The sequence below is a fragment of the Mytilus californianus genome, unplaced genomic scaffold (genome assembly GCF_021869535.1).
Source record: "Mytilus californianus isolate M0D057914Y unplaced genomic scaffold, xbMytCali1.0.p SCAF_1, whole genome shotgun sequence".
Classification (NCBI taxonomy): domain Eukaryota; kingdom Metazoa; phylum Mollusca; class Bivalvia; order Mytilida; family Mytilidae; genus Mytilus; species Mytilus californianus.
In genome coordinates this window covers 124,261,977-124,331,077 of record NW_026262581.1, presented here as the reverse complement: position 1 = coordinate 124,331,077, position 69,101 = coordinate 124,261,977, and the positions used below count along the sequence as shown (strand labels likewise).

The 69,101-nt window shown below is 31.7% G+C and overlaps 1 protein-coding gene across 2 annotated transcripts; it reads right to left on the bottom strand.

Moving 5' to 3' along the window:
- Positions 1 to 36,846: 36,846 nt before the first annotated feature.
- On the bottom strand, positions 36,847 to 68,567 carry LOC127711671 (trimethylguanosine synthase-like). 2 transcript variants are annotated; one of them, XM_052217794.1, is made up of 11 exons: positions 68,522 to 68,567; positions 57,394 to 57,488; positions 54,244 to 54,463; positions 52,054 to 53,479; positions 51,524 to 51,635; positions 45,768 to 45,848; positions 43,581 to 44,362; positions 41,309 to 41,440; positions 39,828 to 40,046; positions 39,046 to 39,122; positions 36,847 to 37,411 (listed from the first exon to the last, which is right to left on the bottom strand). In XM_052217794.1, exons 2-11 carry the CDS (start codon positions 57,486 to 57,488, stop codon positions 37,037 to 37,039), a joined length of 3,519 nt encoding a protein of 1,172 aa, XP_052073754.1. In that variant the 5' UTR covers positions 68,522 to 68,567; the 3' UTR covers positions 36,847 to 37,036. The 2 variants fall into 2 exon arrangements, with proteins under 2 accessions (XP_052073754.1, XP_052073748.1); XM_052217788.1 differs by having other exon boundaries at positions 39,046 to 39,124; positions 39,830 to 40,046; positions 68,420 to 68,551.
- Positions 68,568 to 69,101: the final 534 nt, after the last annotated feature.

The window sequence follows — 69,101 nt, the reverse complement described above, 5'->3', positions numbered from 1 at the left end:
ATCATCACACATTATCATTTTTACATATCCAGTATATGTGATGTAATGTTTTGTTTACATGCATGCTTTGTAAATATTCTTTTGTTATAAGTTTTTTATGGGAGAAGACTTTATACGTTTGATTTACTTGTGTTAGTTATCCCATTTGAATATTTATGCAAATAGTATATGTCACAAGTTATTCTATGTCTTCGGTGCTGTACGTTTCTGAAAATATAATATATGAACTGTTGTAAATCATTCAAGTATTGTTTTACCGAAAGAAAACTAGACATAAGTGCACATTGCTAGTAAACATACACATGCACTTGCCTCAGAAAAAACATCAATAAATTACTAAGAAAGTAAGTAAAACTTTATTTGGATTCGGCATATTGACAAACAATTTAAATATAATCTCTAATATGCTTTCCACCGAATATAAAAACATATACAATAACAAGTAAAGCAAGGCATGCATCATTTAAGTAAATAGTAATACATGTATCTTGCTAACACTAAAATCATATATATTAAGCACTAAGACATGCTATAAAAAAGTAATAATTTAAAAAATTTGCAGCTAAAAAAAAATAAGTAAATAATTTAAAGTAAAACTTTGATTCTTATAATTAATAAAAAGTAAAATAAAATCAATTGCATGCAAGCTGTTAATGCAGCATATAAATGGATAAAATGTATCAAAAATTACATACAGGCAGAGCAAAAACAGTCCGATCCACTCCAGGACTGAATAAGACATCTAAAATATGTGAACCTGTTTACAGTCCTGAAGTGGTCCGGTAAACTATTCCATAAAGAAGCAGCAGCAAAGCTAAACGATTTCTTTACATATGAGGTAGTTCTTACCTGTGGTATTTCCAAAATGTTACTGTATCTTAAAGAACATTTAGTGTGTTTAATGTGAAGCAAATTTTGTAAACATAAAGGAGCCCAATTATTCATAATTTTGTAAGTCTCAATTGCCGGCATTGCCCTGATGCGTCTCACTTGTAGGGTTGGAACCTTTGCGTTCTCAAGAAGAGTTTCAGAGGATGAGAAAAAGTCGCCATAGACCAATCTTAATGCTCTTTCTTGTATTTATTTTCTAGTTATTTAGAATTTTTCTCTGTACAAAAATGCCAAGCCAAAGGGAAAAAATTAAAATTACTCAAAATGAAAGTATGGAAAATTGTAAGTAAATAGGATCCAATTCTCTTGAGAACATTCAACTGTTGGGGTGCCTTTTTACACAAGTTACTTATACGTGCAGGAAATTTTAGTTGGTAATCAATATCATTCAGGCTGATATCCAGTTAAAATTAAACAAAAGAAATGGAACTCCTTATTAGAGAAGGTAAAAAAGACCAATTTAGTATATTTTAATTGTTTATATCTGTTTCTATGGGCGTTAAAAGTTTAATGTAGGTGCGTAATTTTGGATTTTTTACATCTCATATACGTGTTTTTACTTAAATTATAGTATAGCTCTTTGAGATACTTGTTAGCTTTTAAATTGAAGACAAATTTTCTCAAAACAGTCGATTGTGGTAGGTACAAACACATGTGGATCTTCTTCGTGCATAAGCATGAATTCCGCAGAAAAAAATCCAAAGAAAGATAAAAGAATGATTTTTATAAAGCATTAATTTGCATCCCTGCCCCTGTGAAAAAAATCCTAAAAACGGGCAATAAACTCACCGAAAAGAGAAAGTGGAGTACACCTTTGTATGTGTTTGAGATGACTGTTTTGTCTTGAAAACGTCTAAAGCAAACATATTTGATACATCATCTCGCTTCAGATTCTATTATTTTTATATATTTAGGCTACATCTTTATATAATAACATAAATAATTCACAGTATTAAAAAATGAAGTATATGGGTCAATTGAAATATCTTTCTAATGAGCCATAACAACAGAGTATAGGTGTGTTTGAATGACAATTTTTTAAGAAAAGTACTTGACGACAGACTTTACAAGTGGATCTTAAAAATGCATAACCTCAAAAAAATTATTTTGTTGTATGCGTTATATCGGATAATAAGTCTTCAACCTCTGAAAATATTTAGTCTGCCCTTCCACAAAATATTTAATTAGAATTTTTTTAGTATTTTTTTAACTTTCAAAACTTCCCCTGACAACCGATCAGAAAATTCTTTTAAGTTGACAAAAGGCCTAAAAGTATATTAAAAGGTGCTTAATAGAATAGCTAGTAGATACATTTGTCTTTTAAAACACAGCTGTCATGAAAGAATCGTCATGAAGCTATATGGATAAATTTATCGGTTTTCAAGAGCTAATTTAACAGCGCGTCATCCCTACAATGGCTTCCATTTTCACGATTAAAAAAATTGGTTGGGGTAATGGGGAGATAATTTTGACGAAATAGAATCCTGACTGCACTGATTCCAAGTAACTTGACGGTTAAAAAATTCTTCACATGATAAACTATTTGGTGTATACTGAGACTACTATAACATGGGTTATAACAGAGATATATATAATATTATATATATGTCTCTGGTTATAGTAGTCTCAGGTGTATATGAAAACTAAATCAGAGACAAGATGCAAATATTGGTGTCAACGTTGACGTTTATTGTTAAAGACAAGTTAAAACAGGAATTACGAAAATCAGATTGAACTTTCAATGATTAACAAAATCATGTTAATGATAGCACTATATCACAATCGTAACTACATCATGTCCGTTCCGAACGTACTCCGCAATACTCCAATTAGTATTTTCTTCTCAAGCAACTTCCGGTTAGAGGAAAACAAAAATTTTGAAAAGCGAAAATTGTGTTTTAGCATTTCAAATCCATATTTTATTACAATACTAATCTTAAGGTAAATGTCCAACACTACGTTCTGCTGTTTTAATGTGTCCATTCCCACACATAGCAAAATTATTGAAAGGTTATGCTACACTAGCACAGCCACAGGCACTTCTGTCAATATATATTTAGTAAACAGTGGTAAAGGTATAAAGTTATGTATATTTCTTTACAGAGACAAATGCCTGTGTAAACCAGTTTGGAGTTAAATACAAACTGATCATGTAATGCATTACCAATTTTATTGTAACAGTGTTTAGTATTTGTGTAAAAATACGACTTTCGAATTCATGCACTTTTCAGTAAATTTCCTATGTCACAAACTCACAATGCTTATGTTACAACTTTGAGACCCAATTTTGCCATGAAATTTTCACTTACAGCTAGAAATTGTTGCATATAAACAAAATATGGATGGAATATAAAAAAGAAGATGTGGTATGATTGCCAATGAGACAACTCTCCACAAGAGACCAAATGACACAGAAATTAACAACTATATGTCACCGTACGGCCTTCAACAATGAGCAAAGCTCATACCACACAGTCAGCTATAAAAGGCCACGAAATGACAATGTAAAACAATTCAAACAAGAAAACTAACGGCCTAATTTATGTACAAAAAATGAACGAAAAACAAATATGTAACACATAAACAAACGACAACCACTGAATTACAGGCTCCTGACTTGGGACAGGCACATACATACAGAATGTGGCGGGGTTAAACATGTAAGCGGGATCCCAACCCTCCCCCTAACCTGGGACAGTGGTGTAACAGTACAACAAAAGAAGGAACTATAGAATTCAGTTGAAAGAGGCTTAACTCATCAGATGGATAAAATTACAAATACTACAAATACAAGTGGACGTGGCCGGGTACTTGTACATCCAAACAACAAAAAGAATGTTTGCCAATACTACTGCAATGTTCAAGGAAGGAACAATCGCAGGAACAGTTTCAAACAGTATATTCAATGAATTTGAAATCGGGAGGGATTATTGAAAAAATCAAGTACTTTTTTACCATTTAAAAAAAATAATTCCATCATATACTTGTATTATAAGTCAACTTTGGTGTAACTGTGATTTGCTCTGATTGTTTACATAGTTGCATTAGTATTGATACATGTATAAAATTAAGAATGGAAATGGGGAATGTGTCAAAGAGACAACAACCCGACCATAGAGCAGACAACAGCCAAAGGCCACCAATGGGTCTTCAATGCAGCGAGAAACTCCCGCACCCGGAGGCATCCTTCAGCTGGCCCCTAAACAAATATGTATACTAGTTCAGTGATAATGGACGTCATACTAAACTCCAAATTATACACAAGAAACTAAAATTGAAAATGATACAAGACTAACAAAGGCCAGAGGCTCCTGACTTGGGACAGGCGCAAAAATGCTGCGGGGTTAAACATGTTTTTTGAGATCTCAGCCCTCCCCCTATACCTCTAGCCAATGTAGAAAAAACAAACGTACAACAGTATGCACAGTAAAACTCAGTTCAAGAGAAGTCTGAGTCCGATGTCAGAATAGGAAACAAAAGAAAATAAACAAAATAACAATAATACATAAATAACAACAGACTACTAGCAGTTACTGACATGCCAGCTCCAGACCTCAATTAAACTGATTGAAAGATTATGTCTTCATCATATGAATATCAGGCACAATCCCTCCTGTTAGGGGTTTAGTATTATACCATCATAAAATATATGAGAAGAACATAACCAGTGTCATACCAACAACTGGTTTTAGAATAAATATGTTTAATTCCGATGCAAAGACCCTATACATGTAAGTGAATCAATATTAAAGCCAAAATATGCAATCTTTAATGACCTGACAACAGTATCGTAACTATATCCCTTCTTAAGTCTGTTCAAAGGTTTTGTTAGCTTTTGAGGTGAATACTGACATTTTTGTGCTTTGTAAAGAATATTACCATAAAAGATTGGATGTGAAATACCCAAACGTATAAGATGTCTGCATGTTGAGTTATATTTACGAATGATGTCCTTATACCGATGATAAAATTTAGTAAATGTTTTGACTAGTTTATGATATCGAAAACCCTGGTGTAATAATTTTTCAGTAATACAATAGCACTGTTTCCCTAGCACCACACTTAATATATTAGTTATAAAATCTATTCAGATAGCTCTCCACCATGGTAAACAATATAATACCATAATTGTACTATGGTGCTACATGTATAAGCTCTGAAGAGAACACTGAAACAAATCTGGAGATGAACTTTGAAATGCTGGCTTTTAAACTGGGAGGAGTGATTTCTTAAATATATCACTTTTGTGGCCATTGAGGCATTTGTGGAAAGGCTGCTTTGACTAACCAACATATTGGAGTCCACAAACTAAACGTTCTAGAACATTAATAACATTCATGCTTTTGCAGGTCACATAGCAAAATATCCTATACATGAAGTGTTACTGCTTACAAGGAAGCTATTGAATCAAGGCTTCCTATTGGTAAAATTGAATCATTCCTTTGTAAATTTTACAGGGACCATCATGAGTAGGTTGACAGTTTATTTCAATATATAAATGATCTCAGTCACAGATGATCACAGATATGTTCCAATTGTCGTACATTTTGTAGTTATACGCTGTCCTCTTTCCCTTGATTGTGACATTACCAAATGAGACTTAATAAAGAATTTGAACTTACCATGAGCACCACAGTGGTTAGTATATGTGGAGCAGGATATTATCATTATTATGCTTACCCCTATTCGATAACCCTTTGGTGGGGTTTGTGTTGCTCAGCGTTTAGTTTTTTGTAACTGCTTTGTGGACTGATATGTGTCTTTCATAATTTTTTGTCGAGCCTGCGACTTTTGTCGCAGAAAGCTCAACATAGGGATAGTGATCTGGCGGTGGCATTCTAACTTCTTAAAAGCTTAATATTTTCCAAGGTGGAAGACCTGGATGCTTCATACTTTGTATATAGATGCCTTATGTTATGAAGTTTCCGTCTGTTATATGTCCATTGTCCTTGACCTCATTTTCATGGTTCAGTGACTACTTGAAAAAAAGTTAAGTTTTTTTGTAATGTTAATTTCTCTCTTGTTATAAGTAATAGGATAACTATATTTAATATGTTTATACCTTGCAAGGTCCTCATGCCCGTCAGACGGTTTTCATCTGACCTCGACCTCATATCATGGATCAGTGAACAAGGTTAAGTTTTCGTGGTCAAGTCCATATATCAGATACTATAAGCAATAGGTCTTCTAAATTTGGTGTATGGAATGAATGTAAGGTGTACATGTCCAACTGGCAGGTGTCATCTGACCTTGGCCTCATTTTCATGGTTCAGTGGGTAAAGTTAAGTTTTTGTGTTTTTGTCTTTTTTTCTAATACTATATGCAATAGGTCAACTATATTTGGTGTATGAAAGTATTTTACAATGTACATGTCAGTCTCTCAGGTTTTATTTGACCTTGACCTCATTTTCACGGTTCATTGCTCAGTGTTTAGTTTTTGTGTTTTGGTCTGTTTTTCTTAAACTATAACCAATAGGTCAACTATATTTGTTGTATGGAATGATTGTAAAGTGTATATGTCTGTCTGGCAGATATCATCTGACCTTGACCTCATTTTCATGATTCATTGGTCAATGTTAAGTTTTCATGGTTAAGTTTTTTCTTAGATACTATAAGCAATAGGTCAACTATATTTAATGCATAGATTGATTGTAAGGTGTACATGTCTGTCTGGTATGGTTCATCTGACCTTGACCTTGGCTTTATATTTTGATGGTTCATTGGTCAATGTTTAGTTTTCCTGTTTAAGTCTGTTTCTTAGAAACTATAAGCAATAGGTCAACTATATTTGGTGTATAGAATGATTGTAAGGTGTACATGTATTTCTGGTTAGGTTTATCTGACCTTGACCTCATTTTCTTGGATGATGTTAAGTTTATGTGATACTTTTAGTAAAGCTTTATATTTAGGACTATCAACATAAAATCAATGGTCAGTAAAGAAGGCGAGACATTTCAGCGTGTGCACTCTTGTTTATTTTTGCCATGATTTTGTCTGTCTGTTTTTCTTCCCCCTTTAAATTTGGTATCTTCTGTCTTTCTTTAAGCGTTATGAAACTTCTTGTCGTGAAGCTTTCATTTTTTATGATTTGATGGATTCCCTCTATCAGTATATTTACGCTTTGCATTAACCAGTTAATATAAAATCACATGTATCCATTTAAAAAAATCCTTTCTTAATTAGATTTGGAGATTGGTGTATGATATATGAAACCAGTTAATATAAAATCACATGTATCCATTTAAAAAAAATCCTTTCTTAATTAGATTTGGAGATTGGTGTATGATATATGAACATTTAGAGATTGGTGTAAGATACATGAAAATTTGGATATTGGTGTAACATATATGAAAAGACGAATAATGGTTAAACTATGGAAACCGAGATAGAAAGAACTACTAAACCCGAACCGAAGATGCATGTATGTATTTCAAATTAATATAGACATTATCTCAACACAACACAAACACATACAAATGTACAATGAACATCACTTTTACAAGCACCATGATCCATCATGCATTTGATAAAAATTTCACCGGATTTGGTAAAGCTGGCTATCAGTAATTATATTTATTTAGTAAATAATTATACATGTATTCTTGACTGCCTTGGTATGAATTTGAGATGGTGAGTGCTGGAAAGTAAACTTTATACAAATGCCTGTTTTTTTTTCTTATTCATAATTTTAAGTACAGGAAAAATTGTTTTATATGATCTCAAAAATATCAACTTCCAGGTAATTATGTGCGAGACATAGGTATGCTGTTTCCGGCGGCAGCATCAACAATGTATTAGTTTGTGATTAGGTCTAGTTCATGGAGAACCACTAGTGGTAGGTCAATGATATTTGGTATGCAGTTGTATTAGCATTGGCACATCTCATTTCCATGGAGATAATTTGGCCCCGCCCCCTCAGTCAAGGTTTATTGACTTTGAAACTTTGCTTAGTTTACATGTATTAGTTTGTGATTAGGTCTAGTTCATGGTGAACCACTAGTGGTAGGTCAATGATATTTGGTATGCAGTTGTATAAGCATTGGCATATCTCATTTCCATGGAGATTATTTGGCCTCGCCCCCTCATTCATGGTCTATTGACTTTGAAACTTTTGCTTAGTTTACATGTATAAGTTTGTGATTAGGTCAGTTTAAGATGAACCACTTATGTTAAGTCAATGATATTTGGTATGCAAATGTATTGGCATTTGCAAGTTTCATTTCCATGGAGATTATATAACCCCACCCCCTAATTATGGTTCATTGACTTTGAAACTTTTACATAGTTTACAAGTTAATGTTTGTGTTTAGGTTTGTTTAAAGGGAACGACTTATGAAAAGTCAATAGTATTTGGTTTGCAGTTGTATTAGCATTGGCACATCTCATTTCCATGGAGATTGTTTAGCCCTGTACCTTCAGTCATGGTTCATTGACTTTGAATATTTGCATAACTTACATGTTAAAGTATTGCTATTTTAATTTCAACATTTGCATTATCAAAATTACAAATAGGCGAGACATATCTATGTGTTAACAGTTTATTTGAATGGCAACATTAACTTTAGATTTATGGTTTTATTTGTCTGTTTCTTTTAATTTCATTTAGTCCAAAATAAAGGAAACCTCTGGAACTTCAGGAAAAAAAACTAATAAAACCAAAACAAAGCCATTGTATTTTTGGAATAGTTTTGATGTTAACAAATGGCTGAAAAAATATGGAGGAAAATATTTTGAGCTGTATGGAGATCTTCTTCTTAGTCAAGAAATAACAGGTACTGATATTTAAGTTTACATGGTGGTATGAGGAGTCTTCAGATGTTCGATTTCAGAGTCTTTTGCTAGTCTTCCAAATGAAGGCTTTGAATTTAAAGATAAATTGTAATGTCTGACAACAGTATATTGACACTTAAGAAACTTGTTACTGTTTCACATAGTAGTGTACCTAATGTAGAAATCACAGATACACATATTTATGCCCCCGCTGTAGGGGAAGGGGCATTAAGTTTTACCCTTATCCGTCCATTTGTCCGTCCATACGTCCCAAAATTGGTTTCCGTTCTTTAGTTTGCCTCAACCAATTGTTATGAAACTTATACACAATGCTTATTACCACAAAACACAGATCAAGTTTGAATTTTGGTGGCGTCACTTTTACCATTCTAGAGTTATGCCCCTTTACAAATGGAAAAATTGCTGAATTTTTCATTTCTGTTCTCTAACTTTAGTTTGCCTCAACTAATTGTTATGAAACTTATACACAATGCTTATTACCACAAAAACACAGATCAAGTTTGAATTTTGGTAGCATCACTTTTACCGTTCTTGAGTTATGTCCCTTTATAATGTTGTATGCAAGCGGGGGCATCATCTGTGTCCCATGGACACATTCCACATTTATTCTAAAATATATTTTACCATTTTTTCTAAACGAGTGTTATGATATTAAAATGTATTTTGCATTATCAAGCTGCATTTTAACATAAAATTTGGAATTTTTATCATTTTATTTCAGTTTGACCAAATTAACCTTATGTTCCTTTGAATTTTAGGGGACATGAACAATTGTGTAAGGGTTGGGGGTAAGAAGAGTATAACTATAAGCTGGAGAGTAATGGAAGTCACATTACCTATATTTTCATATTTACTTGCTTTATGATAAATTGTTATGTCCTATGGGAGTTCATAGATATTTAGTGAATTTACTGTGAGGTACAAACCAAATTGTATATGGTTACAGTCTACTAACCAATCAACATAGCTTGCAACAGGATGCCTATTCTTCATACTCTTTTATAGCAATGGACTTGATTTTACAGAAATATATGAGAAAGAGTTCTACTGTAGAATTGCAATATGAATATGGAAGCCAAAAGGATGTAAAATTGTAAATGTTCAGTATAACATGGGTTTTGTTATTTTGTGCCAGTCAACCAACTTAAAAGACTCCTAGTGAGGTTCATCCATATATAAAAATTAAATTAATATGTAATCATTCACATTTATTGAAATTGGTACCAGGTGAGGGATACAGGCTAGTATACCAACTGCATACCAAATATCATTGACCTAGCCATTTAATATGTCCTTATATCGCTTCATTATTATCTTGTAGGTAGAACATTGATACGAATGAATGATATTAAATTAGAGAGGCTAGGCATAACATCAGCAGATCACAGGTAAAAAATTGATGATAGAGTTAAGTTACAGTGGTAAGGTATTTATTACACATTAGCCGGTAACCGGATATCGATTTAAATTAATGAATATATAGACTGGCATCAATACAATATATCACAGGGAAAATGTGTATATAACGATTGATTGATTATTGGTTGCCTCACAGCGTTTATATGAATCACACGAAACCTTTTTATATAAAAGATAAATGATATTAAACTAAATGTGCTAATATAACCCAGTCCACCTGTACCAAATAAGATGGATACACAGACCTTAACTCTCTCTAAAAGAAGGTCAATTAGAATGAAATCAAAACAATCTGTAATTTCTCTTTATAAAACTACATACCGACAAAAAAGTGCAGATGGGTAAAATATCAAGGAAATTATCATAGTTGACATAATTTCATTAAAAGTAAATGAGTTGGATCACATATTCAATCTGTAACTGATCCTTGCAGAACTACATACATGTACATATAAACAAATCAAAAACTACATAAACAGAAATCAAAACCGTATTTACAGGCATGACAAAAAAGTATGGGCAAGCTAATTTCATGAAAGTTTAAGGGAAGTAATTACATCTAATGCGTGTCAAGTGTTACAAAGTGTGATAAAATGTTGACAAATTCGTATAAACGGATATTTTTACAGTATTTAAAAAAAAATTACGAAGAAATATTTATTGTCTACCTCAAGTCACACATATTAGATTTACTGGATATAAAGTACTGTTATGGATTTATTTTCTTAAATTCATCTTTGTTCATCATGTTTTTTTTGTTTCATTATTTACTGATAAGATTATTTAGTAAATTTAATGTTACATAAAAAGACTACTGAACATAAACCAAAAATAGCCTATGCTTTTAAGAAGTGATAATAAACCTGTATATAGAATGAATATATGATTAGTTCCAACAAATATATGTTAAAATGAGTTTGAAACCAGTTTTTTGTCGTCTCTGCAGGGTTGGCAAAGTATTACCAGGGCGGGAAACCCAGGTCTGGGTTTTCCTGGGCTGTGCAATACTCCCTGAAATGGGTAATACTGGGCAATATGATTTTTTTTAGCTATTTTTACACAAAATAGTAAAGAAGCACTGTAGTTTCATAGCATTATTGCTAAATATACACATTTTATACAGATAACCATATCATTGAAAGTCATTTTCAGAGTATAAACATATTAAAATTGTCCTTTTCTTCAATAATTCTATATACATGATGTATAGGCAGAATACAGATAAGTTTTGCAAGTATTTTGATACCTTGTTTATTTCTCAGCTTTGTTTGAAAATGCATTTTAGTGTTGTGTATTAGTACAATAAATTGGAATATTTAATCTATTTGCAATCATATTGCTAAATATACACCCTAAGGGGACATTTCACTCACACTTAGAGAGATGAAAAGACTTATTATTGCAGTACTAGTATAAACAAATCTGTGTTATAATCTGAATAATTACTTATTAATTAGTGATGTCTATTTAAGTATGCTAAAATTGTTTCAACAATAAAAATAGAAATGAACAAACTTGGTTGAATAGTCATTTTCCATTTTAGTTATAATTGTAGAAAATAATCAGAAAGAATACTTTGGCTACCATGTTAAGCGTTTGACCAATTAAGACAATAACAACTTAATTTGTACATGTTTTAGCAGGATTATCTGTAAATCTTATTGAGAAAACTTTCCACATCTATGTCTAGATTTGCAGGACAAATATTACTTTTTCAAATTTATACACTTTAAAATAAGTGAGCTTATAAATTCAGATATGTCTTATAACTATATCTTTTATGTATTGCATTTGTAATTGATCACAGAGTCCTCTTTTAAAGATTCAAACCAGTATTTCATATTACCCAGTATTGCCCAGTAAAACCCAGTTTTCCCAGTATTTCCCACTGGGCTGGGCAATACTCATAAAACCCAGGTTTTTGTCAACCCTGTGTCTGTGACAAAAGTCGTGGAAAGCGAGACATAGGCATTACTTTTCCAACGACAACGGGTCAACAATTGTTAAGTTTTCTGCTTAAGTTAGTTTTATAGGAACTATTTGTGATAGATCATTGATATTTAATATAAAGTTGCATTACTATCAGTATATTTCAGTTTGACGACTATTTTGAGGCCCTGCCCCCTAGGCCATGGTTCAGCAACTTTGAATTAATTATCAATTTTCAATGTTTAGTTTTCTGCTTAAGTTAGTTTGATGGGAACTACTGGTGATAGATCATAGATATTTTATATAAAGTTGCATTACTATCAGTACATATCAGTTTGACGACTATTTGAGGCCCTTCCCCCTAGGTCATGGTTCATTGACTTTTAATTAATAAGCAATTTTCAAGATAAGTTTTCTACTTAAGCTAGTTTGATAGGAAATACTTGTAATAGATCAATGATATTTTGTATGAAGTTGCATTGCTATCAGTACATATCAGTTTGATGACTATTTCAAGGCCCTCCCCCCCTAGGTTATGGTACAGTGATTTTCAATTAAATAACAATTTTCAATGTTAAGTTTTCTGTTTAAGTTAGTTTGATAGGAATTACTTACAATAGACAACAATATTTTCTATAAAGTTACATTGCTGTCTGTACATATCAGTTTGTCAACCATTTTGAGGCCCTGCCTACTAGTTGGTCAAGCGACTTTCAATTAATTAGCAATGTTGCTGTCCATCAGATTGTCTTTTTATGAATTTTATACAGACAGGCTAGACATATCTCTGTGTCAATAGTTTATTCTGCCAAATATGGATATTAATGTTGCATTAAGTATGGGGAAATAGAAAAACAAAAACAAAAAATATCATGTTTATAAAGAGTAGTTGTAAATAAATAGGAGCGCTTACATGAATCTCAAACATGTAACCCCTCCTGTATTGTTACATTTAAAACAATTACATTGTAAGATGTAACAGATATAAAATACAGTAAACACAATTGACAAACAATTACTGATTTCCTACCAGATACTGTTACAGGAAATAAAATATCAATAACAAGTGTATGAATCATCTGTAAACTAATCAAAGCAACACCTATTAATTTTCTTTAAAATTTGATAAAAAGTTAAGACATTCGTTTATAGCCTTTTATAGGTATAACTTTTATTGTTATAAAGTTGAATTTTTTTTTTATTTTGAAATATTTTAATATGAAACAGCTAAACTCCCATGTAATACATTTAACTGCCAATAGCTAAAAGTACGAGTAGTTATTTCACTTAGTATTCAGTGCAAAATCATGTTATTACCACTTTTCTAATTATCCTTATTTGAAACAATTTGATGTTAGAACTTTGATGAGTTGATTGTTCAAACAACAAATTGAATTGCTAAAACACTTGAGATTTGAGGTAATTTATATTTAATTTAAGAATTATTCAAAAACTGTATAGTTTTGATGATAATAATCCAATTTTCATGAATGTTATATGAAATGTCTTCAAGCAAAAAATGTATGTAGATTGTATAGGGAGCTGAGAGTTATATGTTAACTTCAGGGCCCTCAGTCCTAAAACTTTCCAGAGTAATCAGAGCAAAAAAAATTTTGGAAACACCATAAAGTATTTTGAAGGGTTGATTTCTGAGTTTGTGTGCTTGTAAACTGATTTATCCACACCAAATGTTGTTTCTGTACCAAAGCAAGCTAACTGTGTTGTTTGTTATTGTTTGTCCTTGTTTGTACTTCTGTTTTTTGGATCAGGTGTTGATGGTTAATGTAGTCTGTTGTAATATTCATTATTTTTAGTCATTTCTGTTATCCTTTTTATCAGGTATGTCTATTTCTCAGATGTTTATAGGTCCTCCATGGTATCTGCTCATACTTTATTATGAAAGATATGTCAGTCCATTAGTATTGTAAATACAATGCTGTTCAGCAACATTTGCATACATTTTATGTTAGAGTGGTCTTGGTTAAGCTTAGAGGTTATGGTTTGTACTCAGATATCTGTTGTAATTTTACAGTAATATTTCATCAATAAATTCCTTTTGTATAATATTATGTTTTTGCAACATGGGTTGCTATTAACCTAAATTTGTAGGCATGTGGGAATACCATAAAATTTGCATTTCACTGAAATTGTATGACTGCGTAAGTGTTAGAATGTAAATAAACATTTTTTATTTAGCCATCCTTTAATTCTGACATAATTTTATGATATCCTTAACTTTTATTTTTTAACATTATAATTTATTCTAAGAAAATGATTACAAGTAACTATAATTATATTGTTTTTGTAACAGGAGAGAGATAATACAACATATTCTGAGACTTCGACTGAAACATGAAGCAATAGACCTGAAAAACTTAGAACAAAAGGGTAAGAATGCCATGATCATATATTTTTAGATCGCTTTGTTTGCGAAATTTCGGACTTTGAATATTTAAAAAAATTATATAATTATATCTCTAATATGATATTTATACCCCACGCAACGAGTTGCGCAGGGTATAATGTTTTTGACCCGTCCGCCCGTCAGTCCTATTTCTTGTCATCGCAACTCCTCTCAAACCACACAACAGAATTTCACGAAACCTTTTTAGATAATAAGGACATACTATGTAGTTGTGCATATCGACAGGAAATTACGATTCAATTTTTTTTCTAGGAGTTACGCCCTTTTGAACTTATTTACTTTAATGTACTACTGCAACAGTTTGTCATCGCAACTCCTCTCAAACCACACAACAGAATTTCATGAAACCTTTCCAGATAATAAGTACATACTATGTAGATGTGCATATCGACAGGAAATTACGATTCAATTTTTTTTCCAAGAGTTACGCCCCTTTGAACTTATTTGCCCAATATACTACTGCAACCTTTTGTCATCGCAACTCCTCTTAAACCACACAACAGAATTTCATGAAACCTTTTCAGATAATAAGGACATACTACGTAGATGTGCATATCAACAGGAAATTAGGATTCAATTTTTTTCCAGGAGTTACGCCCCTTTGAACTTATTTGCCCAATATACTACTGCAACCTTTTGTCATCGCAACTCCTCTCAAACCACACAACAGAATTTCATGAAACCTTTTCAGATAATAAGGACATACTACGTAGATGTGCATATCGACAGGAAATTATGATTCAATTTTTTTCCCAGGAGTTACGCCCCTTTGAACTTATTTGCCCAATATACTACTGCAACCTTTTGTCATTGCAACTCCTCTCAAACCACACAACAGAATTTCATGAAACTGTGTAGATAATAAGGACATACTATGTAGATGTGCATATTGACAGGAAATTATGATTCAATTTTTTTTTCTGATACAATTTTTTTTTCTTACACTTATTTTATTTCTCCAATGACAATGTGGGGACGCAGGGTATGTGAGCGCGCTCACTAAGGTTCTTTCATTTTAAAAAGCTTTAAGAACACACCTGCGGTCTTAAATATGAATATATTGTATGTCATCTGATCTGCAATGTCATGATTTGTTTGGGCTGTTACAATCATACTCCCACGTCATATAATTTTTGTGAATGAGTTAGCCAAGGTCAATCAGTGTAAATGAAGTCATTAAAGTTGACATAAGAATATGGTTAAATGCACGATTGATAAACAGAAAGTGGTCAAAATATGGAAACATAAACAAATGATTGTAAGAATTTGTTGAAAGCCCATTTTCTGAAATAAATTTAAGATAATCTGATTATCCTTTAACTTTGTCCAAACTTGTCTAAGTATATTATTTTAAATCATTCAAGCATGTCACTAATTCTGTTTCTAAGTCTTTTACATCAATATCTGTAGTGTCTGTAATTATTATTCCCCACGCAACGAGTTGCGCAGGGTATAATGTTTTTGACCCGTCCGTCCGTCCGTCCATCTGTCTGTCTGTCCGTCAGTCCTATTTCTTGTCATCGCAACTCCTCTCAAACCACACAACAGAATTTCACGAAACCTTTTTAGATAATAAGGACATACTATGTAGTTGTGCATATTGACAGGAAATTACGATTCAATTTTTTTTCTAGGAGTTACGCCCCTTTGAACTTATTTACTTTAAAGTACTACTGCAACCTTTTGTCATCGCAACTCCTCTCAAACCACACAACAGAATTTCATGAAACCTTTTCAGATAATAAGGACATACAACCTAGATGTGCATATCGACAGGAAATTATGATTCAATTCTTTTTCCAGGAGTTACGCCCCTTTGAACTTATTTGCCAAATATACTACTGCAACCTTTTGGCATCGCAACTCCTCTCAAACCACACAACAGAATTTCATGAAACCTTTTCAGATAATAAGGACATACAACGTAGATGTGCATATCTACAGGAAATTACGATTCAATTTTTTTTCCAGGAGTTACGCCCCTTTGAACTTATTTGCCCAATATACTACTGCAACCTTTTGTCATCGCAACTCCTCTCAAACCACACAACAGAATTTCATGAAACTATGTAGATAATAAGGACATACTACATAGATGTGCATATCGACAGGAAATTACGATTCAATTTTTTTTCCAGGAGTTACGCCCCTTTGAACTTATTTGCCCAATATACTACTGCAACCTTTTGTCATCGCAACTCCTCTCAAACCACACAACAGAATTTCATGAAACTATGTAGATTATAAGGACATACTATGTAGATGTGCATATTGACAGGAAATTATGATTCAATTTTTTTTTCTGATACAATTTTTTTTTCTTACACTTATTTTATTTCTCCAATGACAATGTGGAGACGTGGGGTATGTGAGCGCGCTCACTAAGGTTCTTTAATTGGAACAGCAAATATTTGCCTTCATCCATCACTTCAATTTGTGAACACAACTCCTTTGATGTCCATTGTCCTTTATCTATGATCAACCATCATATTTGGTTAATCATATATATCCATTTTTATTCAAAGATTTTCATGTGACTTGATGTAGGATCCAAAAATCAAAATTTAGATTTATAAAGGTTTATTGTAATTTTAATGCTTTTATTACAAACTCGTTTTGTATGTCTTTGAAATACACCAGTAATAACATCGTTTTTCAAAATTTTGTTGTAAATTATGTACTTACATCCATGTATTTTAGTGATCATGTGGTCATTTATGTTACAAATTCTTTAATATATTACTATAAACATGTAAAGAGACATTTTTAACAAGTAAATGTGATGATTTTTCAGGGACAGGATTTGAGCTTCGCCTGCCAAATACTAATAGACTGCAGCCACCAAAGGTAGATATGCCTAAATGAAGACCAGAAACAACAGTTATATAGATTATACACAATTTCAGATTAATTGTTATTGCTGTTTTCCATTTAAATGTTGTAGATATTTTATTTTAAATTCATGTTTACAACATGAACTTTTTTGGTTTTATGGGTTTTTTCAAGAAGAAATTTAAGAAAATATGTAGTACATGTATTTGAAAAGTCATTATATAACTGTAATCTATGTGCAATATAGTATGGTTAACCAAAGCATTATAGTCATAATATTGTTTATTTCATATATTCAGTTGTAGAGTATAACCTGTATTCATTTTATATTAAAAATGAACTATATTTTAGTTTTTTGTCGTATAAGTGACAATTATCTGGTTTTTTTTTAAGGTTAAAAGTTAATTAGAGTGTATACAAATTTTGAAAAACCAATGTTATTCCACGAGTAAGATTTCTTTAAATTAAAGTCTGTATGAAAATAGATTACTTAGAAATAAAGATCTAGTCAAAGCATGTATGATACATGTTATAAATGATATTCTTTCTGATCATTCCATGTCTTTTTATTTTAATCATCATTATACTACTAATACTGATTTACTGTAACTATCTGTCATACCTCTTTTTGTTTATCTGTCGGTCTTATTTACGGGAGAAAAGCTTTTGTTTTATGTTACTCTATCAGACAACTCCCTTATGAAGGAATGATTGTATATTTGGTCAACAGCTTTATAATGTTGAGTTGTACTTTGTAATTTTCTGATCTGCTAGATAGCCAGGTCTTTACTAAACCACCTGTACATGAAATGTTTAATTAGTTTTCTCGACTTTAAAACTGATAGGTACAATTTGTTATTAAGCAAAAAGCTTTTCAAAATCATTGAGATAAAAGCATAATTATCATTTAAATAAGTTTTAGATCTGCTTGGCAACCTTTTTATATTTGTGAATTCTTTGGAATTTTACCAGAATCATTGAAAATGGAATAAGGTACATGACTTATATTTATTTACCACTGGTTTAATTATGGTTTATGATTGTATCAAATTATACATCCATTAGACTAGTTATTTTTTAAATATACTTATTGTATTTAATAAATTCTCATATTTAGTAGTACATGTATATAACTCTTTAATCATATATTGGTAATATTGATGTGTCTATCAAATAGTAAGTTGATGATTGTTCAACAAGAAAACTCTTTTTTTTCACTTCCAATATTATGTCTTCAGTGATAGATCAGAAAGTTATAGGGATTTACTTTACCATTTAAAAAAGATATAACCACATTTAATGTCACAAATGGAATAAGTATATTTATTTATGAATTGAAACATCTGTGCTTTAAATTTAAAATTTATCTCTATGAACGATTTCAAATTAACATTAAAATTTGAATATTAACAAGACAAGTAATTGTCTCTTTTTTATTTAAATATTATCTGTATGATTTAAGTATATGCAAACTTCTCTCATGTTCCAACATAAAATTTTAAAATGAAAGTAAAAGTGGAAAAGAAAAGTTTTCATAGGCAAAATAAAAACAAGACATATTTTGCATGACCTTTAAATAAAATATGAAGAAAGAGAGATTACTCAGGTAGTCAACTGGAATGTGTATGTAAATGGTACATGTTTAGAATATCTCGATGTATATACCTGGTTTAATGTTTCTCTTATACATGGAAGAAATATTTCTCTTCTATATGAAAAAATTATTATGTTGACCAATTGAAATACACCAGGCCTTTTGGAAGGTTTGGTATGCAGTGAGTGTGATTTGTATCATGAAATATATTTTATATTATTCTTTTTCAATTCAGTTCTTTTTAATTTTTTTTATATAAATCCATGTTTCATTGTATTTTCCTTTGAGCAATTTTGGAAATATTTAATTTACTTCCTTGAAATCACACTGGACAATGTTGAGCAAATTGGTATACACCTGTTAAAATATTTATGAAAGCTATGTGGTATGGAATGTGCTTTTTATACATTAATTTACTTGCTAGATTTTCTAATGGTATGAAATATCATTTTCCATCTTACCTTTGACCAAAGGTATATGTGAGTTATTGTCATCACTTAGCACCAGTTGACCTCTCTTGTCATAAACGTTTTCAGAAATCTTCCCTGAATTCAATTGGCCAATCTCAACCATTTAAAAATTACAAGATAGAAAAAACCTTTGCCCAAAGACAAGCAGCATGTCATGATCCACCATTTTTTCTATTGGTTCCAAATAGTTAATTGAGGCTTTATAGGAGTTGCAATTATTTTACACCCATTCTTGTACTTTTTGGATGTTATCTTAAAAACTATAATAGATCAAGATATTTTAGAAACAGCATAAGTGATAAGCAAGAGAAGAACTACAAATAAGTCAATCATAACTAAAATTATCAATCTTGACTCCTTATTGAAGCTATTACCTTTAAATGATGATTTTTATCCTTTTTGTGTTTTTGGCATTTATCATGAAATCTATCTTAGACTGTTATAAACTGTAAACATCAAAAATGGTCAGTAAGACAAGTATTACAAATAAGTCAGAATGACTGAAATTGTCAATTGTAATTCCAATTTTTGTTATTTTTGGCTGTTATCTTGAAAATCAATCAATAGAGAGAAACTGCTAACACTGAAAATAAGGTAAAAACAGCAAAACAAGATCTCCAGGAAAAATTTAATGACTCTTTAAATAGGTTATTGCCATATAATGTTTTTGCTTTTTTTTATTTTCTCATAGTGGATTAAATATAGCTACAATCTTTCTTAGAAAGATAGCTGCCTCTGGTAACTGTTTATATGTTGCACAGTGTTGCAAAGCTAGCGATTCAGGCTCCTGGGAGTTTTTGGTATTTAGATCATACTTCTTCAGTTTCATAATCATAGTTTGTGTGCAATACTTTTATAGGGCCAATCATGTACATTGGATAAATGTATGATTATTTGATATATTACTTCATCAATTTTACCTGATCAGGTCTAGTTAAAATGTTAATTACTTAAATTTAGGTACATTCTAATCTCGGTGTGGCCACTTCTTATATACAAGGTGATAGGACTTGCCGCTGGAATAGGTCACCTTTTCAAGCTTGAAAATATGTGAATAGGTCGGGAAAACTATCAGAAATATATGATAAGGTCAATAAAGTTCCCATAACTTCTTCGTCTGTCATCTTTCTTGGTATTCCCAGCTGTGTTTTTATCAACCAATTTTCTCTTTTTTGACACTTTGGTATTCCACTCTTACATTACACACCACATGACACCCAAACAATATGGGAAAGGGTTACATTTTTACCTACGCAATATATGAAAAGGTATACATTTTTAAAATCTAAATTATATGAAAAGGGTGGGGTAACAGAACCCCAGTGATACCCCTATCAATTAAGTAGTGAAGTGGACCCCCAGAGATTCTAATCAAGTTCAGGTAAAAAGTGATAAATTTATAACTGTATGAAATTATTGAACATCACTGGGTAAAGATGGGCATATAACCTTTGCTGTAATAGAGTGTGCCTTGGTTATGTAGATGTTTAAGCCAGTTATTATCACATGAAATGATAAAGTAATATGGTTGTGAAAATGTTTTTGCTCATTGTTCATGAAACTTTAAATTATCTTTTTACAACATGTTAGAATGATGTAATTACATTTAATAGAAAAAATGTTTTGCAAGATATTTTTCTTGAATTTTACAAATCTTTATAATTCTGTCATTCAGTCTCTTGTAATACATATGTTAAGTCTAGGTAATAGCTTAGACTTCTATGTTAGATGCTAGTTTCATATACATAGGTAAAAATAGGTTGTGTGAGTTAACAATTTGCATTTAATTTTGGTTCTGTTTTGTTATTTAAAGTTTATTTCTTGTTTAAAGTGTATTCTTTATTTTTGTTGTTGATTTGTGCTTAGTTTTGTTATTAATCTTACTAACAATCTAGACTTTATTATTTTTTTTATTTAAGATTTCTTAAACATGTCATTATAAAAGAGGACAAAAATGGGTTCACCTCCTTTTATCCAATAACATTTCTGAGCATAGATCATGTGTTTTATTTGCTAGTTCCCCAAAAATATTTAAGAAAATTAAAAGTTAGGTGGTAACACTTGAATGTTTCCATTTATGGTTTCAGTCAGAAACATTTTCCAAAACTGATTTTGCCAAATATTTGTGAAATGAGAATATTCAAAGCAAAAAATAATATAGAATTTCTTCTGTGTAACAAAGTCAAATTAATAGAAAAATGTAACCTTTTCAATTCCCCATGATTCTGAAGGAAATAAAATCATTACAAAATGTTACATTTTGGTAGGATTTTTTTCTTCTCTTTCTGGTACTTTAGACAGTTATGATCAATTATGGCATTGATGTAATTTTTTTATGTTTTATTTAAAAGACAATGGATTCTATTGCTCAAATAATTAAAGGGAAAATCTCTATATCAACATACTAATTAAAAACTTTTTTTTTTAATTTTAGAAGTCCCATTTGATGATAATGTACTATGTACAATGGTGAACTCAATCTAGGCATTAATAAAATACTGCCAGGTTATTATATTAAGGTAGCAGAGTGGAGTAAAATTATTCAGACCAGTATTTACACTGACTTTTAATTTTTATGTAGACAAATATTTCCCTTTTAGGTTCATTGGATATGATAATTATAGTTTATGTATGTTGAGAGTTGTGAAGTATGAATTTTATTTATACATGTTACTTAGTACTAAACTCTATTTGTAATAAAGATATTTGTTATCAATAGTAGTCAATATTTTTTGTTTACAGAACTGTTCTAACTACAGTGGCATATCTATTATTGATTGAACCATGCACTTGCTTGCAAAAACAAGATCTGAAACTAGATATTGATGATGCCCCCTCTGCTCTGCCGTATGCATGAGTATAGTTCCACCTACTTTAGATTTGACAAACAGTGATGTTAAAGTACAACTTGAAATGGTTGCACTGTCTGTAAGACACAAATGATGTCCCCTGCCTGAGCATACGAAATTATAAATATAACAGTATTTTTGTGAATATCTAATATCCCCCCTTTCTGACTTTTAGTACCAGATACCTGGCATTTTATTGCAACAGAAATGATACTTTTCCACAGATTCACTTGAAGGTTACCTGTCGATTTAAACTTTTGCAAGTTCTTTTGTCCCATCAAATAAATACAACAGCTATTGTTCTCTGTGGAGTTTATTCAATGGGACCTTTAAATTTCTTCCAAGAGAAATCTATCACTCACTGATTAATTTACCTGAACAAAAAATCTAACTTTCAATGATGAAAATACATGTACCAATACTAAATAAGAACTCACAAAACTGCATGTGATGTATTTATTCAATATCAATAATAAATTTTCAATTTGTTCAATATAAACAGTAATTCAAAAATTAAAATTTGATTCTGATTAAAAATTCAATATTTTACGTATAAAAATTTGCTTTCTTTGTGTTTGACAAATAAAAACTTAAAAATGATGTTTAAATTAAGGCCTTCATAAACGTATTCTATAACTAAACAACCCTAAAAAAATGTAAATTCATTGGAACAATGCTAAATATTTTGTTAGAAAATAAACTTTTTATAATTAAATCAGTGTTTATATTGAACAGATTGAAAATATATTATTGATAATGAATAAATACAACATCACATGCAGTTTGTTGTGTTGAGTGTAAAACATATATTTCAATGAGCTAAGAAGATAATTTTTTGGTCAGATAAATTAATCAATGACAATGATAGATATCTCTTAGAAGAAATTTTAAGGTCCCAGTGAATAAACCACACAGAGAACAGTAGCTATTGTATTTATTCAATAGGACAGGTGAACTTACAAAAGTTTAAATACCTTGACCAAGAGGAGATGAATCTGTGGAAAACTTTCATTGGGTTCGCAATAAGAATATTTAAAAAAAATCAAAATCCAGTTGACATGCACACTTCCATTATGTGTACCAACAACCTACAAAATATTAAAGCTGTAGCTCAAAAACTATAGGAGGAGATAGCCGTACAAACCATGATCTCTTTATGCAGCTAGTACCAAAAAATGACTACATTCAAATACCTGGTATTTTCAGAATATTTGAAACTTGAGGCTCTCAAGAGCCTGTGTCGCTCACCTGTATCTACTGTGGTTTTGGAAATCATGTAAAATAAGGTTAAAATCATAATAAATAGTATTAGATACCCTAATAATGATTGAGGCCAAGTTTGGTTTAATTAGGCCCAGTAGTTAAATTTAAAGCAGGTCATCCCATTGTAGTCTTACAATAGTTACTGATGTTCTATTTTTAGCCATGGCGGCCATGTTGGTTGGATGACAGGGTTATCAGATACATTTTTGCTCACCTGGCCCAAAGGGCCTATGAGCTTTTCTCATCACTTGGCGTCCGCCGTCGTCGTCGTCCGTCGTCGTTAACTTTTACAAAAATCTTCTCCTCTGAAACTACGTGGCCAAATTAAACCGAACTTGGCCACAATCATCATTGGGGTATCTAGTTTAAAAATGTGTCCGGTGACCCGGCCAACCAACCAAGATGGCCACCATGGTTAAAAATAGAACATAGGGGTAAAATGTAGATTTTGGCTTATATCTCTGAAGCCAAAGCATTTAGAGCAAATCTGACAGAGTAAAATTGTTTATTAGGTCAAGATCTATCTGCCCTGGAATTTTCAGATGAATCGGACATTCTGTTGTTGGGTTGCTGCCCCTGAATTGATAATTTTAAGGAAATTTTGCCGTTTTTGGCTATAATCTTGAATATTATTATAGATAGAGATAAACTGTAAACAGCAATAATGTTCAGCAAAGTAAGATCTACAAATAAGTCAACTTGACCAAAATGGTCAGTTGACCCCTTAAGGAGTTATTGCCCTTTATAGTCAAATTTTAACCATTTTTTGTAAATTTTTGTAATCTTTTACAAAAATCTTCTCCTCTGAAACTACTAAGACAAATTTAACCAAACTTGTCCACAATCATCCTTAGGGTATCTAGTTTTAAAAATGTGTCCGATGACCCCGCCCGCGAACCAAGATGGCCAACATGGCTAAAAAATAGTACATAGGGTAAAAGGCAGTTTTTGGCTCATATCTCTGAAACCAAAGCATTTAGAGCAAATCTGACGGGATAAAATTGTTCATTAGGTCAAGATCTATCTGCCCTGATATTTTCAGACCAATCAGGCAACAGGTTGTTGGGTTGCTGCCCCTGAATTGGTAATTTTAAGAAAATTTTGCAGCTTTTGGTTATTATCTTGAATATTATTATAGATAGAGATAAACTGTAAACAGCAATAATGTACAGCAAAGTAAGATCTACAAATAAGTCAACATGACCAAAATTGTCAATTGACCCCTTAAGGAGTTATTGTCCTTTATAGTCAATTTTTTACAATTTTCATAAATTTTGTAAATTTTTGTAAATTTTTACAAAATATTTTCCACTGTAACTACTGGGCCAAGTTCATTATAGATAGAGATAATTGTAAGCAGCAAGAATGTTCAGTAAAGTAAGATTTACAAACACATCACCATCACCAAAACACAATTTTGTCATGAATCCATCTGTGTCCTTTGTTTAATATACACATAGACCAAGGTGAGCGACACAGGCTCTTTAGAGCCTCTAGTTCAATCAAGATACCCTATTGAAAATTGTGGCTTAGTTTAATTCTATTTGGCCCAGTAGATTAAGTGGAGAAGATTTTTGTAAAAGATAACAAAAATTTACGAAAAAATGTGAAAATTGACTTTAAAGGGCAATAACTCCTGAAGGGGTCAATTGACAATTTTGATCATTTGACATATTTGTAGAGTTTACTTTGCTGAACATTTTTGCTGTTTACAGTTTATCTCTATCATAATATTCAAGATAATAACCAAAAACTGCAAAACTTCCTTAAAATAACCAATTCAGGGGCAGCAACCCAACAACTGGTTATCTGATGCGTCTGAAAATTTCAGGGCAGATAGATCTTGACCTAATGAACATTTTAACCCCATGTAAGATTTGCTATCAATGCTTTAATTTCAGAGATATAAGCCAAACTGCATTTTACCCCCCATGTTCTATTTTTAGCCATGGCGGCCATCTTGGTTGGTGGGCGGGATAAACAGACACATTTTTTAAACTAGATACCCTAAGGATGATTTAGGCCAAGTTTGGTTTAATTTTGCCCAGTAGTTTCAAAGGAGAAGATTTTTGTAAAAGATTACCAAAATTTACGAAAAAATTGTGAAAAATTGACTTTAAAGGCCAATAACTCCTTATGGGGTCAATAGACAATTTCGGTCATATGACTTATTTGTAGAGCTTACTTTGCTGAACAATTTTGCTGTTTACAGTTTATCTCTATCTATTATAATATTCAAGATAATAACCAAAATCTGCAAAATTTCCTTAAAATTACCAATTCAGGGGCAGCAACCCAACAACAGGTTGTCTGATGCGTCTGAAAATTTCAGGGCAGATAGATCTTGTTCTGATGAACATTTTTACTCCATTCAGATTTCCTCTAAATGCATTAGTTTCAGAGATAGAAGCCAAAAACTGCATTTTACCCCCATGTTCTATTTTTAGCCATGGTGGCCATCTTGGTTGATGGGCGGGGTCATCGAACACATTTTTTAAACTAGATACCCCAAGGATGATTTAGGCCAAGTTTGGTTTGGTTTAATTTGGCCCAGTAGTTTCAGAGGAAAAGATTTTTGTAAAAGTTAACGGACGACGGCGGATGACAGACGCCAAGTGATGAGAAAAGCTCACTCTGCCCTTTTGGGCCAGGTGAGCTAAAAAATCAAAATCCTGTAGACATGCACACCTCTATTATATGTAGAAATATCCTACAAAATATTAAAGCTGTAGCTCAAAAACTGTAGGAAGAGATAGCTGGACAAACTATGTATCTATATCCGGACGGACGGGGATAAATTAATGTGCCCCTCAACATTTTGTCGCTGGGGGAAATAAAAAAATATTGAAGGAAAAAAATTAATAAAGATAGTGAAAAGGAGAGAGAGTATCTATATGTAAAAACAGCATTCTTTTTACCCTGACTTTTCTATATTTTACTGTCCATCAAATGTTTAGATTTGAGGGTTTCTGGTGAGGGTAAATCCAGAAATGTTCTTTGGATGCAAGAAATTAATAAAGTGTAATTTATATTTACTAGTACGGGTTGGTACTGCTGCTTTTGGACTGTTAGTCCCTGAGAATATCATCAGCTCAGTATCTAGTGACACTAGTGCTTAGGTACAGACATGATTTATAACCAACATTCTTTTTATTTTTATTGAAAATCTTTTAAGATAATTGTTAAATACCAGTATCATACAAGAGTGCACACACTGAAGTGTCTACTCGCCTGCTTTACTTATCATAATTGAATTTGTTGAAAGTCTGTAATATGAAGGTTTTACTTCAAGAATCACATTAACTAAACATTATCAATGATCCATGTAAATGAGGTCAAAGTCAGATGATCCCTGGCAGACAGACACCTTAAAATCATACCATCATAGTTAGCCTATTATTGCTTATAGTATCTAAGAAACAAACCTTATTACGAAAATTGAACATTGACCAACGAACCATAAAAATGAGGTCAAGGTCAGATAAACTTTGCCAGACAACATGTACACCATGCAATCATACACCAAATATAATTGACCTATTACTTATAGTATCTGATAAACAGACAAAACTATTAAAACTGCACATTGTCGAAAACTAAAACATAGAAAATAAATTGGGTAGAGTGTCGTCAGGTTATTAAAGATGCTCTTTCCTCCTATTGTAAAAAATGGTGTAAACAGGAGAAATCTGACAAAAAGTCATTTGATTCCTATTTAAATAAATGTCTGAATATTGTTGATATTGGCATGTCACATTTTGAAAACAATTTAGAAACAAATAAAAGAATAAGTAATACGCCCATTTCTAGGATTAAAAACAAATCTCAAGTACTCACAAAGTGTTATGTGTTCGTAACGGCCAACAAAGCAGCCAACAGTGTGGTTTTGGTATAACATAAATACTATACGGAAGTCCTTAGGAATGAAATTATACATTCAACTACATTCAAGGCTGTACGCTCCACAGAGAGTCATATAGTAAATAAACATGTCATCATTTCCACAGCTCAGCTTAAGGCCTCCTCCGAACATTTGAAGGTCCCCACTATGTATTGGTTACCTATACTACACAAAAAACCAGTAATATATCTTTTCATCTCGGCCTCTAGTAAGTGTTCTACTACTAATTTTTTGGTGCATTTAACCAGTTCCTCAACTACTATTAAAGAACTTATCATTATTTTTTGTAATAAAACATATTAAAATAGTGGAATTAACCATTATTGTAATGTAAAAAATTCTTTGGATGTTTTAGATAAATTACATGCTTTTGATGGCCCTTTTATTCGGTTGACAGTTTTGACTTTTCCACTCTTTATACTACACTTCCACACAATCTAATCAAACAAAAGTTTTCTTATTTAATTAAATGGTCGTTTGATAAATCTGATTGCAAATTTATTTGCTGTAACTCATATAAAGCCTTTTTCTAAAATGAGAAAGGTAAATAAGCTGGATACATGAATATTTACTGGAGGTGTGATGAAGATGATTAAAGCCATAAATTTTCTCCTTGACAACATTTATGTACTTTTCAGCAATAAAGTTTATTGACAGATTGTAGGTATTCCTATGGGCACCAATTGTGCCCCTTTAATATCAGACTTGTTCCTGTACTGTTCTGAATCACAGTTTATGGCCAAAATGTCTAAATTCCATTTAATTGATAAATTTCATAAATACTTACCTTTATCTTGATGATATTTTTTCTTTAAATAATCAAAAATTCTCTAAATATACTGCTGAAATTTACCCAAAGGAACTAACCTTAAATAAGTCAAATATTAACAGCAATAAGTTTCCTTTCTTAGATTTAGACATTTCAGTTTTACACCAGAAACTCTACACAAAAATTTACCACAAAAGGGATGATTTTTATGCCCCACCTAGCAGAATTATGTTTTTTGTTCTGTGTATCTGTTCGTTCATTCGTCCGTCCGTTCGTCTGTCCATTTGTCCGTCCGTCTGTCTGTCCCGCTTCAGGTTAAAGTTTTTGGTCAAGGTAGTTTTTGATGAAGTAGAAGTCCAATCAACTTGAAACTTAGTACACATGTTCACTATGATATGATCTTTCTTATCTTAATGCCAAATTAGAGTTTTGACCCCAATTTCACAGTCCACTGAACATAGAAAATGATAGTGCAAGTGGGGCAGCCATGTACTATGGACATATTCTTGTTCTTTCCCTATTGTTAATTTTCCTTTTTTGGATGGTGATGTTCCTTTGGCACTGTCTTACAGTGTTTATATATCCCAACTCGTTTGCTATGCACTTGTCTGTAGCGACGTTTTGGATTTCAATGAGAGTAATCTATGTATATCTGGTAAATAATTATATCAGGGATTTCGTTACCACAAATTACTTAAAGCCTTTACCGGTATTAATTCTTCCATAGATACAAAATTTTGGTTTGCAAGTTTGGCTGTACCTTATTTATTTATTTCAGATGGAATAGCACATCCTAAATTTTACGGTGATGTTGTTTCCCGAGCCTGGAAATTTATATACGACCCGGGTAAACTTATCGATCCTTTAGATAAACTTATTCTAAAAGGTTACCAATTCAACACTGTAATTAGATCTTTGAATATTGTTTTTATTGGTATACATAGTGATTTTGTTATCAGTAAATTAAAACCATACTAAATAGTATTTTTATACACATATGCACTTTCACTTGCATTGCAGATGTTCATGTTTTTCTGTCACTGTTATTGACATCTTTACACTAAATCCATTGGATGTTGGATGTGTACTGATTGATATATTAGTCTCAGATACATCATTTTTTTTATTAGTTGTTATTGGCTTTGAACTAGCTGTCAGTAACTGCGAGTACTCTCAGATCTGTACTTTGTGTCTTTTGTTGTTAGGGATGTATAAATACCCTGCCATGTCCGGTCTGTTTTCTTGTTAGATGTTTTTCTACTTTGTATCTGATGAGTTAAGCTATTTGCAACTGATTTTTATAGTTTGTTCTTATGTTGTGCTGTAATACCACTGTCCCAGGTTAGGGGAGGGTTGAGCGCTCACAAACATGTTTAACCCTGCCACATTCTTCGAGAATTGTTTTGTTATAAATTAGGCCGTTCGTTTTTCTCAATTGAATTGTTTCATATTTTTCATGTTGGGGCCTTTTATAGCTGACTATAAGGTATTGGTTTTTCTCATTGTTGAAGCCGTACTGTTGCCTTTAATTGCTTACATCCACTTCATTTGAACTTGGGTGGATAGTTGTCTCACTGGCAATCATACCACATCTTCTTATTTTCATATTGACCAAAGGATAGTTGTCTCACTGGCAATCATACCACATCTTCTTATTTTCATATTGACCAAAGGACCATGACAATGAGTTCAAGATCATATATATGATAGACACGTAGACCTTGTAAGGATCATATATACTAAATATAACTATCATATCACTCATAAGTGAGTATTTCACATGACAAAATTGTTTAATATAAGTATCATACAAAAGTGAACCATGAAAATGAGGTCAAGGACAATGGACATATGACTGACGGAAACTTCGTAACATAAGGCATCATGTTTACAAGGTCTGAAGCATCCATGTCTTCTACCTTCTGAAATATAAAGCTCTATACAAAAAGTTTACGCCATCGCAAAATAATCCCTATGTCTTGCATACTGTGACTTTCATTGCAGGCAAGACAATAAACCTAACATTATCAATGATCTTTGTAAAGGAGGTCAGGATCAAATGAACCCTGCCAGACAGATATGTTCATCAGAGAGTGCGGTACTCGATCTACATGAGGCATCAGATTTAACAACCCCACTCTGACCGGAAATGGCTGTGAACTTATAAATCCAGCACAAACAAACTGACAGTTCACTTTGGCAAGGGTTTTACTGCCTATTGTAGGATGATCATACTTCTATTTGCAAGTCACCCTTGGGGATTACCCTTAATAAAGTTGACCTTTTCCTTATAGTATCCGAGAAACAGAACTTACCACAAAAACTAAACATTGACCAATGAACCATGAAAATGTGGTCATGGTCAGATGAACCCTGCCAGTCATACATGAACACCTTGCAATCATTCCACATACTAAATATTGTTGACCTATATTATACTATCTGAAAAACAGACAGTCATGAAACCTTATGACCAATGACACATGAAAATGAAGTCCAGGTCAGATGAACCCTGTCAGACAGATATATGCACCTTGCAATTATTTCATACAAATATACCAGTAGTTGACCTATTACTTAGAGTATTTGAGAAACAGACCAAACCAGGAAAACTTTAAATTGACCAATGAACCATATAAATAAGGTCGGGTCAGATGAAACTTGCCAAACAGACTTAACCATGAAACCTTAACATTGACCAATGAATAATGAAAATGAGGTCAAAGTCAGATGAACCCTGCCAGACCGATAAATGCACCTTTCAATTATTTTTTACAACAAATACTACAAATATACTTGTAGTTGACTTATTACATATAGTATCTGAGAAACATACCAAACCAGAAAAACTTTAAATTGACCAATAAACCATAAAAATGAGGTTGGATCAGATGAAACTTGCCAGACAGACATGTACACCTAACAATCATTCCATACACCAAATTTAATTGACCTATTGCTTCTAGAATCTGAGAACAAGACCAAACAAGAAACCTTAAAATTGACCACTGAACAAAAAAAAAAAGAGGTGAAGGTCAGATGAAACATGCCAGACAGACAGGTTCTTTGTAAATACATAAAAAGGATAACAAGAATCATTAAAGAAACTGAGCAGCAAAACAGGCCACATCAACCACCTGCTTTTGAAAATATTACCCAAATTGCATTAGTTTTCTTTAACGGTGAATTGACATTTGTCATTCTTTCTTAGTTTGCTTGTTTTGAGGACTTAACAGTTCATTATTAACACAGTTTTCTAAACTTCCTCCTATCAAGTGATAAATAGATTAGACCAAATATAATATATATATTTATATGAATGAATGTTAGATGCAAATGAAAATATAATAAATATAAAAGTACAAAATCCAAACATTTTTTGTAGTTGTAGCCAATTTTGTTTTTCTATATGGGTAACATCAAAGAAGCAGTCAAATATGATATTCAAATAGAATCTTGAACTTTTAGTGTTTTAGGTGTCCTGTTGACAGCAGGATGTTGCATTAACATTGGGCACATCAGATAAAACCCCAAAGAAAATTGTTGTAAAGATTGGATGATCTTGGATCTATCTAGATTAGTGATTCTCAAGAGAATAATCTTCAAAAGAAAATGGTCTACTGTGTATTCCAATGCAAATGTTAGCAATACATCTAACTGATCTTCTAGATGAACCTGGTGAACTTTAAAAGAATGAAGGACACAAAATTCACTTAAATCCTTAACATTTTTTTGCATTTATTTCTTTAAACAAACAACCATAAAAATTTTACTAGATACACTTTCTGTAAAAATTTATGTAAATAATTTTGGTCTACAAAATAGTTATACAACATAAACATAAACAACATTTTTCAGTTTGATGTGACTGAAGATGTTCAATGCTAAAAGATGATATGTCTCACTCATTCTCAATTTAGGGTCGCAATTCTATGTACCGCAGTGTAAAAGACATATTCAACCACAGACTTGTACATTTCTATATATAGTCGGATAGGGGATACCGGTGCGGAGATAGAAATAATTGTTTTCCACATGTAACTCTCACAATTTAAACAAAATCCAGCTTTATGAACGTCAAAAACAGTATTTACGTTACTGTCCACGGCAAGGTATCAAATTATTAAAATCTCAGTCTCGTGTTATTTGAGTTATTTGTGCACAAAAAATTCTGCAGTTATTTGAAGAATTATTACACTTTTCAACTGATACTTGTAAAATGCATACACATAACACATTTTGAAAATCAGATTGAAACGAACTCTAAATTTCCAGTGTCGCCAAGTCCAAACTATTTGAATTAATGTGTTTCTTAAACGACGTTAGCACTGCATTAAATGTAGTTATAGTAAACAAAACCTATTTGTTTTATTCCTTAGACACATTGTTTTAGCTGACAAATATCAAATATAGCAAAATTGTTCTGTTCACATTGATTTTGCATTTTTTTCCATACCAAGGATCATGGTTATAAAAACAGGGGATATTTACGTGTTGCACGACACAACAATAACACATAACTCAAATGTCAACAGCTCTTAGTTATTGGAGAGGTGGAAGTATATGTACAATTTTGACATCTGTACTGTCTTCTACATAAACAGTTAGTATTAACAACGAATTACTATCTAGCCAAAAATATTTACGTTACGGATATTTACGATACAAAATATACCTTTGGAACGGACCCAGGTACTGATCATCATTTTAGCACTTTTCAAAAACAGCGTCTATGACGTCATTGTTTAACACGTTGTTTACAAGATTTCATGGCGTTGCATATCCATACATTACAGTAGAGAGATAAAAGCAAATAGAAGAGCAAGGTAACTATGACGATGTTTGATATATATTTTTTCTTACGTTTTGAAATAAACTGATGAAGTAGAAGTTTAATTGTATTCCATGCTTAGTTCTTGTCATTTTCAAATACACTTTTTGTACTGATCATTAACACAAGTTAATTGAATGGGGAAAGTATTTACGTTACGATTTGGTAACGTAAATATTTTACTAACTATAACTGAATTATAGAGTGAATACAATAAATAAAAAGTTGTCTTTGTGATTTTAAAGTTGGTTTATAGATATATGATGCTAGTTTCAGTGGTTATAATTCATAGAAATGAATGTTTTTCTACTGTAGCTGCATTAAAAAGATGCGTAGTAATGCTAGAATTGTCATGGAATTTCACCATTAATTAAGCAATCAAATCAATAAAACGTGCTAAAAATGCATCTCAACATTTATATTATGCTATATCAAGATAACAAAATGAACAAAAAACAATACATACAAGTTTACCAATTACTACAACTAATCTGCCTTTGGGTCTAATTGTAACGTAAATATCAAAATTTTATTATTGCTTAAAGGTAAATTTTTTATTACATTATTATAACATACATTATGTTTACCTAACTAGACTTCTTATTATTCCTATCTTCGTTCAAAACAAAGTGTTTGCTAATATAGTTCATATTTTGATATCACTAAATTAACATAAAACTGGAACATTATAGTTCAGTTTGATGCAACATGTACTCCTTTTTCAGGTATACATGGCTAAGTCACGAAGTCAAATCCAAAAAGAGTACAGAGAGAGAAAGAAATTGAAAGAGGGAAAGAATTATTTAAAGAAAGAATCAGCCAGGGTGATTAAATACTATGTTCCAGCAGCTGAATTGCCAACTAAGGAAAGAAAAAAAAGAAACGAAAGAGCAAAAGTCCACAACCAAACACATAGACGCAAAAAAAATGCAGCAGCAATGGTTTTGAATGAATCTGTTACAGAAAGCAGTGGTTATGAAAGTATAGGTAGCCCATTGGTGGTAAAGTTGCCACTTGTTGGAAGGAGGAAAGGAGGAAAAAAGAAAAATACAAGAGCTTTAGCTAGAGCCCATGGTGCAATGAAGCGTTTGAAAGTAGAAAAGGAAAAGCTTCTGAAAAAATTAAAAGCAAAGTCCAGACAACTGAAAAGGCTCAGCACTAAGATTAATTCCGGAACTAGAAGGCCATCTGAACCTTGTACACCTAACAGCAAAACTGAATTAGAACTGAGAGAATTAAATTTGACACCCAGAAGAAGAGAGAGGATAAAGCGAAAGTTAATGTTGAAGAATGTGGTGTTGCACGAAATTTCAGAAGCAAGAGCTTCAACTTCGTCCATGTATGAGAGACAGTCCATAGCTAGACTAGTGTCTGGAAAGTTGTCAAAGAAATACAGACTCAATCTTGCTATAAGTAAAGGAACTGGTATATGTAGAAAGACTTTGACAAAAGTGTCCACAAAGCGGGTAAGACCAGACAGACGTATTTGTGTAGTCAAACAGCTTGCTTTAGATGTTGAAGATTTCATGAGCAGAGAAGATAATAGTCGCATGCAACCTGGAAAAGGGGATGCAATTAAGATTTCCAAGGGAGAAAAGAAGCAAACAATTATTCTAACAAATTATCTTGCTGATCTACATAAGAAATTTTCTGCAGAAAACCCTCAAGTGAAAATTTCGTTGGCAACCTTTTGACGTTTACGTCCACGCCATATCTTAACAGCAAAGTTCATATCCCGGACATCCTGCCTATGTAAAAAACATCAGAATATGGCCCTCAAGTGTCAGACACTTAAGAAATACAACATTTTCGTAAGAGAAAATCCTGAACACTTAATAGGTCAAAGTCTTGAAATAGAGCGTTCTATGGACCAGCTGCTAGAAAATCGAGTGGCTTATCGAGTATGGAAACAAGTCGCTGTTGAAGATAAAAAGAAAATGAAGATCATAGAAAATACAGTAGAGAAGAATGAATTTATAGAGATGATGAAAGTTGAAATGAATCAGTTTGCAAGTCACGTTGACAGAGTACGGTGTCAATATAGAGAAATCAAAACACTTAAAGATAGCCTTAAAGAGAAAGAAATTTTAGTCCAAATGGACTTTGCAGAGAACTATTCGTGTAAGTCTCTTGCAGAGGTACAGAGTGCCTATTGGAACCAGACCCCAGTCACCATACACCCATTAGTTGTATATTTCCGTGGCCAATCAAAATTAGAACACAAAAGCATCGCAATAATTTCTGATGAACTTTCTCATTGTACCAGTACAGTGTGCACATTTCTTGATTCTTTAGTTCCAGTCTGGAAGGAAATCTGTCCAAATGTCGAGTTTGTCCACTACTGGACGGATAGTCCATCAAGCCAATACCGCAATAAAACCATTTTTGACCTCGTTGCAAATCATTCATCAGTTTATGGAATTCAGGCCCGTTGGAATTATTTTGAGGCTGGGCATGGCAAGGGACCTTGCGACGGTCTTGGTGGAACAATCAAAAGAATGGCTGACGAAGCAGTGAAGAGAGGAGCAGTTGTTATTCAAGATCCAAAAGAATTTTTTGATTGGTCTATAACTTCAAACATGAAAGAAGTGAAGTTTTTGTTTGTAAAAAAAGAAGATTGCAAGAAAAAGCTCGACCAACTAAATAAACTAAAGCTGAAGCCAATTAAAGGAACAATGAAGTTTCATGCTGTAGCCTATGACTTACAGACGGCCGAACTTTGCACCAGAGAAACATCATGCTACTGTGACACATGCTTGAAAGGGAAATTCTGTGAATCCTGGAATAGACAGACATATGAAGGTAACACAAATCATAACAGTCACACAGAAGAAACAGTCACACAAAACGAATTGCAAGAAAGTAATGAGATCCAAAATGAAGATTATCATGAAATAATAATAGTAGAAGTGTCAGTGGATGACTTTATTGCATGTGTTTATGAAGGTCAGTGGTACATCGGGAAAATTTTAGATATGGACGACGAAGATGTACAGGTTACCTTTCTCGAAAGAGCGAAAGCTATGTTTAGGTGGCCAACTTCACCTGACACGATATGGTGCAAAAAATCAGACGTCTTCTATAAACTTGATCATCTAGAGCCTTCCGGCAAGAGCAAACGCTTTTGGAAAATAAGCCCAGAGGACAGAACTAGAATTGAGAACAACTTTGAAGCTCATGAAATGAACACAAATAAATAAAACATATTTGTTGAATTGTTTAACATGTTTGATGCATAATCTTTGCATTTTGATATTTACGTTACCAATTAAAAATTTGAAATTTTTGTCTCTTATTTGATGGTAGACAAATGTCTGAGTTGATAAATTCGTTGTACATTCATTAAAAAAACTTTCAATGTTTAAAGTCAGAATTTCGGATTAAAATTTTATAAGTTAGATTATTGATATTTACGTTGCCTTTACACAGGTCTATGAAAAGTTTAAAATATCTACCATGCCAACATTTCTTTGGGAAAACCTTTTTCATATTTCATTGCAATTATTCAAAAAAAGGTATCAGCCATAAATTGTTTGCTTACAATGCATTGAACAGAGAGAAAAAATAAATCAAAGAAAGTGATTTTATAGAGTAAAAGGAACAGCTACAGTTTAAAAACGGACCCAGTTTTGATTTGGCTGATTCGGTCATATGAATTTCGGACCATGGTAATCAGAAGTGAATTTGAAAGTCAAAACTGTTGTTCTATTTAGACAACTCAATATTTTGAAGTATATTGATGAACATTGGCTTTATTTAATATGTTTAAAACAGTCAGTTGCAGATCACGTAAATATTTTGTCAAAAATTGGACATTAAAGGCGCCAAAACTAAGAGCTGGTAAATTTTTTATCCATGTTTGTGAGTAGAAAAGAATAGCAGTTTTGATTAACAGGTTTATTTAGGTATAATGTATGAAAGGTTTTAATGTAATTTTGTAACCTTTATTATAATTGATTTAAGCATATGCCTTAGCCACCGTAACTTGAGAATGAGTGGTCTGAATGGCAAGTAATTTACATTGATTGTCTGTTTTCATTTTTCTTTTTTTACAAGAAATATTATTTTCATATTAATCTTTCTGTTCAATATCAATGTTTTGTTCACTTTGCTCAGAAATAAATTTCTCAGTGTTTTCGTGTTCTATCTTATCAAGATCCTCCTGATCACTGTGTCTCGGGTCATTAAGAACCTTATTTGTTCTATTCGTTTCTCCAAGATTTTGCTCATCTCTATGATTCACTTCAATGCATTCCTCTTCAGCTGTGGGAGTCTCTCTTAAATTCTGCTGATCAGTTTGTTTCATGTCATCACCTGGTTCTTGGGCATCATATCCTTCTCCATCCAGTATTAGTTCACCATAGTAGGCACAGATTGTTTTTAACTTTTTATTCAGGATGTTTTGTTCTATTTCTACTCTGCCTCCAGGTCCAGCTATCACTGTTAACTGAAAATACAGAATAAAGCCAAACTAAAAAATTTTCTATGACTCGCTTCTTCAGTCAGTCGTATATTGACAACCTATCCCCCTTTTTAACAACTTTTTTGCTATTTAAAAGAAAATGTTTATTGTCAACTTCGAAAATTATTTTTATGTCAGAAACAGTACAAAATAAAATCAAAATATTTGCCTCCCTTCTCAAAATCAAAAAAAGAAATGAATGATATGTAAGGAATACATCTATTATGATGTAATGAAATTAATGATATCAACATAATATAAAACAATTAAATCTGTATGCCACATTGCTACAATTCTCATTTTCCAAAAGATTTCTTTTTCCTTATTTGATTATTATTACATGTTTTTTTTTATTATTATATTGAGTTTTTTGCTTTTTTTTCACTTTGTTGTATGATTGTTTGAGCATTTGAAAACTCTTTATTTATCTAAATTATACCTTTCAAAGACTGAAGCAAAGCCTCCCTGTTACAGAACATCTTGTTACAACAATATTTGCTACTAAGATTCCTTTGGAAGTAATGATTGATTTTCAATTCATTTCTTAAAATATCAGTTTAAAAAAAATTAGGTCTATTTTGTCGATTATTTTTTTAATTTGTTATAAGCTAATCTTTAAATCTGTCAAATTTGAACTGGATCTGTGTTAAATAGTTCCTAACAAAATATTCCATTCCCAAATGATTCTCTTGAGGATAACTATTCAGGTTGTTGTCTGGAAACCAAATATTTTGCTATTATCCTGCTTATCAAGGGGCATAATTCTGGATATAAAAAAAAAAAATTTGGTCAAATTCGAACTGATCTGAGTAAAGTGGTCCATAACAAAATATTCAATATTCAACTATTTGATTGAGGCTTATTCAAGTTATTTTGGCTATTTTCTGCTTTATCAACAGGCATAATTCTTGAAAGACATAAGTGAAATAGTCAAAATTCAAATCTCTTCCCCTTCATAAATATAAAAAGTGTTTTTTGCTGTTTTTTGGTTTTTTTTTTAATGTTTCACAAAATACTGCAAAGGTTTTCTCCCCTTGCCAAAGAATAGAATTCATTGTTTCATCAATAAGATGATAATTCTGACAAATTTCTAAAATATATATCAAGAACTAAAATAAGATGTTATATAAAGGTACTTTATTTCAAAGAAATTAATAATAAATCCTCTGAATCGTCTTACTTGTTCACAAATTTCAAAACCATTTGACTTATAATACTGAAATTAGCAACATATCCAAGACAGCAGCCTCCTTAGATGCTAAGTTGAATGCTTAGAATCAATCTTATATAAAAATAAAGGAAGATTTTGATAGCAAGTGATGTAGATGTAAGCAACTATAGGTCACCATATTATATATTACCTTATTATCATATTTATAGGCTGGCTTCACAATGCATAAAGGCAACTAGATATGTTTCTACAGATATGTAGTAAGTATCATCCTTAGTATTGTCTCATTTACATACATTTTTGTGTTCAGTTCATTTTGTTTTATGTCTAACTTGCCTTGACTGATAATTTCTGACGTACCTGGTATTTTCTAACACACATAATTGTGAATTGTGACTTAATGCATTATAATTACTGGATATAAATCTTATTTTCTGATATTACATACCTGTTCAATGTCTGTGTTTCTTGGAACGAAGTACACAATATTTTTTGAGATCTTCTGTGCAACATCAAATATCTTTAGTGTTTATAAGTTAAGGATAAAATTTCAGTAAACAACCAATAAACATAGCATAAACAGTTAGAACAAAAGTCAAGCAGCCTGAATTCAAATATCCCAAGAACCGAGCTTGAAGGTTTCAAGGTCATATGTTGATTTCTAAAGAATATTTTGCTTCTGAAAATGAAATTCTTATTAATTACATGAAGTTCACATGTGCTTTTTACAACAAAATTTAATGCACATTTTGATCAAAATAAGGGTATTTATGGTTTTTTTTCGAAAAAAAAAAACCATTGGATGTGAATGTTGATCATTGTAATTAATGTAAACAGTTGAAAGGTGTGGCTTTAGATTAAAGTTTGTATCAGAACTATTCACTTAAAATAGGTGTAACACTGAGGATTGGATGGCTAACAACCTAAAGGCATTATCTTGACATCAAGGAAATTTATCGGCAGAGTCACAACTATTCAAAATTTCAGCACTGTAAATCTTGATAATTTTTGTGTCAGCATGATCTGCAGAAAACCATAAAGCCAACAGAATACTACTAATATCTGAAATTCAGTCTGACAGCTGATTTTGTTTAAATAGGGAAAAAATGAAAATTTCCTGCATAAAACTCATGCTTGTCATGAATATTACACAATTATAGAAAATGGCAAAATAAATTTATAAACAATATCATAGGAATTTTTTCTGATTCTTGTACAACAAAAAAGGATATCCGTCAATTTCTATCATGGTCTCCAGGTCAAATACTTCAGCAGTCAGGTAGTCTGGACCACCCCATGGTGGACTGAGGAACACTACATCAGCTGATAATGTAGGTCCAACCTTTAGGAAGTCTCCCTGTATAAATTCTATGTGGTTCTCCACTCCATACACAGAGGCGTTATGTCTGGCTATTTCTATCTTCACTGGGTCTATATCTATTGCTATTACTGAAAATATACAATTGATAATTAAATTGCAAAGATTCATACAGTAGATGCATCTAATGGCCCATGTTGGTATGTTGAAAAGTAAAAGTTCTAAAAAAAAAACTTTTTATTAAATATTTAGTTGCATTTTATCACAAAACGATCAAACAATGTTTTTTTGGTTATAATCAATATTTGCTGTATCAATCTGTCCAAAATAAAAATTAATATAAAATCAAATACAGCCTCTTTAATTCTTTTATTTAAAAAAAAATCCAATCTATATCTTTCAATTTGTTTCAAACACTTTTTAAATAAACAATGTGTTATTTAATGTTTACAAGCTTTTCATTTGTTGAAAAATATAATCACAAATTTCTTTGCCATTCTCTGGTTTGACAATTGAAATAACTTGAATCAGTTTCATAGGAGTAAAAAAAATGAAAATTTACCAGAATGTACTCATGCCTCTGGCAGTAATGTACTTTTTTAAAACAATTGCAATGACAACAGTGAAACTTTGATTTCTTATGGGGTTCAATCAAAATCTACATGGCATCATAACTGCAATAAATTCCACCAGATCAACATAATTATACATTTGTAAAAGGTCTGCTGATCATCATTCTTATGAACTATTTGGTCCTGTAGATGATTGAAATTTGAATTATCAGAATCAAGAATCTGCCCGCCATGTTTTTATCTAAATGAACTGGTTTTTCAAAAAACCCTTCCATTTACCAAGCCAAGTTTGGATTAGATTGGCAAAACAGTTTCTGAGAAAATGAAAATGTGGACAATATGAATTTTTTTCATCATTCTACACGATTCTGGTTATAATTGGTGCAGTAGATTCAGAGACAGTGATGCAAAAGTTAAAAAGTTCACTGATCAACATGCAAAAGACACAAATTATTTACAATAGCTAAAAACACACAGCAAGCATTACATTTTCTATATTGTAAAACTAACTATCTCAAGTAGAGAAATATCATATCTCACTTTCTTCTGTGGTATTTATTTTTTTATCTATTTCAAAAGTTGTTAATTTGTCTAAGAATACATATGAATAAGCCATAACATCTATTTTATGCATTTGACAATTTGACAGTTAATCCTGTTTTTGGTCGGTGTACTTATTTGTGTTTTCCATCTACAGTGCTGCCTAAAGAAACGATCGTTTATCAATAAAACATCCTGTTTTTTTTTTTCTTTCTTACCCTATTTTTTGTGATTATCTTGTATAACATCCTGCAATACTAATAATTTGTTGATTTTCTTACCATGATTACAGGTAAAAGCAAACTGTATAGCATTTCCACCAACACCACAAAAGGCATCTACTATAATATCACAGCGACATCTGTCAGCAATATGTTCTGCAATTTTCTCAGGAGTTACAGAAAACCAGCCCTCTGTAAATTCAAACAAATAACATAATATATCTTAATCGACTCAAATGGTAATAACAGATACCTGTCTAAAATGTATTCCCTAATGTAGCAAAAAAGTCTTTTTAAAAAGATCATGATCACAGACAAGTTTAAGAGGTATGTAATGTTGAAAACACCTCATGTACTTTGCTATTACTGTAATTATTTTTGCTCTGACAATACCTTACCTTGTTTAACTTGAAGATTGACAATATTTTATATTTTTTTTACTTTCCAGATTTTTCTTCTCTTTTTAAATTCATTTTTATTTGAAAGATATGTGCACACTCAGGAACTTTACATCTTGAGATAAGGTAAATAGCTTTATGGAAGTTTTTACAATTATTTATTTTGGCTGTTTGGCCGTGCAAAATCTTTCAACATAGGAAATATGAATGACAAGAGTGCACACGCTGAAATGTCTCGCCTTCTTTACTAACCATTGATTTTATGTTGATAGTCCTAAATATAAAGCTTTACTACAAGTAACACATAAACTTAACATGATCAAAGAAAATGAGGTCAAGGTCAGATAAACCAAACAAGAAATACATGTACACCTTACAATCATTCAATAAACCAAACATAGTTGACCCTTCAACTTGACCTATTGCTTATAGTTTCTAAGAAACAGTCTTAACCAAGAAAACTTAACATTGACCAATGAACCATGAAAATAGGTCAAGGTCAGATGAACCATGCCAGACAGACATGTACACCTTACAATCAATGTATGCATTAAATATAGTTGACCTATTGCTTATAGTATCTAAGAAATAAACTTAATCATGAAAACTTAACATTGACCAATGAACCATGAAAATGAGATCAAGGTCAGATGATACCTGCCAGACAGACATATACACCTTACAATCCTTCAATACAACAAATATAGTTGATCTATAGCTTATAGTTGAAGAAAAACAGCCCAAAACACAAAAACTTAACACTGAGAAATGAACCGTGAAAATGAGGTCAAGGTCAAATAAAACCTGCAAGACTGACATGTACATCATAAAAAATTTCCATATACCAAATATAGTTGACCTATTGCATATAGTATTAGAAAAAAAGACCAAAACTCAAAAACTTAACTTTGACCACGTGCACTGAACCATGAAAATGAGGTCAAGGTCAGATGACACCTACGAGTTGGACATGTACACCTTACAATCATTCCAAGTACCAAATATAGTAGACCTACTGCTTATAGTATCTGATATATGGACTTGACCACGAAAACTTAACCTTGTTCACTGATCCATAAAATGAGGTCGTTGCAAGGTACGCACATATTAAATATAGTTATCCTATTACTCATAAAAAAGAAATTAACATTATAAAAAATGTTGACTTTTTTTTCAAGTAGTCACTGAACCATGAAAATGAGGTCAAGGACAATGGACATATGACAGATGGAAACTTCGTAACATAAGGCATCTATATACAAGGTATGAAGCATCCAGGTCTTCTAGCTTCTAAAATATAAAGCTTTTAAGAAGTTAGCTAACCCCGCTGCCGCCGCCGTATCACTATCCCTATGTCGAGCTTTCTGCGACAAAAGTCGCAGGCTCGACAAAAACTACATAAAATCAGCATTTTTCTTTATGATCTTTTTTTACTCACCAGGATATAGCCTTTTTGTGCTGAAGCAGAGTAAACACCAATCAATCAATCAATCGTTATCTTTTGGCAAAAAATATAATGAAGTATGTCAGTCTTCAACTTATAATTTTTATTGCCCATTAGATATATAATTTATTTAGTCTAATGAATAGATATTATGTTACATATGTTATATTCCTGGAGTTTTCTGGTGTTTAGAAAACTCCAATTAATGATGAAATGTAGGTAGATAAAGTACCATGTTGCATTTCAGTGAATACCACTGGTGTAGCTCCCAGAAATAAAACAATCGTTTTTCCTATTCAATAGCAGATCATTATGTTTTCCTGAAATTAAGATTGATCTTGACATTTTACTGTTGGTGAATGTTCTCAATGTTTTTCTTTGTTTGCTTTTGTTTTTTTTTGCTGATGCATAGGTAAGGGGGCCAATACTTTTATATCAAGTCAAGTCTTAACATTTATACCAATAAAAATCAGTCCTCTACATTGCTTACCTCTGTCCATCTTTATCCCATCATCAAACTTAGAAAACAACCTGTATCTCTGAGCCCAGTATTTCTTCAATTCTTTATCATTTTCTATTTCTTCTGGAACTGGCATTTGTTTCCTTCTCCTTCTTTTCTTCTTCCCCTTTTTCTGTTGAATGTTATCTATGTCAGCTGACTCCTCCAATGTATCACTAAGGACATCATCCATATTATCATCTAAAAACCCATACAAATTAAGCTCCTCATTCACTTCATCGGTATTGTACAAGGATAATGAATTTGTAGTCTCTGTAAAACTGTTATGGTCTTGGTTTTCAGACTTACCAATGGATTCATCTGTAATTATCTTATGTAGCTGGCCACTACTTGATTGATCTCCATGTGACTGAATCTGTGTTTTTTCTGAGATATCACATGTTACATTATCACCTTTTGAATCAACAACAGTTTTTTCTTTTGATTTAACTTCATTATCAGAAACGGATGAATCATTAGAGTCACTATCCTCCAAATTATTAAGTATTTTAAAGTTTTCTGGGAATTGTAATTGAAGATTAGGGTCATGCTGATCTTTCAACTCTGTCATGTCTGTCTCTGTATTGGTTAATTCCATAAAATTTTTAGCTTTACCCAGAACTTTACTTGTCTTTGGCTGAAGAATACTACCCTCACTATCAAACCTGACATGGGAATTTTTCTTTCCTAAATTAACATATGCTGTAGATTTCTTGGCATTAGGATGTTTGTATTCAACTTTTCCATCCTTGATTTTCATCTTTTTAGATAGCCTACAAAATGATAGCATGACTTATCATTACATAGACAGCTCAACTTATTATATAAATATAAAGCTTGAAGCCATTTTTAGGACTGGAAATTTAAGAATTAAAGTCTGTATAACTTTTAATTTACAAAATTTTCAGTCCAAAGCCCGTAATTTCGGCAAAAATCAGCAGAGTGGAACCAAACGTACACTTGATCTGTAACTCATCATAGTGCACTCACATACTAATAATCAGCTCAACTTGTGAAGGCATTTAAAAAAAAGTCTGTATAACTGCTATTTTCATGAAATTTTCAAAGTCCAAAGCCTGCATTTTCAGCAAAAATCAGGGGAGCGGAACTTAACTTAAACTTGATCTGTAACTCGTCATAGTAGACTCACATACTATATATCAGCTCATTATGAGAAAGTATTTTAGAAAAAAAGTTTGTATAACTGTTTGTTGCGGAATGATGGAATGACGAAATGACAGAATAACGGAATAACGGAATGACAGAATAAAGGAATGACAGAATGATGGATAAGGGTAAATCTATATGGCCCAGACAACTTTGTTGCTGGGCCATAAAAATAAATAAATCAATGAATAGTTTTCAACCACATTTTAAGTTATGGCTATAACTTTTTTTCTCAAATAACAAATAATTTATCCTATAAAATACAATGCTGAAATCACATTTTTAAACAATAATAAAAACATATTCTTACAAACCAAACAAGATTTACAGAACCAAAATTTGCATTTGCTTTACATTCTTTGTTAAAAGCATTGCTAGGCTTTCAGACAAATAAATTACAATTTTGAATAGATTGCATTAAATTGGTGCTAAGCATTATTTATCTAAATTAAAATTAATACAACATGTTTAACCCCGCCGCATTTTTGCGCCTGTCCCAAGTCAGGAGCGTCTAGCCTTTGTTAGTCTTGTATTATTTTTAATTTTAGTTTCTTGTGTACAATTTGGAGTTTAGTATGGCGTTCATTATCACTGAACTAGTATATATATTTGTTTAAGGGCCAGCTGAAGGACGCCTCCGGGTGCGGGAATTTCTCGCTGCATTGAAGACCTGTTGGTGACCTTCTGCTGTTGTCTGTTCTATGGTCGGGTTGTTGTGTCAACGTATATTTGTTCCGCCTAACAGAAGTTCCACTGGAAACTTTGTTATAAACAATGTCATAATATCTGTTCCTGTTGGAACAAATATTCTATACCATTTATTCCGTTAGGAACATTTACTGTAATATTTTTTCCATTGGAAATAATATTCCAGAATACTGTTTCCTTTTGGAACTTATTTTATGAAGGAACTTCTATTCTGTGACAGTTGTCTCTTTGACACATTCCCCATTTCCATTCTCAATTTTAGTAATATAGCATTTTCCTAACTTAATACGCTTTTCTACATACTTAGCATCATCTTCAGTCAGTGAAAACCCTAGGTGTTTTAGTCTGTCCTTGTATCCCTCAGTTTCTTCATCTACCTCATGACTGAAACAATATGCTTAGTTGTAAAAGAATGTTACATCCAAAAGTTTGGTTATCTATCTATATATATAAATACGGTTCTATTTGAAAAAAAACCATTATTACAAAGACAGGCATATAATATACATATTGTCTTACAACTGATCAAAAGTTTAGTCCCCCTGTTTAAACTGAACAATTTGGATTTCAATATTGGGTAACAATTTTTTGAATAGCCCTGTAATTATATCTGCAATATATACACATGGGACCAGAGAATTTGTCAAAAGTATCTGTAAAGATAGTATTGTGCTTGACACATTAAAGTTTTGGACAAAAGCCATTTAATTCTGAATGTGATTTTCTGCTAGCCTTTGACCTCTACCGTTAGCTTGTGAAGATCAAGTTTTCTGTTTCTGTTTCTGTTATTTTCTTTCAAATAGCTTTGAAAATGTGGTGAGAATTATGCTTAATCTTTTGCTGTAAACTCATATCAAGAGGAACCTCAGAAAAATAAAAGAAGAATGTTTCCATTGGAAACAGATGCCCCTGCTAGTAATTATGCAAGAGTCAAATAAGAGACATAACTCAAAACAGTGACAGTGAAATCACCCAAATTCGAACTTGACCTGTGTTTGGTCATGGTGGTAATAGGTAGCACTCCACTGTCTACAGTTAGGAAACTCAATTAAAATTGACCTACAAAATGTTTAATCATCTTCTTTTCCTGGCTTTTTAATAAATTAAGCTAACTGATTGTGTCATATATGTGCATATGTATGTTATTAGTATCTTCTACATATTGAATTTTCAACAGTTAAAATGGTGAAATTTAAATTCTTTTTGTGTATCCATGGCAAAATTCTGCATTTTATATTTACCATAAACTAAAGGCTCTAAAGAGCCTGTGTCGCTCAACTGCATTTCTTATCCTGCATTCTTATCCTGCTGATCATTTTTCCTTTTTAGAGTTTCTATATATTTATCTTTTTTTTTATCAAAAAGTGTAAAAATTATCATTAAAGGGCAATAACTCCAATAACAAGTTGACTGAAGATTTTGACCATAATGGCTTATTTGTAGATATTCTCTAGCTGATCATTTGAGCTATTTAAAGTTTCTGTCTATCTGTTACAGTTTTCAAGATAATAGGCAAAAATGGGAAAAAATGGGAAAAATCGTCATTTAAGGGCAATAACTTCAATAAGAAATCAACTTACATTTTTGGTCAGGTTGATTTATTTGTAGATTTTATCTTGCTGATTATTTTTGATTTTTAAAGCTTCTATTTATCTATTATAGTGTTTAAGATATTTGACAAAAACGCAAAAATTCTGTAGTCATTTAAGGGCAATAACCCTAATAAGGAGTCGTCTGACGATTTTGGTTATGTTAATTTATTTGTAGATCTTGTCTTGCTGATCATTTTAATTTTTTGCTATATAAAGTTTCTGTGTATCTATTATAATTTTCAAGATAAAAGGGAAAAAAATTTAACAAGAGGCTGTCAGGGTGACAGCAAACTGGATTTTCCTGCATGAAAATGATATTTGCAAATCTGGACCCCTAAACATGATCAAGTAAAAAAAAATTTGTAAGGGTTCCGCGGAACTCAGTGTCTCGCCTACTTTTGCTGTTAATTGCAGGCTCAACAAAAATGAGGAAAAAAATTAATAAAAATATTCCTCTCTATAATATCTTTTGATTGTAAATAGCTTCTGTCCAAGCTTGGTAAAAATCCAGGATAGTTTATGAATCTAATAAATGTTTTAAAAACTTAAACTGCAGACTGTATGTAATGTTAACTGGAAGAAAAACTAAGTTTATTTATAAGTAAAATACGGAAAAAATGGAATAAAATTTTAACAAAATTTCCTTCTAGATACTAGCTTTTAATCATAAACAAGCTTCTGTCCAAGTTTGGTACAAATCCAGGATAGTTAAAGAAAGTTGTTAAAATTTTAAAAACTTTAACCACAGAGTGAATGTAATGTTAACTGGCAGAAAAACTAAGTCCATTTATAAGTAAAATACGGAAAAAATGGAATTTTTTTTTACAAAATTTACTTTTGAATATTATCTTATGATCATAAACAAGCTTCTGTACAAGTTTGGTAGAAATCCAGGATAGTTTAAGAAAGTTATTAAAATTTCAAAAACTTTAACCACAGAGTGAATATTTGTGGATGCCGCCGCCGCCGACGCCGACGGAATGTAGGATCGCTATGTCTCGCTTTTTTGACAAAAGTTGAAATCTCGACAAAAGTTTAGATTCAGCATTTCAAAGAACCCCATTATATAATATTCAATTTTTGTTGAAATCAAACAGTTTAATTTTGGACACCCGATTAGGACCAACTTGAAAACTGGGCTCAAAATTAAAACTTTAAATACATGTTTATTAATAAACAATATAAGTTTTAGTTTTTAAAGGAGTTTGCTCCATAAATACATATATATATATATATATAAGTCTAAATTGAAAACAACGTTCAAACCTATGATATATATATGTATATAGCATTCAGAAAATTAGTTTATACAGAATAACAAACATTCTTCAAAACATTTACCAAAAAAAAATTTCCAAAATATCATTTATCATTAATACTATAATAATAATTAATATTAATCTATAAAACTTATCTGTAATTTATTTCAAATATATAATAATGAGCAGTAAATTTCAAACTATATTTATACCTCCTACAGCTTATCATCAACAACACTTAGGAAACACAAAATTTTCAAATAAATCTGTCACTCCAATTATAATTTTGTTAGTTGATAATTACCACATGTTTGTTATCTTGATAAAAGGTGGAAATTATTGCATGAATAAAACAGATACAATCATTGATAGACTATCTATCCATATATTTATTAATTACACCATTTCTGTTCAAAGGGAAATAATTCAAAATAAATAAATCATTTAATTAGTATCACTTTTGCTACTGAAAGGTCTACAACTTAACAACAAGAACAGCTAAAATCGTGAAAATTAAACTTGACCTTCATTTAGTCACAGGAAACAACATATCTAAATAAGAAAAGATTTCGTCAAAGCGTTTTCATGTTAATGAATGGACAATGTTTGGCAGCCGCCCGCTGTACATCCCCAAATCAATAACCGATTTTTCCTTTGAAAATATGGTTAAAAATGGTAAAATTTGTCATTCAAGGGCAATTACTCCTATAAGAAGTCGTCTGACAGTTTTGATGCAAATGGACAATAGTTAAAGCTCAAAATTCTGAACATTTTTGCCACTGTCAGAATTTCTCTATTTATAGCGATTTTCAAAATAATAAGCAAAACTTGTATTTTACCCCCTATGTTCTATTTTTAGCCATGTTGGCCATTTTGGTTGGCAGGCAGGGTCATCAGACATATATTTTAGACTAGATACCCCAATGATGATTGTGGCCAAGTTTGGTTAAATTTGGCCCAGTGGTGTCAGAGGAGAAGATTTTTGTAAAAGTTAACGATTGAAGACAAGGAATGATGAACGCGAAGTGATGAGAAAAGCTAAAAAGGGGTATGTCCCATTTCTCCCTAAATTTGAGGGATACCTTTTTTGGAACTATTGAAATTAATCAATCAAATGATGAAATAAAAACTGAGTGCCTTTCACCTCATTTTTTCGTAAAATTGAATCACAAAGATTGTCATACAGAAAACATACATAATACATACCTTACACAATTATGATGTTCATGTAAAACTTTGAAAGCTATATTCAGCTATCCAAATAATGAATTTTTTTGCACACTAGCTTTCAGATTTGAAAAATCCACTGGGGCCAAAATGCGAAACCACACACCTAACTGTGGAGTGCTACCAATAAGCATTGTGTATAAGTTTCATAACATTTGGTTGACGCAATCTAAAGTTAGAGAATGGAAACCAATTTTGGGATGTACGGACGTACGGATGGACAAGGGTAAACCTTAATAATGCCCCTTCACCAAGCAGAGAAGGACAAAATAAACTGCTTCGCTAAGCGCAGCTGGATACGCCCGCAGAGGTCCAACCCTGAACAGTTGGGGCAAAAAGGGACACAATATTTAAGCTTGATACAGGTCTGAATTTGGATTGTAATTAAATATTTGACATATTAAAGGTTTCTGAATAAATGTAGTCAAAGAACTTGAAATTGGTTATATGAATTGAATTTATATTCAATTAAAGATTTCTTGCTGTTGTGCAATACACTGTGCTGTTGTGCAATACTAAAAACAAATAAAGTTCAATTTCTTCTCAATGTCATATTTGAAATTTATGAAAATCAATAGGGAGATTACATCAATAGCTATAAATAATTCACCAAAGTTTCATGAGAACTGATGAAAGCATTTTTGAGTTATTGTCGAAAAACTGGAAAATCCCCCCTTTTTTAATGAATAAAACCCTATAACTCAGAAATGTAAAATCTAAAATTTATAAAATTCTAAAGGGAGCTTACATCAACAGATATAAACAATTCACCAAAGTTTCATGAGAACTGCTGAAAGCATTTTTTAGTTATTGTCAGAAAACTGGAAAATCCCCCTTTTTTTATGAATAAAACCCTGTAACTCGGAAACGTAAAATCTAAAATTCATAAAAATCGAAAGGGAGCTCATGTCAATAGATATAAACAATTCACCACAATTTCTTGCAAGTTGGTGAAAGCATTCTTGAGTTATTGTCGGAAAACTGGAAAATCCCCCCTTTTTTAATGAATAAAACCCCAAAACTCGGAAACGGTAAATCTGATATTTTTAAAAAACAAATGGGAGCTCACGTCAATAGATATAAACAATTCAATAAAGTTTCATGCATATTGGTTACAGCGTTTTTGAGTTAATATCCGACATGTTGACGACGGACGGACAGACGGACGTATAATTACAAATCAATATTAGTTCTTTGTACATTGTACAAGGGCAATTTGCAGACATAAGGCCCCTTGTAACTCAGAGAGAATGAGAGCTCAGCTAATACATGTGAATTACAAATCCAGGCAAATTTTTTTCATGAGATACATAAGAAAAACACTGCAAAAATAGTATGATTCTATTAAATAAACAAGTTCAAATCATAGGACCAATTGCAATTAGACTCTTTGTAGCAGGAAAACCATAAGAGATTTGCAAACTCCAATTACATTAACCCAAATGTTCTAATCAAAAGGAAGTTTACAAACATTATCTCATCTATTTTAAAATTGCAAAAAAAAATTTTCTATGTACACAAAGGAACATCATTGTTATTTTACAAACTTTTCTTTCACTTCAAACTAGTGTTAACTATATGCCTGATGCTGACTTTATTACAGATAGAAAAATCAGAACAAAAACGGATGTATTTTTTTCCCCTGCAATTATACAAAATTTTCTTCAACTTTTATCAATTTATTCAGCACACTTTCCTCTCATATATGACTGAAACCAACTTGAAATAATCGATCTATTTATTTTGCGAGTTCTCATAGGCATCAATAAGTATAAAACTTGTGCATATTTGTGTACATGTTTTAACATTGTGGCTATGCAGATTTTTCAATCAAAAATCTTTTTAATCAACTGGTTCCTGTCCATAATTTTGCATCCTTATTTAACCTCGGGTTATGTGTCTTACCTTAAGATTATAATTCACTAATGGTTCTTCACAATACTCATTTTCTTACATCCTTATCTTTGGGTATGGATCTTACCTGTGAGGTAGTTCTATAGGTTTGTCATCAGGAGGCTCTTCTCCATCCCCACTACCATTTATATCTCCCGCTGCAGAATCAGGGTTAGTTCTTAAATTGTTTACCAATGACCCTAGAAATGAATATCGATATATTACAATTAAGTATAATTTATGTCTTTATTTAAATGTCTTGAAAGTGAATGTATACAAAAAGATGCAAAACCTCATGATAAAATTAAAAGCTAAAAGACACTGTATTAAGAACATTAAAGAAATTAATACAAGTTCTGTTCATTCAGATTTATTTCCCTTTGCTTGACTCTGAATATTGAGATGACTTTCTTACTTTTCTCAATAAAAACAGTATAAAATATTTCTTATTTTGCTATTAAATCAGGGAAAATATCATCATTATTTTAACTATGGGTAACTACACAAAAAGTTTTAAATGAAAATGAAAATAAATAGTTACAAATATTCTATTACATTTTATAAAGCACCATTACTTTGTTTTGTCTCTTTATAAGTATTTATCTTTACAACACGAACCTAAAGAGAAAGTTTTAGCTTTAGACTTCTTAGTATGCTTCCTTTTACCACCACCAGCTCCATCACATGGTTCACCACCACCAGCTCCTTCACACGGTTCACCACCACCAGCTCCATCACATGGTTCACCACCACCAGCTCCTTCACACGGTTCACAATCAGTGACATAACTAATGTTCTGTCGTGTTTCTGTTTCAATGGAATGAGATGAACCTACATTAACAACACCTATAGAATCAGAACATTTGTCATGTGAACAAGAACTGTAATTATTTGAATCCTCACTATGTGTAAGACAATCATTTAAGCTATTTTTGGTAAGATTACAATTTTCTAAGTCTTTATGAATATTTCCACTACTTTTTTCTTCTACTGAGCCATGTGACTCCAAGATATTTTCCAGTGTCATATTTTCACTTGACTGACATTCTAGTGCTGATGTGGTATCACATGTATCTTGTGTCTCTTCACCACATGAAACTGAGGTACCACAGAAATCATGTGACTCCATACCACCTGGCAATGATGTACCACAGACATCATGTGATGCCACATCACATGATACTGAGGTACCACATACATCATGTGAATCAATGTCACCAGATATAAATGGACATTCTGTCACTGTGTGATTTTTTGTTTCTAACTTTTGAAATTCCTCTTTAAACTGACTATAGTAATACCAGTAATTCTCTGTGTAATGTTCATTCCATAAATCTTGCCATTCAACATCATCTGTACTCGTTTCTTCTTCATTGTCTTCATTTCCATAATTTTCTGTTTGTGAACTCTGACCTGGGCCTGAAGAATAACAATGCATCATGTGAACCATTTCTACATTTTGATTGGCTAAATTATTAGCTTCTGCAGTTTCCAAGTCAGATATTTCAAAATGATCCTCTGTTTCCTTTAAATTGTTCATTGTTGATTCTATTGCACGATTGTAAGATGTCTGAAATCCAGAATAGCCTGCTGAATCAAGTCTGTTTTGCAAATTTTCAGTTTCCTTTGTTTCAGCTAATTGTCTTTCTTCTTCATTTTGACCTAACATTTCGTTATCTTTACCATTGTCTGTGTTTGTCTCTTTATTTGCATCTTCAGGAAAAATCTCCTTTGATTCAGAATTTTCCTCTTCAATTCTACCAGGAGATTTTTCTATGATCATTTCTCCGTCAGCTGTTACTTCTATCTCAGACACACATGGCATGCCTCGGTACTCGTTGAAGTCAACTTGTTCTGGATATTTGTTCACCCAGCCTTCCCATACTAGATATTCTCCATATTGTGCCCAGTAACTCTCCCATGCAGTATCAAAGTCCAGTTCCTTATAAGGATGTAAATCTCCAACAACACTATCATCATTCAGCTCCTTATTTCTTCTTTTCCTCTGTTTCTTCTTCTTATGTCCATGATTCTTCTTTTTCTTCTACAATGATGATATGAAAATCATTTTAAATATTATCAAAATTAAGTGATTCTTTTAACAGATATTCCACCAATTCAATATAGTTTACATACAATTGTGATTTTCTGTGGAAAATTTTATAAATCGAAGTTATAACTGCTTTCTTGAAAATCTGGAGGTGCCATAGTACTAACTGATAACAGCTTATTTTGACAGTGCCAGTGATGTGTTTATACAAGGGAAGTTAAGAAACAGTGAAAATTTAGTTATAAATGAAACCAAATAATATTTTTTGTATTACAGAGCTATATACAGTGTAGACAAGGATTGAATGGGCCAGTGAGGAGGAAAACGAAGGTGGAGAGGAGTAAAAAGAGTCACTGGTCACTGGTTTAGTAGAAACTGTGAATAAAATAGCAGATTGAAATAGAAGCAAAGGATCAACATATAGATATAAAAATAACCACTAATATCTTATGGCTTCAATAAGGCAAAAGCAAAGTTAAGGTTTAAGAGAACTGAGTTTGAAGATTAAGTTGCCTATTCAGGGTTTGACAGCTTCAAACCAGTTTTACTGACAATTTGTTTTTCATTTTAACAGTGTTTTTGGTGTAGTGATAATTTCTTATCGATATATTTATTGTAATAATTAAACCGGTTGATTTCAATGTGACTGCTCACTATGTCAGTTGTGGGTTTTTGATAATCAGTAGCCAATGAATAAAGTATTACAGATATCTTAAAATTCCCTTAGAATAGATATGTATATATCTTTGTATAAATACCTTTGTTGATGTTTGCTCTATCTTTGAACTGCCTCCAAATGAAGCAAATCCCATGGCTTTCATCAGTTCCTCGTCCTGTTCACATATTTTCTCATCATCTTCATTGTGTGATTCATTTTCACTAGAATCCTCAAGGTCGTTCTCTTTGTCCTCATCCTCTTCTTCCTCCTCACTGTCCTCAAATTTCCCATACAATCCTTGTCTATATAGCTCATTATCACTGTAATACAAAAATAGTATTTGTATATATCTGATACCATGTTTGGTTAACCTATGTTTTTCGTTTCAAAAGATATGAGCCGGACACTATTTTGGACAAAGTTTTACTATCAAAGGAGTAAAGATCAAAGTCAAGGTCAGAATAACCTGACTTTGGTATATGACACCCCTCCCCCTCCCCCACCCAGCCCATGATGCAACTGTATACAAAATTTGATTTAACTTAAGTATTATGGTTCAAAAGTTTTGCACCTGACATGAAGGCGGGCTTATGTACAAACAATCGAACAAACTATATGCAGACATGGTGATTTCTATATTCCCCCAAAACTTTATCACAAATTTAAAGGTACATTTCAGGCAATAAATTTTACCACTTTTATTGTTTTAACCTGCATATATTACTCAGGTCAGCATCTGCAAAGATAATATTTACAAATTTGGAATCCACTAAATTAAGATAAATAGGCAATTTTTTTTCATATACTTTAATTTCCTAATCCAAAACCACAAAATTTTATACCATAGAATAAACTTGCTTTACCATTTATGTGGTAACCAAGGGTCCGGAAACGGTCATATTTGCCAGTCATGTCCTAAGATGAAACTATTTGTCCTAAACGAGTAATTGAGATTTAGGACAATTTTTTTTTTACAGAAGTAATTTCGGTCATTTCATTGACTCAATGACAATGTTTGAAATCGGATTTCTTAATCGCCATTTTGCACTTGTGATCACTTGTTTTTGTTTATAATCCCTTTCCTGTAATAAAACTGTCACTACAGTAGTTTGATAATCCTGAGGGCCCTCCTAATATCTATATCAATGCCTCCGGGAAACATTGGCTAATGATCGCTAATCACTTTTTACCTGTGGTTTTAATTCACATGTACACCTGACAGTGATCACAAGCTCAGAATAATATCTTTAAAACATTAAAGTTCCCTGACAAGTGTATTCATTATTTATTTACTTTTCATCAAAGACAGTCATCAATTCTGATTTAAAAATCAAATCTAAATTTACGTAGACAAAAGTATTTTTTCATGAGTAACACATGTACTTTATTTACTATGTAATACGCATGCGTGAAATTGTCTTCAGCAAATTTAATATTTAATCGTAAAATGCAAATTAATTTCATGCTAAATTAAACGAGTGCAACTATTATCTGTTATATTCAAACACTTTTAAAGGTAATAAAAAAAAAAAGCCATAAAAAGCCGGTGATTTCCTGTCAATTTGATAAACAAAACAAATCCCAGAAATGAATCCGGAATTATTCGTACTTTATAATATCGCAAACTTCCTGTTTTAACTTTTGTCAAATCGAAAGAAACATAAGCAATGTCTTAGAAATTAACCTTTTTGAGTCATTAAAATCATTTCAATTTTAGACTGTTGCCTTCCCTAAACTGTCCTTCAAGGTAATGGTAAGACATTTACTTAGTAAATGCGATGAAACAGCAATATAAGTTCGTCATGTTCGTTGATGCTATGAATTTAGTCAAGTTGATATCGACAATTTGAAAAGGGGCACCAACTTTTCAAACATCTCAAAATGACCGAAATTGTCTGGAAAAAATTCTGGATCCTTGGTGGTAACATATGAACTTCAACACAATAAACTGCCCTTTTCTTAATCCACTAGTCATATTCAAGACTCAGTTCTCATATATATGTAGGACTCAAATCTATGGTGGGTTCCAGATCTATGGCAGATTCCTAATCTATGGTAAATATGACGTCATGCCATTCCCAATCTATGGCTGATTTTTTAGAACCCTAATCTATGGCAGTGATTTTTTATTTTCCTAACCTAAGGCAACTTTTTTTCAGTATCCTAATCTATTGCGGATTTCTAGATTTCAAATCAATGACAGATTTTCTGCAAAGGTCGGACCAGTCAGTATATATCTGACCAATGATCAATGATTTCGAGGTCGAAATGTCCAAAGGTAGCGAAAGAGCTGCTTTTAAGTAAAAACCAGTACATTGTAAAAGAAAAACAAAATATGACTATTACTAGGAAGCATATCCATAACCGTTTGTAAAATGAACACAGACTTTAGGGTTGAAATCATGTGCCCCGGAAGGATAAGTATTTTCTACTCTGTGCATGGTACCTGCATGCTTGACCCATTATTTAACCAACACAAAATGTAGTTTGAATTTTTAACAAATATCTATTTGACTTTGAGCGTTAGATAATTTAAATTTTGTTTGACTGATGACGGTGTAAGTCCTGTCATGAACATTGACTCGCCTCCAACCCCTGACATTATAAAATAAAATCCTTATTTCTCCAACAGTACAGTTATTCGCATATTTATAGCGGGGAAAACATTAATATTATTAATATCTATAAGAAATCTATGACAAATTTTTTTCTCTCCACTGAATCTCAAGAAAGATTATTTGCTACAACAGTCCAGGTAGTCACTGTTATATAGATGTCAAAATAATTTACGTTTTGTTACTTCTAATAGAAAATTTAAGAGATCATAGGGATACAAAACATTACATAAAACAGCAAAAAGCAAACCAAAATGCACAATAAAAGCTCGTACAATTAAGGGTGAGGGCAACACCAGCAACACGAGAAGAAGGCATCAAGGATAGAAACAACAACAATTCTGAATTAAGGTTGATTTAGATCCTTGCAAACATACTTTTTGATCTTTTCCTTTTCCTTTTGTATAACAAAACCGTCGCTGTCAGCGGCAGCTTCAACGTTACATGACGTTATTTAATTGTGACGGAAAATTACGTACTATCCAAATCTGCCATAGATTTGGAGAAAACAAAAACCTGCCATAGATTTGTGATTTATTTGGCGTTTGTGACATCATTTTTACCATAGATTAGGAATTTGCCATAGATCTGGAACCCACCATAGATTTGAGTCCTACATATATAATGATCCTTACTTAATAAATACTCTCGTACAATGACAACTTATTGTCTTGTCTTCATCCTCTAAACTTAGTTTCACATCTGCAAGATGATTCCATCTGTAGCACATCTGTAATATACAGTCATGTATAATAGACATAATACTATGAAATATATAAGCCTTGTATTATTAATATTTTTCTGTCATAGCAGTTTACAGTTCTACATAAGTGAAAATAAAGACTTTGATTTATTTTTCCCATTATTTTTCACCATTTAAAAAATCTTAACAAATAATTGTATGTCTTGTAAAAATAATTAATACTAAATCATTGTCAAAATATTGTTGTATTTTACACAATAAAATGTCAAATATGCCTGAAATATTCTAGCAAATAAGTTGACTCATAACTAAAACTAACTTCACTTGAATGTTAACTAAAATAAACTGCTTTGCCAAGTGCAGCTGGATACGACCACAGAGGTCCAACCCTGAACAGTTGGGGCAAAAATGGACACAATATTCAAGCTTGATACAGGTCTGAATTTGGATTGTAATTAAATATTTGACACCTTATAGGTTTCTGATACAGAATAAATGTAGTCAAAGAACTTAAAATTGGTTATATTATTTGAATTTATATTCAATTGAAGATTTCTTGCTTTTGTGCAATACACTGTGCTGTTGCACAATACTTAGTAAATCTTTTTTCAGACTATAAACAAAGAATAAGCAATTGTGACCCCCAATTTTTCTTTGGAAAATTGACAATTTCTTAAATCTTGAAGGAAAAAATTGACCCCCCCACCTTTTTTCCAAAAATAAATATTTGCAGTGTTCTCCCCAGGCCGATATGACGCTGCGGTCCCGCAGTGCCTTCAAAATATTTTCGTTGATCCCGCAGCGCCTTAATTGGCCGCTGTCCCTTAATACTTGATCCCGCAGCGTGCTAATTTTCACATTTTAATTATAAATGTTGGTTAAAATTGTCAAGTTGCTGATTACCGCTGAGAGATCCTGAGAGGTCGGTCAATGTTGCGCAATAACTGATAACTAGTAATTAAACTAGCAAAAGTCTCTGATTTACCTGTTCCAGCCTTATCAGACCATGTAATCAGGTTATAGCGTAAATGATCATCAAGAAGATATATATTTTTGGTAGAAAATAAGTTTTTAAAAACTTCAGTGCAAAAATTGAAGAAATAGATCGCAAATACATTGTATTTACGCATCGTCTGTGTGCTATTTAAGTAATGAATTTTTTCATTGGTCGAGAAGAAGAATCTATTTAAACACGACCAATGAACATGATGAAAATACATGATAAATTTGAATACACATTACTAATGAAATTTATGAATGAGAGTATTTGTACGTCAAAAAAGTAAAATAAACTTTAATTAAAGATAACAAAGAGTGATTTATTTTATTAGAAAATGAAAAATTGTTGCTTAATTCTTGTTAATTTCTTAAATCTTGAGGATAAAAAATTGTCCCCTCCCAAAAATATTTTTTTTAACCCCCCCCCCCCCCCAATTTCATAGAGATCCATACACTTTAAACTTAAGTTATTGTCCGGAAACTAAATGTATTTGGACATCGACGACGCCGACATGATAGCAATATAAGACCCCAAAATTTTTTTTGCGGCCGTATAAAAATAGATATTTATACCATAACGATAACTACAATGCAAGATAAAACACTGCATAGCGTGTTTTTTCCCAGGTGTAAAATTTCTCAATTTAGGGGCAAAAAAGGAAAGGAAAAAATTTTAGCGGGTTCTTAATTCCCAATCAAATATTTTGGAAGCTACTGAAACATGTGAAAACTGTGAAATGGTTGCAGTTAAAAAGTTGTAAAAATTGACAGGTAGAAAACAGTGAGACATTTCTGCTGTAGTTCTGTATAAATACAAGCATGACAAGAAATTAAAAGAAAAACACATTTTTAATAGTACAAAGAAATACAATGTACATATGGGATAATGAAAAACAATATTTGAGGTAAAACATGTTTTAAATTGTCAAATATTTACAAAAGCGTCTCAAATTTTCCTGTCTTGTGACATTTTTTGCTAGCGGAAATTCACCTTCAAGATAAATAAATTGCAAGTGAGCATCTTAATTGTCATTAATTAAACATGTGTCTATAATTTTGATATTGCTAAATTTATTTATCTGAATGACGTCTTTTTCATTAATTATATTCTGATTGATACAGTTAATCAAAAGGCACTGGCTACGGTTACATTGAAATGTAACAATAATAAAAAAAATACTGTTACATTGGAGACTAATTGCCAGAATGCTGGGTTGGGTAAGGAACTGATTAATTACCAATGTAACAATAATATTTGTGTTTACCGTTACGTTGTATTATTGTTATGTTACGTTAGATTTATTAAACTTTAATCTTCTATATTTTTGTTGCTTAATTCTTCGAAATGTACTTGATAATAATGATATTATTAGGTCTTTCCACTTTTCTGTGGAAAGACCTATTGTATTTTTTCTGATTATTATTATTTTTTTCTTCTTCCGCCACTTTTTTCTGACGGTGCTTATTTGTTTCGCAAGATGTCGCTTAGATTTTTTGCATATGATATTGAACAGTTATTACGATTTTGAAACTGACCCTGTTAAGCCGAACACTTTTTATTGTAAGAGTTATCTCCCCAAACACAGTTTTTCTTGTGAACAAATCTCCTTCGCAACCGTTAAAGATTACGACAAAATTATTTCACCAATTTGCTTGTTATATCTTCAGGATCTTAAAAAAAATTTTGACCGAAGCAGTCCGGAGACTACATATGGGAGTTATTTCCCCTTTTGTATTTTTAATAAGAAAAATGTAGTTGTAGCTTGTAAACCATAAGTGATAAAGACCTAGGGTCTTTTGATTTGAGATCCTTGGTCCAAAAAAAAGAAAAAAGGGTCAAGGTCAAAGGTCAAGGTCATTTCCAAATTTGGATTTTGGCTTACTTTCACCACTTTTCAAACACGATATAAGATATCGACAACATATTCTTACTTAACTGTTAGTTGCGACATGTCGTAACACATACATATTGGTTTAAAGAGAAACTTACATCAAATTAGAGTTATCTCCCCTGTTTATTTAAAAATATGCATATGGTGATATATCTCATGAACCAAATATAATTAAGATCTAGGGTCTTTTGATTTGAGGTCATTGGTTGATGACCTTGAAATTGAGCCTAAGGTCATAGGTTTAATTGACGTTCTAGATTTTGACCTTTGCTTTTACCTCATTTTTATACATGATAAAGCCATGGGACTTTTTCCATTTAGTTGCAAGCCATATGACCTTGAAAAAGGAACCGGAAGTGACCCTGTGTAAACCGGAAGTAGCTTTTTTTTGGTACTTTTACAAATTATTTCCCTTATTTAAAAAATATTGTATAGAAACCATATATTTTTGGAATCAGCGTACTATAAGCTATCATTTGACGCTGTTAATGACATTTTAAACCGAATTTTTACTATTTTCATATCAAAATACTTGTTTTTTTGTGGAAAGACCTTCAACTATTCTCTGAACAATTGGTTTTTAATTATTATTATCATTATTATTTTAATATCATTATAAACAAATAGTCAGTCAGGGGTACTACTTGCACAAGTTATTTTCATTTACTTGAAGAAGTAAATATTAATATACCTATATAAGTAAAATTGTAAGCTTTTATGCAAGTGTATTTTATTTACTTGTATAGGTAAATTATTCTAATGGCTTAGTTATGCATGTTATGTCCTTTAAACATTCAGACTTTTTTACTTATACAAGTAAAGAATTTCTGAGGACTTCTTTGCTCTAATAGAATTTTTAATTGTCTGTCCTTTGCAGATGTCTTTTATACTAATCATTGAAGTGTATTTCAATACAGTGATATTGTTTGCCTCAAATTACAGCCGAAATTCGGCTTTTTCCCCTACAGAAAATTCCCAATTATTAAAAAAAATGGCTTACATTTCTTCCCAAAACGTTTTACATTTCCCCCCAAACAGTGATGGCATTGGTAGCAATGTTTGTAAATATCGTATTCATGTATTTTGATATTAGAAAGCACTTTTGAGATCCGGTTTTCTGATCAGAATCATCATGGTGTTTGTAACACATGTGTATTCAATGCATTAGGTCCGAGTACACAGTTATTTCGTAGTGCATTTCTTTTAGACAATAAATGAAAATTAAAAAAATCCCACCTGCGCTTTCTCAATAATATTTTTACAGTGTGTTGTACTACTTTTGGGACAAATTATATCAAAATTATAGAAAACTTCATCGGCTCTAACTCAAAATATGGACAATTTCATGTTAAGGGGGTCTTCAAATCTTTTGACAGCTTCCGAAGTGCTAATTTTTAACATTTTTCAGCTGGACCAAATCACTACTTTACTTTAAAATTCATGACCCAATTTTTTTTACAGTGTCATTTCACCCCCCTACTTACTATTTGAGTCATAAAACATGGAGAAATAAATTTGGAAGGGGTATAAAAAAAATCGACAAGTAACACACTGTCCACACTAGGGACTATATTCGTGGACAACGAAAATCAAAGGACGATAACTGTGTACCCGGACCTAATAGGGTGGAAAAAGTTGACCAATCCTAATGAAACTTGGTATGACCAAAGCTTATTAAATTATAAGACTGCTTACAAAGTTTCGTGGCAATAGGATATATATTATAGACAATATGACTAATTCTATATTCAACTTTGCGTGTTAAATTTAGACGTTAAAATTGAAAATTTTCAACTATCAACATTTGGGGCTTAAAAAATAAAAATATTGCAAAAAAATACTTTTGAAATGCCTTAATATATAATATATTATGTATTAAAAGCAATAGAGTACTCATTTGATTTATCAGACTTATCATAATTATTAAAAAGTCAAATTTATATGAGCCTGTGGCTAAAAATGGAGGTTTTCCAATGAAGGGGGGCCTTACATGAAGATGTAATATTTTCCAGCAATTTTAAATTTGTAAAGTTTTTTGGTTATAAATAATCCTTACATATGTATTTAATGTACTTTAAATGGAAAGAAAACTTACAAATAACATATCACATTAGTTTAAAATGGTCTTAGGCCAAGTAAGACTGAAAATAATTTAGGGTCAATTTAGGCCGTATCACATATTTACATTTAAAAATGCATATTGAAGCTATAGGAAATAAAATTTTGTGTCTTTTCTATCATTTCTATACTCAGGTGACATGATACAATAAATCTGAGCACAAAAAGACTCTTGCATTCAACTTTTTTGGCAGACAGTATGGTCTGATACAAAGATTTTTCACTTTTTAGTGTAAAACATGCATGCAATTTTAGTCTCAACAGCAAGGTTGGGCGGTATTTACCACCCCCGGTATTTACCAGTGGTATTTACCGGTATTTACCGCCCTGGACAATACTCCCCAAGTGGTCAATACTGGCAAATACTGGTCAATTGAAATTTTCATGCTTCTTTTGACTGACTTATCTATCAATTCTAGTAAAAAATGGTTGATAAGGGAAAACTTTATTCCTTTGGCATGATTCAGTTTATAAAAATGAATGATATTGGTATGTTATTAATCATTAAAACATTAAAAATGACTAATTTAGTTCTTAGGGGTAATGATATTGCATACTTTTGGTATACATATAAAATTGAGCAGCTATATCAGTTATTTTAACATGTATAAATCAAGATATTTTTTTCTTGAAAAGATTTGAATTTTACAGGTAAATAGAATTACAAGTGACTAGCAATATAGATTATCAGAGCATTACCTATTATATGGCTAACAGGTGTCAAAAGTTTAATTACTATAACAACTGTCCCCTAATAAATGTTGACATAACAGGAAAAAAGTCATAAAAGTGATTTCTAAAGATTGTTTTAAACAATGAATTTATTTCTGACTATTCAACAGCATGATAAAAATGTTCTAAATGCAGGAAATGTTTTTTTTAATAGATATATAACATATATATATATAAAACAATATTTAAAATTTTTTTAATTGCATTTTTCAAAATAACTCTTAAGAAAACTAGATGTTATACATGTTATATAGTCTATCTAAGTGACTGACTTCATGGTGTTAATGACTATATCTGTTGTATGATTAAATTAATATTTGATAAATCTTCATAAAACCATGTTCATGAACTAATCAATTGTGACTTTTTGTCCTATTACAATGTAGTAAATAAGTGACTTTCTGCCTTGTAACTATATCTATCCATTTACCAAGTAATTGACCTGAGGTAGGGACTAGTTTTATAGTAAAGTCCTATCAAAATTTCAATTGACCAGTATTTGCCAGTATTGACCAGTATTTGCCAGTATTTCCCAGTATTTACCGCCGGCATGGTCAACAGGCTTATATTTGTACCACTTGCTATCCTACAGAAGAAAAGAAAGATATTATGTGACATAAAACAGGTACAAAAGACATTGTTAAGTGCTTTTTATACAAATTTAGTGAGGTCTTTATAATGGACTTCAACTTTTATGTTCCAAGCTCCTCACATTTAACTTGATCCAAACAGGCGTTAGACGAGGATCATATATACAACACATTTTGCACATATTGTCTGAGATAATCTTCTTTTCTGTAGATTCAGAGTTCACAAATGAGTAATACATCTGGATTGAAGCATAGAAACACAAATATTGACACATAAAAACCTGTCAGATAGAAAGTCAGAATGCCACTTATGCATCAAAATTGAAAAAGCTATGAAATGCTTATTTTGACCATAAAATGCCAAAATTGGTCATTTTTGCAGAAATTCTATCAAATATAAGTTTAAATCCTTTAGTTTTATGCTATTTGGTAAATTGACACCATCAAATCATTCAGGGAAGTTGCCAAAGTACAGATTCTATATTTCCTGATTTCACCTCTTAGGTCCGAGTACACAGTTATTTCGTAGTGCATTTCTTTTAGACAATAAATGAAAATTAAAAAAATCCCACCTGCGCTTTCTCAATAATATTTTTACAGTGTGTTGTACTACTTTTGGGACAAATTATATCAAAATTATAGAAAACTTCATCGGCTCTAACTCAAAATATGGACAATTTCATGTTAAGGGGGTCTTCAAATCTTTTGACAGCTTCTGAAGTGCTAATTTTTAACATTTTTCAGCTGGACCAAATCACTACTTTACTTTAAAATTCATGACCCAATTTTTTTACAGTGTCATTTCACCCCCCTACTTACTATTTGAGTCATAAAACATGGAGAAATAAATTTGGAAGGGGTATAAAAAAAATCAACAAGTAACACACTGTCCACACTAGGGACTATATTCGTGGACAATGAAAATCAAAGGACGATAACTGTGTACCCGGACCATTAAGTACTATCATTGCTTCTATTTCTTTCCCCTCTCCGAAAAGTACCTTTCAGGTTGAGGAAAATGTCCAACAACCAAAATATACATGAAAAAACAGTGCAAAAAAGACAGCAAAGGTCAGCAAAAAATCGGAGATGTGTTTAGAATAAAATATACAAATTTCCCAATTTCAATAAAAAATATGCATTTTTCCCAATAAAAAACGGTAGAGGTAGTTTTGAAAAAAGACAACAAAATCATGGACAATGAAAATCTCATTTGTCTGTTGTCTTCAAAACACTGCTCATTTACAAGCCTCCAAGGGGCAATTTTTGAAGTCAATTTTTTTGCGCAATTACTTAAGATCTTTTAGAGAAAAATTGTTTAAGGCATGTTTTAACATCCCAAATCTGGAGAATTTTACGGACTGTAAAAAAAATTTACTTTTACAAGTAAATTTTTTGAGAAAATTAAGGGGAGATTATTCAAAATTTATAAGAAACTATGAATATAACAAATTTACTTATATAAGTATATTATTATTTACTTCTTCAAGAAAAAAAATAACTTGTACAAGTAGTACCCCTGACTGATAGTGTTAAATAGTTTTAACTATTGATTGTTTTAATGTTCTTCAAGATACTACTACAGTTTAGTAGTTCAATGGTTCAATGTTAAGAAGAAAAGTGTTCACTTCTATGTATTTAACTGCACACCTACCCTTATTACTGTTATTATACATGTACATTGAACAATGGATCAAGTGATTCCTATTACCAAATTTGTTTTGGGTGAAAAATTTAAAACTTGGGATGCGTTTGAATCGAATCTAAAACAATATCGATCAAGACTTAAATTTTATACAGTTATACAAACGCAGTTCTAGAAAAATTGATACACCAAAAGCAAAGTTTGCTAGCAGTGAACTAAAATACTGCAAACTGTTTCACCAAAAATGCATCAGACTGAATCATGTTCCCAAAACAACATACTGGAAGTGTAGAAACTGCCATTGTAAATAGAAAATTAAAAAAATTGTATGCAATATTGTAAAATTCAAATAAAAGTTTTTTTAAGTTTTATTTTAATACATATTACTAGTCCCAGCATACATTGTAGTGCAATAACGTAACAATAACACAATAGACACAAATATTATTGTTACATTCGTAATAAGTTGGTTCCTTAACCAACCCTGCATTCCGGCAATTAGTCTCAAGTGTAACAATAACTTTTTTATTATTGTTACATTTCAATGTAACCGAAGCCAGTGCCTAGAATGCCGGGTCTCACTAATTAGCGACAAGAAGCGTCAAGAAGCAACAAGAAGCGTCAAGAAGCGACAAGAAGCGTCAAGAAGCGACAAGAAGCGTCATGAAGCGACAAGAAGTGACAAAAAGACCATTTAGCGACAAGAAAACTTAAAATAATTCTTATTAAACTTATTCCAAATAAATATATTAAAAAAATATGCATTGACATTTTTTTTTATATTTACGGCCAGTAATAACGTGATTTTCATTATTTTCATTATATTGATAGATGAAGAAATTAAACATTTGTAAACTTGAAGAAAGGGGTTGTCTAGTTTCTATTAAATATAACGAAATATGTTTAAGATAATGTATGTACTGTTTTAGGCAAAGTCATTGTATGAAAAAGTTAAATCACCAAAGTACAACACTCCGAATAAAAGATTGAAGATAACAGTACACACAATGTGAAACATCAAATTAAATGAGAAGACGTTACTAAGTTAAAAAAAATTGTGTCTAATCCATTTGTCCTTTTTGATAAAAAAAATTTGTTTAGAAAAAAAAAAACAAATGAGAAAAGGTTACGCGTGTCCTTTGTTTTAATGTACTACAATAACATCCAATTATCACCTTTAACTTTGTACACGCGTCAGACTATACAATTACACATGCCAGAATATACAAGCATTGTAAATAGTGAACACCTGTTGAAAACTCAACATTGTCTTTAATTACCTTTAATCTTCAGTCATGCATAAACATGATAAATATCGTTTAATGAGGCAATACACAAAATAAAATGATGTAAAATATTTACATTCAGACTACACGAATGAATTTTATTTTTACAGGACATTCGGTCTGGTAAACAACCTAGCTTTACCAGACCGAATGAAATTTTACCTGACCAATTTTTTTTACATCTAATTGTATATTATCCGACAAAATACAACAATCTTATGACTTGTTGTGCTCTTCTCCTCTCCAAAATGCACAAAAACAAAATCATGTGACAAGAGTGTATACATGTATTTTGATGAAAGTTGTGCACAATTGCTTGAATGCATTTCAGTGATAAAGAAAAGTAATGTCACATTTTATTGGATTTTGACATGAAAATTATTTGTGAACTAAAAATTTCGAGTTTCTGTATAAAATATTTCCTGTATTTTCTTTCATTTTCATATATCTTTTGGTTTTCAATTCTAGTGTTTATATTTCATAGCTGTATTTTGTGAACCTGCTTGGATTTTTTTTTTATGTTTCTATTGTATTTGATCGGCAAACCCGGAAATTGACCTTATCCGTTCCCGGAATCTGATCCGGTATTGTTTATATTTCCGGTTAATAGCAGCCATTGATGTTTTTGTCATTCAGATATGTTTTTACTCGGATTCACACATTACTTGTATGCGATTTTCGGCATAAAGCTAGCGGTTGAACAAAATAAACATCGCTGTCATGAATAATAAAGATGAGAATGAATTTTGAGATCGTTTGGGAATTTTGCCCCCAAAATTGGGAAATGTAGGGTTTTTAAAAAAATCCATGAAAAAACAACACCGGACATTCAGACCGGAATTCAACAAAATTTTACCAGACCGATCCATTATTCACCGGATTTGTCCAACGGTCCGACGTATTTCATGTAGTCTGTACGTTTTAATTACGTTTTGCTCTTGTTTGATTTCAATGATTTCAGATTTGTATAGTAAATCTTACTATACCAATCCTTGGATCATTGTTTCTAACAAATTATTTTTTCTGCCGGACAATGATGCACAAATAATGCTTTGCATGCAGTCAGTTTATTATATTTTAGACAAAGAGTGTGTTAAAAAAATTATAAGATAATATATATAATTGTTCTAAAACACAAGTAAAAATTAATGTCATAATATGACAGGGAAAACGTAATATTTGCTGTAATACATATCACAAATAAATGTAGCAATTAGATCTATGTTTCAAACATGTGTGAAGCTTTACTATTATAGATATTGACTTTTTTATAAATTTATATTTATTGATAGAATATTAAATTTCTTGTTGCTAAATTTGTTTTCTTGTCGCTAAATAGTGTTCTTGTCGCTAAATTATTCTTCTTGTCGCTTCTTGTTGCTAAACTTCTTGTCGCTAATTAGTGAGACCGAGAATGCCTAATCAAAAATTAAAAGAATAGGGGTAACTTTTGATTTGGTTTATTTTTCACTTTGGGTTCGTGTGGATAGTAGAAAAGGTATTGTTATCGGCCAGTTATGCCTATGGTCATGCAGGAACATATATATTGATATACTGTTCCCAGGGTCATGATGGTATCCGATGAGTTATGCATGTATGGAGTTACGAGAATTGTTTTGTCTAAAATCAAAATTTCAAATGATATTATTAATAATTAATGGAATGTAGAAAAAGACATTAGTACACTTGAGCTTACAGTTTCTATTCGGTGTCTCTTTTACTTTGAAATGCCTTTGGTCATTAAATGCAGAGAAAGGGCTAAAGCAAAATTGAAAAAGTAAAACGTGATTTCGCGCACCTTGCTCCAAATAAAACTTGAGTTTCTTTACAAAAAACGTCTTATCTTAAACGTTCAAAAGAATATGACAAAACCTCCAATTTAAGAGAGGAGGGACTGTTTATTTATATTTTTAGAGCCAGTACAAGTAATAACTTTTCTAAAAAGCTTGTCGTATAACAACTGATTATATCAAACCTTGTTCCTTTTTTTGCATGGTAGTTTCAGAATAGTCATTCGAACATATTGTAATGGGGGAGGAAATGGAACGTTTTTCAAAATGTTTAGTTCTACCTGGGACTGTAATAATCCCAGGTTCTACAGTACACAGGCACTTGTTTTTGAATTTTTCCCCCCTATATATATGTAAGAAAATATTTATCAGAGATTTGGACAGCAAAACTGTAAAGTGTTAACCAGTATAAAGAGATTGAATGAACACAACCACGGTGTGACTAGCAGACAGTCGAATTTCAGCAATCTCTGCAATTGTAAGAAGCAAAGATGTTCATGCGTTACAGAAAAATAAAGCGGATATTCATAATGCGGCGATTTATGATGAAAATGTATCTGTTATTTAAACACTATTACCTGTATTATT

What these genes read in the sequence shown, in the direction of transcription:
- LOC127711671 (XM_052217794.1), bottom strand. Translation starts at nt 57,488, where the DNA reads ATGTGCTACAGATGGAATCATCTTGCAGATGTGAAACTAAGTTTAGAG. An exon ending in CCTATAGAACTACCTCACAG is followed by an intron (nt 45,849 to 51,523) that starts GTAAGATCCATA and finishes ATATTGTTTCAG; the next exon opens with TCATGAGGTAGATGAAGAAA. An exon ending in TGGGATAAAGATGGACAGAG is followed by an intron (nt 41,441 to 43,580) that starts GTAAGCAATGTA and finishes TTGAATTTACAG; the next exon opens with AGGGCTGGTTTTCTGTAACT.